Genomic DNA, 72089 nt, shown 5'->3' with positions numbered 1-72089 from the left:
AAAAAATAAGAAAAATTTACCTTCCCATTAATAAAAAATCAATTAAACAAAGTTGAAAGCAGTGTTTTTGAATAAATTATTTAAATATTAGAAAATCTATCTTTATATAGAACTTGAGTATTTACAAAATTTAGAATTTATTATTAACTGTATATTTTCCTTAATCCATTTTTCTATTTTTTGTAGAATTAATAACTTAAAATTAAAATATGTAAATAATATTATAATTTCAAATTTTATGAAATATATATATATATATATATATAATCTTCTTATAATTATTTAAAAAACTTTGTATTTTTTAATAAATTATGTAATTTTTGATAATTATCTTTTTACATTATGAATATTTTTTAAAATATATATATTTTATTTTTGTTGTAATCAAATTTGTCCAATTAAATATTAACTTTTACACATGTCAAAATCTGAGATTGATAACTTGACACATGTCAAAATCTTGTTAATGGCTAATTTTTAAAACCCAACTTTATATAATAAGATTTCTAAAGTAATTTTATACTTTAATTATACTTTCATAAAATCTTAAAAATGAATTTTAATAACTCATACTGATTAAATCTTAATTACAATACAAAATTTTTACATATTCAAATAAAACTAAATCATATATACTACACAAATAAGTTTTAGATTTCAAATAATATTTTTACTGATAAGTATAATAAATTTTGTAAATAAAAATTACAAGAAATTATTTAATAATTATTTTATTCTGTACATAGTGCGGGTTGTTATCTAGTTTATCATAGAATCATCCCAACATAGTTTGCTTATTCTTTACTGATGAAACACGAATTGTAATAAAGTAATTATGATATTTTTTTCTTCACTAAGAAGTTTTTGTTAGGCTTTTGGGCAAAATTATTTCTGTAATTTGTACATGTTGGGCTTTAACTCGCATGTGTTTGTTTGATATGTTTAATAAAAACTAGATTAGACCCGCGAGATGCCGTAGGATTTTTTTAATACATTTTTAAATATATTTGATATTAAAAATATGATTTAGTTTTCTGAAATTATATTAATCATGAAAACTATGATTTACACAATGGTAAGATATAGAAATAGACTGAAATATAAAAATTAAGCCAACAATGATTTGTAATTCGGGAAAAATGTCATTAAAATCCCCAAGTCTACATTTTCGTTGATTTAAAACCTGAACTCTGCTTTTGGAGGAAAAAAACACAAATTATTTGTTGACTTCCAAATAAATCGCAAACTCTCGTTGACTTAGCCTTTTGAGGCACAACGTTAAGTGGTCAAACGGAGAGATTAAACGGAATTAATTATCCGTTAACGATATCCGTTAATAGCAAAACGACACTGTTTATAACACCTTAAAACCCCCAAATTAAGAAATTGATTCTCATTTTCCCAATTCACAAACCCTAATCGATCTCAATTTATCTTTTCTTGTTCAATTTCTCTTTTCTTCTTCGATTTCTCTCTTCTTATTCGAGTTAACGAGATGAGTTCTAGCTCAGAGACATCAGTGGTAGCTTCGTTCGACCGTGGAGTGCCATTGAAGTTTGTTTGTGGAGCCGGTGTAACGATCTTTACATCGAGAACTGAAGAGAACCTTGGTCGACAGTTCTTCCAGTGTATAACAAAAAGAGATCTGGAATCTTCTCGTCATCGAAGATATCATGTTTGATTAGGGTTAGATCGATTAGGGTTTGTGAATTAGGGAAATTGAAAATCGATTTCTCAATTTGGGAGTTTTAGGGTGTTATAAACAGCGTCGTTTTGCTATTAACGGATCTCGTTAACGGATAATTAAGCCCGTTTAATTTCTTCGTTTGATCACTTAAAGTTCTGCCTCAAAAGGCTAAGTCAACGAGAGTTTGCGATTTATTTGGAAGTCAACAAATAATTGGTGTTTTTTTCCTCTAAAAGAAGAGTTCGGGCTTTAAATCAACAAAAATGTAGACTTGGGGATTTTAATGACATTTTTCCCTTTGTAATTCCATAGTATTTGTTATTATAAACGTTTACATTTAAATCAGGTAAATTTAATTGTATAATTTGGCTTAACTCTAATGTATGCTAGCGTTTACATGAGTTAGAATCATGAGTTAGACAAACTTAATTTGATATATTTTGGAATCATGAGTTAGAGGACACATGTTCTATTATCATTTAAGAGTCTTCTCTATAAATACAAAATAACAATGTAATTGTAAAAGTGAGATGTAATAATATCACGAAAAGAGCTTATTCTCCAAGTTTCATTTTCATGCGTTTCTACAAGCTTTCACTCAGAACCCTACACAACAATCGATCCAAGAGACAAAGGCTGAGAGTAGCAACTGAACAAAACAGAGTTGATAATATACTTAAGGGATTGTCACTCGGGGAACTTTTTTTCTTTCTGTTTCTTATAACAAAACTGACACACTTCTTGTTGTGTTTGTGAACAAGTTTACCAATACAAAACATTGATCAATACACAAATGAATACAAAATCCATGATTCGAATGGCAAAGCATCACAAACATCAATACAACAAACGAAGTTTATTTTTACCAAGATCATATAAGGTGTTTATGTTTCCTTTGTTGATACACTCCTAACTAAGCTTAAAGTAGCTACCTTCTAATCCAATATATCCACATTACACTCTTTGAAGAAACATGAAAATAAAAACATTATATCAAAGGCAAAATTAATAGCATATAGCAAATCGTCAAACAACAACTACAACAAAACCTTCAATGAGCTATTTACTAATGAGGGTCTTAAAGAGTTTGGTCATTAGAAAGCTCATGCGAGAACATGGTCTCATCAACGCTTCTAACTACAAATGACTACACTATCTAAAAATCAACAATCGTACATGATCAAAAGAGATTAAAATCATAAAACCAACTTAACCCAATTTGATGGATAGGCAATATCTTCATGAACAATGGCTTTTGTTTACTGATTTTGCTTACTTAAGAAAATTCTGGAATCTCTTCTTCTACTTTCACGACGAGAAGTCAGAATCGCTAAACCCTGTCCTATGAGAATCGAAAACTTTTTGAAGAAAACTACTTAAGCATACACAGGGCCAAGAGAGAGAGAGCTATGAATAACACAATGGCTTATTCTTCTTCTTCATCGTGCTTCCGTCGTTACTTCTCCACCGTTAATCAACTTTTCGTCATCACCAATCAATCAACCTCTATTTTAACGAATCACCAAATTTAACTTTTTTATAAAATGCTATTTTACATGATTCTACAAGATTTTTTTTTTTTGTTTTCTAGTTGAAAAATATCTCCCTCAAAATCACACCCTTTAAAGTAGATTTTGAAAGGATTGCAGCAAAAAAAAATATATATATATATATATATATATATATATTTACTACCACTACAAGAAACACGTTAAATAAAGTCGGTTCTTTTAAGTCAGTTCTTCAACCGACATTAAATGTTAGAATGGAACAGATATTAACATCATTTGCTTACCCGACGTTAACATTTATTTTATTTTCTAAAAGTTTTCAATTTGTGAATTGAGTAGTTTCCATAAAACGAAAAGGCCCAAACATGTCCAACATGAAAAAAAAAAACGATAAGGTCTTCAAATTAATCAAGCTTTTTAATTAATTAAAGCTTTTACAGTAATTGATCTCTTGAAGGAAGCTTTTGAGCATGCAAAGATGCCAGGTTCATTTAATGATGAGAATTTATTAAAATATTCCTTTTGATATACCCCTTTTTAAAAATACCCTCTTTTCTGGCCATTTTTATTTTTGCGCTCTTTTAATTTTTAATGACCATTTTACTCTTAAATGAAAATTATTTTATTCAATAAAAAGAAAAACAAAATTTTCCCGCCAAAAAATTTCCGACATATTTTCCCGCCAAAATTTTTTTGAAAAAATTTTCCCGCCAAACACTTTTTTGTCAAAAAAATTTCCCGCCAAAAAAAATTTACAAGGTTTTTAAAAGGTTTTATAAGGTTTCTACCTTATAAAAGCCTTATAAACACATTGTAAAGGCTTTTACAAGATTTTTTAAAGAGTTTTAAAAGGTTTTTTAAACAACTTGTAAACTCTTTTACAAGATTTTTACAAGGTTTTTAAAAGGTTTTTAAAAGGTTTTCCAATGGTTTTTAAAAAGATTTTTAAAAGGTTTCTAAACACCACATAAACGCTTTTACAATGTTTTTAAAAACCTTGTAAAAGTTTTTATAAGATTTTAAAAGGGTTTTAAAAGGTTTTTAAACACCTTGTAAACGCTTTTAAAAGCTTTTTAAAAGCATTTACAAGGTTTTTAAAAGCGTTTATAATGTGTTTAAAAACCTTTTAAAAACTTTGTAAACGCTTTTAAAAGTTTTTTAAAAGCGTTTACAATGTTTTTAAAAGGTATAAATTTCAATATTTTTGGCGGGAAAAAGTTTCGATTTTGGCGGGAAATTTTTTTTTTGGCGGGAAAAAATAATTTTTCGGGAAAATTTTTTGATTTTGGCGGGAAATTTTTTTGGCGGAAAAAATTTTCGATTTTGATGACTGTACATTCTTGCTGTCACTAAAAAAAAGGTAATTTGGTCATTTTGTATATAAAGAGGGGTAGTTTTAAAAATGGTCAACATGAAAGGGTATTTTTAAAAAGGGGTATGGAAAAAGGAGCATTTTTGAGAATGCCCCTTTAATGATATGAAGAAGATAATACATAAGTTAGGATTTAACTATGAGACTATTCATGTGTGTCCTAATGACTGCATGTTGTACTGGGGAGATGATGCATCTAGAAACACATGCAAAATCTATGAAAAATCAAGGTGAAATACATCTACAACAGTTCATGATACAAAGTTTATGATGCTGCAGAATTTCGCTTACGCCATGGGAAGAAAAACTACTACATGGGACATCGTCGGTTTCTGCCTCAAAATCATATTTTTCGAAAAGATAAGCAGCATTTTGATGTCTCTACTGAAACAAAGGTTGCTCCTATTACACCATCAAGTTATGTTATTCTCCAGCAACTCGAAAATGTTGATGTTATTTTGGGAAAGAATGTAGATAATATTGGAAAGAAGCGGCGCAGGCTAGAAGTTAGGAAAAATCAATGGAGAAAGAGTAGTATATTTTTTAAACTCCCTTATTGGGAACATCTTCTATTATGTCACAATCTGGATTTCATGCACATAGAAAAAAACGTGTTTAACAATCTTATTTTTACCTTTTTGGATGATAAAGGCAAGTCAAAAGATAATCTCAGTGCTAGAAAAGATTTGCAGGAGCTTGGGATTCGTCAAGAGTTGTGGTCTGATGAAAATGGAAAATATCTTCACGCTACTCCTCTGGTTGTGGGGGTTTTAAAAATCTATTCACGTTCTGTGTTTGAGAGAATGAACAAGCAGAAAAAAAAAAACTTCATCAAAGACATGATACTCCATCGACAACTCAGCAAGCTCTCGTTCTTCCAACAAAGTATAAAGCTCAATTCAACAATTAAGAAAAGAATCGATGGAGACAAACCTAAAAGTTATTTTGGATTTGGTTCACCGAATTCGCAGATGGTGACCACCGAATTGTTAGGGTTTCATCATGACGGTTTCGGTCTCAAATTTCGATTTATTCTCCTCCGATTATTGTTCTAACTTTGAAACAAATCTCTTCCACTGCAGAGAGATTCACGAAAGAGAGAGAGAAAGGAGGAATAAAAACACAAAATAATTTTTGTTTTTAATTAAATCTTCATCCAACCATTTACCAACATGTCACCAGTAACTTAAACATCTGAAATAAGAATTGATTCTTATTTATTTCATCATTTTTAATTTTTTTTTAACCAAATTAACATAAAAATCTAGCTTAAAATTATCCGTTGGAGATGGTCTCAAAGGTATCAGGTACGATACGACTTAGTTATTAAAGTCATCTTACAAGAAGATGATTAGTGAATGGTTTATGGTCTGCTGACTTTGCATATTCGAGTTTTTTTCCTACCAGCTGATAAGTGCCGAGAAAATTGAAGTATATCTTATGAGAAAAAGTGTCCTTATGTAGTTATGTTAGGCTTAGGCCAAATAAAAGCGTAGCGAATTCACTATTTTTGCCTTTTTCTCTTCTCTTCTATATAAACTTTTCCACACCTTACGATACACTAAACCAAAATATAACAGTTTTTATATTATTTTATATCTAAAAATCGTAAATTAAGCTGTATAAGAGAACATATGAAAAGGCATTAAAAAACTTATATGTGTTTTTTTTCCAACCAAAACATCCTATACATGTAAAACTGAAAAGTAGCTCTCGAGGTGATTACACATCAGCATGCCACATTTTTTTAATAAGTTAAATAATTTAAGCATGAATTAACTCTCCACTACATATACAAACTAATATATAACTTGTTAATTGTATATATTTATAAACTAATTTAAAATCACTTTTCTTAATTTTATAAAAGTATGTATACAAATTAAATCAATGAAATTTTCAAACTAATAAGTATACAAATTAAATAATATGTTATTAGAATATTTACATTTTTGTATAAGTTATATATTAATAGTTATAATGAATATATTAATTGAATTTATGGTTTATTTTAAGAAAAATATGATTATATGAGATACGAAATCAAGACTATTTTTTATTTACAATTATTTTAAAGATAATTTTTCACTTATGTTTAGGTAAGTAATTGTAAATAAAACTTAAATTATTAAATAAAAATAGGAAAAAATCGGATTAATTGCTTACTCGAAATATTTTTTTTTTTTTTTTTGTCAACCATTGGACCAAAACAGGTCCGGCTCGAAAGAATTTTTATAATATTGATTAGTGTGTAAATTTTGCATCAGACATAATGCATCATGTAATTTTACTTTTTTTGATTTTTAATTATAATTAAGTAGTGATTGTATTTGTATGTAATCTTTGATTCAAGTTAATAAACTAAGGTGTTAAAAAAACTATTAACACAAAATAATAGTTTATTAAATGAAAATTTAGTAGACATTACTTCTATTTTTTCAGCCTCTCTGATATACTGCTTTTGTGTTGAGCTATGTATAACCCGGCTCCTAGATGGAGAATTACTCTGTCCAAAAAACTTGACGACTTCTACGAATATAACTGGCTAATCCACCATTTAAACATAAGCCAATAGCTTTTATGACATCCCGGTTTCAGAGACTTGCAAAGAGGTTTAAAAGACTTGATTTGACCACCTATGTCACCAAAGTGCACTTATCTTTCGGTCAAGGGTCCTGAGAAAACTCCAAAGTTAAGTGTGCTTGAGTTAGAGTAGTCTCAGGATAGGTGTCCTTTCGGGAAGTGATTGTTTGAACTGTGCGAGTGAGGACAAAACACAGGGAAAGATCATATGGTGATTTGTAGGGACGGTAATTAGTCTTTAAAGCCTACCGGACATAGCAAACCGACCATCGGATATTGATGGGCTCATGGGCCTAGTGAGAGGACGAGAGGTCCATTAAGGAAGGGCCCATGGACTGGGATTGGACATGGGCCCCACTGAGAGGTGGCGGTCGGGGTGTTACAATTTGTATCAGAGCCGAACCCAGATGAGTGTGGAGTCAAGTGGACTCACACCATCGGGGGTGACGGTCTTGGTGCGCAACGAGGACCTTGCGATCTGTTAGTGGGGATGAATTGTGACACCTCGGTTTCAGAGACTTGCGGAGAGGTTTAAAAGAATATATTTGGCCACCTATATCACCAAAGTGCATTTATCTTTTCGGTCAAGGATCCTGAGAGAACTCCAGAATCAAGCGTGCTTGAGCTTGAGTAGTCTCAGAATGAGTGACTTTCCGGGAAGTGATTGTCAGAACTGTGCGAGTGAGGACAAAACACAGGGAAAGATCATGTGGTAATTTGTAGGGACGGTAACAAGTCTTTAAAGTCTCCCGGACGTAGCAAACCGACCGTCGGATATTGATGGACTCACGAGCCTAGTGAGAGGACGTGATGCCCATTAAAAAAAGTGGACCCATGGACTGAGATTGGACATGGGCCCACTGAGAGGTGGCGGTCGAGACGTTACACCAGTCAACATAATTGATTTGCTTGATTGGCAGTATGTTTAATATAAACACATATGTCAACTCAAGGCGTTGAGTCCAAATTTTCAATGCTCAACAATAGCCCCTACCAAGTTACCTATAGTGCATTCTAAGCAGATGGGAGCCAGCTAAAGTGTCAAAAAGTTTGACCAAGTGAAAGCACTTTATGATTGCAACAGAGATTGGTGTTTCTGAAGGGAAACCGCATCCTTGGACCAACTGCAAGACCAAGATCTGTGACAGGTTCTCCAAAGAGAACTGTACATATTCTCTGTTTTTGTTACTTCCAAGTTTCGTGGCTTTGTGTCTTCATGTTGTGTTTTTGGATCCTGTCTTTTTTTATTTTATTTTTTATTTTATGGTAGTCCTACTTTCTGAGAAGTATGTTCATGCGATATTGTTAATTAACAATGACGAAAAAGACAATAATATGCTCATGCAACTTAAAAATGACGTTACACTGGATAATGGATTAACGAATTATGAAAATCGCATTCGCGTAGTAGCTAGACTTGTGATGATATGTCACAAAACATTGCTTCTAACCTTTTGAAGAGTGACGTTCATGTTATATTTGAATTGGTTCGCTTAATAAAATTTACCTCTTCTACCAACGAGAAGAGTGTGTTTATGAACAAATCCAAGTAAACTCAAGAATTTATGGTTCATGCATGGTACACGTTGTATACAAACTCGTCGGGCTTGAGCATGCATGAACCATAAATTCTTGAGTTTACTTGGATTTGATGAAGAGTGTGTTTATGAAACCTGAGCTTGAGCATCTGTTTCGGTTTATGCTATCAACTGATACCAGCCAGACACGATTTCTAATCTCAGCTTACTATTTTGTATACGAGGGTGTTATTGTGTATCGAAAAGTTCATGGAGAAGGGTGCTAGTACGAAGACCGTTCTTAAGGGTTTCTTCAATCTTCTTGGTAAAGTGCTCGAAAGTGAGAAGGAGGAGGGAGCGGAGATGGCCATAGTTGATTTGCATGATTTTGAGTATTTTGTTAAAGTTGAGTACACCGACTGGCCACAAACGCAGGACTTGGAAACGAGGAGGATGAGCAAGGAGTGGAGATGGTCAACCAAATCTTCTTCGTCAAGTGCTTGGAAAGGAGGAGGATGAGCAAGGAGTGGAGATGGCTATGATTGATTTGCATGCTTTTGAGTATTTTGTTAACATGGAGAACAACGTCTCGCCACTGGGATCTTGTGATAAACAACTTGATGTTCTACCTACCGAGGATGCAGAGCCTATCAAGTTCCCATTACTTCCTCAAGGGGTCACACACAAGGAGCTCGATGTTATCAAGCTCACTGCGCAGTTTATAACTGTTTTAGGCATCTGTTTTGAGCAAGGTTTGATGAAGAATGTGGTTATGAAACCTGAGCTTGAGACTTTGTTTCAGTTTGTGCTACCAACTGATAGCAGGCACGATATTTACTCTCACCTTGATCTTGGTTATGCAAGAGTGTTAATGTGCTCCAAAAAAGAGGTCGCTGCTACGGAGAACCTTTTTGCAGGATATTTCAATCTTCTTGGTAAAGTGCTTGAAAGAGAGAACGAGGGACTGGAGATGGCTATAGTTGATGTTGTGAATTCGGATGAACAGAAACAGAATAAGAAAGACTTTGAAAAGAGAAACAGAGTGTTCTTGAGGCGAATTCCCTTTGTCTAGGGTTTATATTATTAATCTGATTAACAACCTTACAATCCCCTAGTCTTCTTATATAGGCCTCAAAAAACCCGATACAATAGGAAATAAAAGATCTTGTGAATCTTCTAGAATCTATTACACCATACAGGCGGCTGCGCCGACACCCCCAAAACCCTAACCCTAAGTTGCCTTGAGTCGGTCTCTACAAAAGCCTAGTAAAAGCCCAGTAAAAGCCTTGTACACCTTATACAGTCTTGTACATCTTTGTAGATGTCTTTAGAGATTTCAAGTCACTTTAACAACAAACTCCACCTTGACGACAAAATCTCATTGACTTCAACTTCAACTCCTTGTTAGCTTTTGAGGAAACCTTTTGTCTTCATCTAGCAATGAAAGACCTGGAGCAAATCCAAGCAGTGCTTGAACTTCTCCATGGTGACTGGCTTGGTCAACATATCAGCTGCATTCTTAGACGTGTGCACCTTCTGCAGTAAAATCACACCAGAAACTGATAACTCTCTGATCTTGTGATATCTTACCTCAATGTGCTTTGTCCTACCATGATACACTTGATTCTTTGCCAGATATAAAGCACTCTGACTATCACAGTGTAGCTGAACTCCACCTTGCTCAACACCCAATTCCATTACAAGTCCTCTAACCCATAATGCCTCCTTAGCTGCCTCTCCCATTGCCATGTACTCGGCTTCAGTGGTTGACATGGCAACTACAGAATGTAACACAGACCTCCAACTTATAGGTGCTCCAGCAAGAGTAAATACATACCCGGTTGTAGATCTCCTGTTATCAAGATCACCTGCATAATCTGAATCAACGAAACCCACGACTTCTGCCTTGCACTCATGTCCTCCAAACATGAGACCACGATCTGTAGTACCCTTCAAATACCTGAGAATCCATTTCACTGCATTCCAGTGCTCCCTCCGAGGTTTAGACATGTACTTACTGATTTGACTAACAGCTTGCGCCAAATCTGGTCTTGTGCAAACCATCGCATACATCAGACAACCAACTGCACTAGCATAAGGAACTTGTGCCATGTTTCTGATCTCCTCATCAGAAATAGGGCTCTGACGTGCTGAGAGCTTGAAGTGATTAGCCAGAGGAGTAAACACAGGTTTTAGATTCTTCATGTCAAACCTTTCAAGTATCTTCTCAATGTAGCTTCTTTGAGATAACCACAATCTCTGAGAACTCCTATCCCTGCGAATCTCCATCCCAAGAATCTTCTTTGCAGCACCAAGATCCTTCATCTCAAACTCTTCTCCCAGTAGCCCTTTCAACTCAACAATATCATCCATATTGCTTCCAGCAATGAGCATATCATCAACATACAACAGCAAAAATATGGGAGAATTATTACCAACGTTCTTCACATAAACACAATAGTCATACTCACATCTCTGGTACTCTATCTGCAACATGTAAGTATCAAAACGTTTGTACCACTGTCTAGGAGCCTGCTTCAGCCCATATAAAGATCTTTTCAGTCTGCATACAAGTGCCTCCTCTCCAGACTTGACAAACCCTTCAGGTTGCTCCATATATATCTCTTCCTCCAAATTCCCATGGAGAAACGCTGTCTTCACATCCATCTGCTCAAGATGCAAATCCCAGCAAGCTACCAGTCCCAACACAACACGGAGGGACGTGTGTCGAACTACAGGGGAGAAAATCTCGTCATAATCAACCCCTGCCCTCTGTGAGTACCCTTTCGCTACTAGTCTCGCCTTGAAAGTCACAACTTCCTTCTCAGTGACTCCTGTTTTCCTCTTGAAGACCCACTTGCAACCAATTGCTTTCTTCCCCTTTGGAAGTGTTGTAAGCTACCATGTCTGATTCTTGTTCAGACTAACTGTCTCCTCTGTCATAGCAGCAATCCATTCTTCCATTTCATGACTGTTAATAGCTTCACGAAAACATGATGGATCATTTGTACCAATCATTAAAGCATAGCTAGCCATATCTTCATACCCATATCTGACAAGTGCCTTCACTACACGCTTTTCCTTGGTTGCAGCCAAACTCCCCTCTGTACGTATCTGATTACCCTTCTTCCCCACCTTAGGAGACTGCTCCACCTCAGGGGTTTGCTCATCTGCTTCTGCTGCTGGTCTAGCTTCACTAGACTCCTCTTCATCCTCCGCTATCTCTGAACCAGCATCAGCCTCAATGGTTACAGGAACTCGTTCTGAACTCGCCTGTAGCAGCATGTACTGCTCATCAAACACCACATCTCGGCTGATCACTCTTTTCTTAGCCTCAGGATACCATAACTTGAAACCTTTCACGCCTTTCTCAAATCCCAGAAAAATGCACTTCTTGGACTTCGAATCCAGCTTTGACCTTTCGTCGTTGGGAACTAACACATAAGCTGGACATCCAAAGATTCTCAAGTTTGATAGATCAATGTCTACCCCAGTCCATACCTCTTCAGTAACCTTTCCTTCTAAAGAAACCCTTGGCCATCTATTGATGAGGTAGACCGCCATGTATACGGCTTCAGCCCAGAAGATCTTCGGGAGTCCTGCATTCAACCACAAACACCTTGCTTTCTCTGCAATAGAACGATTCATCCTTTCACTTACACCGTTCTGTTGTGGTGTTTTCCGCACTGTAAAGTGCCTCTGAATACCATGCTCCTCACACAGCTTCTGAAACTCTCCATTCGTATACTCTGTACCATTATCAGACCTTAAATACTTCATCTTCCTCCCTGTTTGGTTTTCCACTTCAGCCTTCCAAATCTTAAATTTCTCAAAAACTTTAGATTTCTGCCTCATGAAGTAAACCCAAACCTTCTTAGAAAAATCATCTATAAAGATGACATAGTATGTACTTCCTCCTAATGAATGTTCTTGTGTAGGCCCCCACACATCAGAATGCACATAGTCTAAAAGACTCTTTGTGGTGTGTATACCTGTCTTGAAAGATGCCTTGGACTGCTTCCCCATCACACAGAACCTACAAAACTCCATCTTACAATTCTTCAAACCATCCAGAAGACCCCTCTTGTGAAGTTCAGACAAACCATGCTCTCCAATATGCCCCAACCGCATATGCCATAGAGCTGTGTTATCTGATTCAGTTACCACGGCTGCAGCTCCACCTACAACCACGTTTCCAAGTAAACGATACACACTCCCTGCTGTGAGCTGACCCTTCATCAACACCATATCTCCTTTGCGCACATTCACACAGTTATCATCATCAGTTTCGAACCTGAATCCGTCCCTGTGAAGTGAACCAAGAGATATCAGATTCTTCTTCACCGTTGAAAGATGCCTCACTTCAGTTAAAATCCTGAAAGTGCCATCATACATCCGAAATTTGATCTGTCCAATGCCAACAACGCTGCAGCTTCTATTGTCAGCCATTTGAACAGTTCCAAAATTTCCAGCCTGATACGTGTCAAACCAATGCTTGTTTGAAGTCATGTGGAATGAACAGCCTGTATCCAGTATCCAAGAATCTGTGTGATTGCTTGTAGTCACTGCAAGCAAATCGAACTCGACCTTCACTGCGTCTTCTACCTGAACCATGTTCACAGAATTAGATGAACCTCCTGTCTCGTTCTGCTTCTTGTTCAGAGGACAATCTCTCTTATAGTATCTTGGTTTCTCACACTTATAACAGATTATCTTCTTCATCTTGCCATCTCTCTGCTTTCCCTTGTTCTTCTGTACTCCGCTACCTTGACTTATACTCACATATAGTCCATCACCTTGAGGGTTGTCACTGCTACCACCATCATGCTGTTGGCGTCGGTTATGATGCCCAAGCAGCGAGTCTGTAGCCGACTGCAGACTTATCGTCTCTTTGTCAGCCAATAGTGCAGTCACCAACGTCTCATATACAGGAGTTAAAGAACACAACATCAGCATGGCGTTATCCTTGTCCTCAACTGTAACACCCACACGCCCTAGATCTCCAGTGATCTGATTGAATTGGTTAATATGCTGGACCAGATTTGCTCCTTCAGCCATCTTAAACCAATACAGCCTCTGTTTCAGGTACAGCTTGCTAGATGGGGACTTCGACATGTACATCTTTTCTAGCTTATCCCAGATCTTTTTTGAAGATCTGAGATCTAGAACCTGATGCACGACTTCATCTCCAAGACATGTTTGTATCATTGAACCCTCCTTCTCCCTCATCTCATCCCAGTCATCCTGCGAGATCGCTTCTGGCTTTGTGTCTAACAAAGCTTTCTTCATCCCTTGCTGATTTAGCATGTCCTTCACCCGGGTCTGCCAGAGACAGAAGTTACCTGTTCCATTGAAACGTGGAACCTCAAACTTTAACTCGTCATCGAGCCTGGCGCTCTGATACCAGTTGTTGTGAATTCGGATGAACAGAAACAGAATAAGAAAGACTTTGAAAAGAGAAACAGAGTGTTCTTGAGGCGAATACCCTTTGTCTAGGGTTTATATTATTAATCAGATTAACAACCTTACAATCCCCTAGTCTTCTTATATAGGCCTCAAAAAACTCGATACAATAGGAAATAAAAGATCTTGTGAATCTTCTAGAATCTATTACACCATATAGGCGGCTGCGCCGCCTACACCCCCAAAATCCTAACCCTAAGTTGCCTTGAGTCGGTCTCTACAAAAGCCTAGTAAAAGCCCAGTAAAAGCCTTGTACGCCTTACACAGTCTTGTACATCTTTGTAGACGTCTTCAGAGATTTCAAGTCACTTTAACAACAGTTGATTTGCATGTATTGGGAGATAGAGAACCAGAGATCGACCGAGATCGACGGTCGAGGTGATAAAATCGAAAATGGAAGTCATGAAGATATTAGATAAATGTTAATATTGGTTTAGGAAGTTAAAAATTATCAAGAATGTATAAATAATATTTAGTTTACATTTATCTTTATCTTAGTTTAGGAAACTCATCTCTATATAAGAGAATGTATCTTGTACAATTACAATTATGAGAGTCTAATATAATTCTTACTTTAACATATTATGTATTCTTTACTCTCATCAAATCTATTATGGTATCGAGCAGTCAATCCTGTGGATCTCTATTCATATGGGTTAGAGTTTCGTTAGTTTTTGTTTCTATGATGTTCTATCTATCTATGTTCCATCATTTCTTCTTAAAAAAAAAAAAACAAATCCCTAATTTCTTTGACCTATTGTTGCTTGCTTCTTATGCAGACTTCACTCTTTTTATTTTATTTTATTGATTGGGTTGGTTGTGTCTTTGGACTTTCAGAAAAAAAAAAAAAGGGGAAAAGGAAGAAGGACGTGAATCGTGATTCTTTTCTAAGGAATCATGTTGTATTGGTTAGTGATTTGGCCACGTTTGATTCTTATTGACTAGCAAGTTTGCTAGGGCGGTGATGAAACTTAGACGTGCGGTGTGTTGAACGATCGATCATAAACCAATGGTGATCGTTGGTATCTAAAGAAAAAGAAGAAGCCAGTTGGCTTGTTTTATAGATTCGGCAAGCGATAGTGTTTTTTTTTTGGCTAGCACAAGTGTTAGTTTCTTGAAGAACAAGACATCGGATATACATGAATCGGTGAGAACGTTCCGTGATGATGATGCTTAAGCCATTAACGGCTCATCACGTTTATCCATGGTATTGAAGATTGATGGTGATGAGGTTTCACCAAGTTTATCATAATTATGGGTTTATTGCTTAATCAAGCACAACCTAAGGAATTGATTCTATGGCTGAGTATAAATGCCACGAAGATGATTCTACGGCCGAGTATAAACGCCATTGATGACTCTATGGCCGAGTATAAACGTTGTTGATGACCCTACGACTGGGTATAAACGTCGATGACCTAACGGCTGGGTGTTACCGAAATCCCGGTTTAGGGATTGCATCGGTCAATGCAAGGCTGTTTTTCTGCGGTTCGACTTAAGTTAAACGCTGCGTTTTGGGTTAGGAAAACCCTACACTCGAGTTTTTGTCTCATTAGTTGTGTTTGGCCGCTTTTGAGAGAAAACAAAAAGAGAGAAAAAAGTTTCCTAAGTGTTCTTGAGTGTTCTTGGTGATTTATGGTGATTGGAGGCGTTTCCTGTAGAGATCTGTAGCTGAGATCGTTGTAGGAGCTTCCTAGGAGCGTGTTCTTTCTTGTTTAAGGTTCAGAAACTTCTTGGCAAAGGTAAGTGCATGACCATGGCTTATCTAAGCTGGAGATATCTCTGATTTTCTTGTTATGTGTTGTTAGGCTTATTAGATTGTTATTTGGGACGTTAGAAAGCTTTCTTGTGGCTTGGGATCGAGTTTTATGGTTATAGGAACGAAGATCCGGCGAGAAGCTTCGAGGGAAAACGATGCTCGGCATTGCATCGGTCGATGCAATTGCGAGGACGGCGCGTAAAACCTAGGTTTTCGTGCTATGTCGAGCATGCATCGGTCGATGCAATGGGAGCATCGGTCGATGCAAGTTAACCTTGCATTGGTCGATACATAACATGCATCGGTCGATGCAACCCCAACTGGTGTCGGTTGATGCAAGCTTGGTGTCGGTTGATGCAAGCTTGGTGTCGGTCGATGCAGAGTCCTGGTTTGTTACTGTTGATTATTGATTGTTGGTTGATGGTTAGAGATGTCTCTATTGCTTGTGTGTATAGCCCAATACATGGGAGGATTGTCTTACTGAGTGTTTATAAAATACTCATGCATTGCAATTTGTGTTTGTGGTGCAGGTAAAAGCAAAGTGTGATCGTGAAATCAAGGCAGTGAAGAGGAGGATGTTCTGGAGACTCGATTGGTGGTTGTCTGGCATTGCTAGGTTGCTAGAGTTGGGTCATTAGAAACATTACTAGGTTGCTGGTTCTATGATTCCTGTTGGTTGAATTTTGGATATTGTTTATGTTATAATATTGGTTTTATTATTGGATATTTATTGGATATTGGTTTTGTTATTTCCGCTGTTGGTTGTGATTGTGGCTAGGTGGCTAGTGGATATGGGACCACTAGTTATAGTTTATTTATTATTATTTAATATTTATTTATTTAAAAAAAAAGGTCGGGTCGTATCAGTTTTTGGTATTAGAGCCCTTACGGTTCTAGGTTTGGGTTCACTAGGCTTTGTGCTGTAGATGTTGTGGATTTTCATGCTTTACTTGATCATGTGAGTTAGTCAATTGTGTGTGGCATGGAGTCCTAGAACATCCTCTTCGAGGCTATTGTGTGATTCCACGGTGAGTTTATGTTTCTGTGTTATAATAGAAATTGTTTGCTCAGTCTTCTGTTCATGGTAGTGCAGATGGCTAGAGATGGTGCTGTTGCTGGTCGTGGACACGGACGTGGTCGTGGACGCGGATGTGGTCATGGTAGGGGTAGAGGCCCAACAGTGAGTGAGACTGCGGAGCAGAGTGTGATAGTTGAGGGTGTTGGCGAGTCGCAGGGTGTCCAGAGGGATTCCATGAGTGTGGCCGGAGGGAGCGGTGTTGATGCTCCAGTGGCCGGTGATGCTAAGGTCCCGGGTGTGGGAGTCCCAGCGGAAGGAGTCCCTGGTGCTGATTTTGCGGCTTTGCTAGCACAGTTAGTGGAGCGGTTTCCAGCAGTGGAACCGGCTGAGACTCAGGTAGTGCCACCAGTGGTGGCGGAGGAGCGGCAGCCAGTGGCTGCGGATGCAGGAGCACATGGACGCTACTTGTCCATGCTCAAGGAGATGAAGGGCATCGAGACTGCGCGGTTTTCAGGTGGTATAGATCCTACTGATGCAGATGCGTGGAGGACGAGTGTGGAACGTAACTTCCATACTCTGAGATGTCCTGAGGAGTTTTGGGTGGACATAAGGGGTCCACCACTATATTGGTGATGCTCAGGTGGGGTGGAGATCAGTGGCTGCTAGGAGAGTACAGAGGGAGATGTCTTGGGCTGAATTCGCCTTGGAGTTCAACCGCAAGTATTTTCCTAGAGAGGCATTGGACCGGTTGGAGGCGCAGTTCCTTCAGTTGTCTCAGGGGACGCGGTTAGTGCGGGAGCTAGACTTAGAGTTCAGTCGACTTCTATGTTATGGGGATCGGGCTACGGAGCCTGAGGAGGCCCAGATCAGGAGGTTTTATGAGGGCTCTTCATGATGACTTGAGGGTCTATTGTAAAGGAAGTAGTTATGCTACGCGTGCAGAGCTGGTTGAGACTGCAGCAGAGATTGAGCAGGATATCCGGGCACAGTTAGTGGCAGTTAGTCCAGCAGTTCATCCTAGTAAGGCTCAGCATTATGGAGGTTCTAGCAAGGGCGGCAAGCCTGCGCCGGGAACCAAGAGAAGGTGGGAGGCTATGCAGACATCGAGTGGTGCGAGTTGCTTCAAGTGTGGGAGCAAGGATCACAAGATTGCTAGCTGCCCCAAGAGGAGTGCTCCGATGGCAGCTGTTCGTGTATGCTATCATTGCAGGGAGCCAGGGCACATCATACCCTTGTGTCCCAAGTTGGAGCCGGTAGCAGTGGCAGCGTTGCAGCAGGTGCAGCCGGGTAGGTAGCAGGTAGCACGGATTGAGCAGGCGCCACGAGTTTACACGACTGCAAAGACTGGTGGAACCAGTGTCAGGGCGATCACACGTATAATTTCTGGTACTTAAACTTTATTAATTTCAGTAGGTTCAGATTTTATGTTTTCCTGTGATAAAGTGTTAGGTTCTCAACACATGAGGTTTGTGTAAGGACCTTGGTTGTGGGCGGGTTTAAGTCTCATGTTATGTTTGATTCTAGAGCTTCCCATAGCTTCATTATGCCGGAGTGTGCAGAGAGCGCGGGAATCAGAGGGGATCCCGGGGAGCGTACAGGAGTTGTCAGAGTTGCGGGAGGCAAGTTCCTGAGAGTTATTGGACGAGCTAGAGGAGTTGATATTCAGCTCGCAGGAGAGTCGTGGCCAGTGGATTTGCTTATCAGTCCAGTGGAGTTGTATGATGTTATTCTCGGGATGGATTGGTTGCATCGGCATATGGTGCATTTGGATTGCCATCGGGGTAGAGTGGAGATTGAGTCCAGGAGGGAAGTTAGTTTTTCAGGGTATTAGACCGACTTCAGGGAGTCTCATGATTTCGGCCATTCAGGCTGGGAAGATGATCGAGAAGGGCTATGAGACTTATTTGGTTACTATATCAATCCTCTACGGTTAGCGGTATCCAGGTTGTTGAGGAATTTGAGGATGTGTTTCCAGTCATTGCAGGGATTACCACCATCTCGGTCGGATTCTTTCACGATTGAACTAGAACCGGGGACAACGTCGTTATCCAAGGCTCCTTACAGAATGGCTCCAGCAGAGAAGGCAGAGCTGAAGAAGCAGCTAGAGGATTTGTTGAGTAAGGGATTCATCCGTCCTAGTGTATCACCGTGGGAAGCGCCGGTGTTATTTGTCAAGAAGAAGGATGGGAGTTTCCGGTTGTGTATTGATTACCGGGGTTTAAACCGGGTCACTGTGAAGAACAAGTACCCTCTTCCAATGATCGATGAGTTGTTGGATCAGTTAAGGAGTGCTACTTGGTTCTCTAAGATATATTTAGCTTCGGGTTATCATCAGATACCGATAGATGAGGCAGATGTGAGGAAGACGGCTTTCAGGATGAGGTATGGGCATTATGAGTTTGTGGTGATGCCTTTCGGGTTGACTAACGCACCAGCAGCGTTTATGAAGTTGATGAACAGCGTGTTTCAGGAGTTTCTGGACGTGTCTGTCATCATCTTCATCGACGATATCCTGGTATTTTGTAAGAGTCTTGAAGAGCATGCAGTGCATTTGAGGGCAGTTCTAGAGAAGTTGCGGGAGCAGAAATTGTTTGCTAAGTTGAGCCAATGCAGTTTTTGGCAGCGTGAGATGGCTTTTCTGGGTCATATTGTTTCTGCAGAGGGAGTTTCTGTAGGTCCGGATAATATTCAGGCTATCAGGGATTGGCCTAGACCGCAGAATGCCACAGAGATCAGGAGTTTCCTTGGTCTGGTAGGTTACTACAGGAGGTTTGTGCAGGGGTTTGCGAGCAGAGCACGTCCATTGACTAAGTTGACAGTGAAGGATGTTCCTTTTGTTTGGTCACAAGCGTGTGAGGAGGGCTTTGCAAGCCTTAAGGAGATGTTGACTACTACGCCAGTGTTGGCTTTGCCTGAGCAGGGAGAACCCTATGTGGTTTATATGATGCATCTAGAGTTGGTTTGGGGTGTGTGCTTATGCAGCATGGGAAGGTGATTGCCTATGCTTCGCGGCAGTTGTGGAAGCATGAGGACAACTATCCTACTCATGATTTGGAGATGGGTGATGTAGTCTTTGCCCTGAAGATTTGGAGATCTTATCTTTATGGTGCAAATGTATAGGTGTTTACAGATCATAAGAGTCTGAAGTATATATTCACTCAGCCTGAGCTGAATTTGAGACAGAGGCGGTGGATGGAACTTGTGGCAGACTTTGATTTGGAGATAGCCTATCATCCTAGTAAGGCTAACCTGGTTGCATATGCTCTGAGTCGGAAGAGGGTAGCTTCGGCTCAGGAGCAGGAGATGGAGTCTCTGGTAGGAGAGATCGGTGCATTGAGTTTGTGTGATGTGTCTCAGGAACTATTGGGATTGGAAGCGGTTGATAGAGCAGATCTTCTGAGTAGGGTGCGGTTGGCTCAGGAGAAGGATTTGGGGCTGGTGAATGCCTCAAAGGATGGGGATTCAGAGTATCAGGTCTCAGATAATGGTACTATCTTGGTGCATGGTCGGGTTTGTGTGCCCAAAGATGAGGATTTGAGGCAGGAGATCCTGAGAGAGGCTCATGCGAGCAAGTCTTCTATTCATCCAGGAGCGACTAAGATTTAACGTGATCTCAAGAGGTACTATCACTAGGTCGGGATGAAGAAGGATGTAGCTAGTTGGGTCGCGAGGTGCGATGTGTGTCAGCTAGTGAAGGATGAGCATCAGGTTCCTGGCGGGTTACTGAAGAGTCTACCCATTCCTGAGTGGAAATGGGATATGATCACTATGGATTTTGTGGTTGGATTGCCAGTGTCTCGGACTTTTGATGCTATTTGGGTCATTGTGGACCAGTTGACTAACTCAGCACATTTTCTGGCCTTTGAGAAGACTGATGGAGCAGCGGTCTTGGCTAAGAAATATGTGAAGGAGATAGTCAAGTTGCATGGGGTGCCAGAGAGTATTGTGTCTGATAGAGACTCTAAGTTCACTTCGGTGTTCTGGAAGGCATTTCAGGCAGAGACGGGCACTAAGGTGCATATGAGTACAGCTTATCATCCCCAGACCGATGGACAGTCAGAGAGGACGATCCAAACGCTGGAGGATTTGTTGAGGATGTGTGTGTTGGATTGGGGTTGCCATTGGGCAGATCACCTAAACCTGGTAGAGTTTGCTTACAACAACAGTTATCAGGCGAGTATTAAGATGGCTCCTTATGAGGCCTTGTATGGAAGACCATGTTGGACACCGTTATGCTGGACTCAGGTGGGGGAGAGGAGCATGTCCAGAGCAGATTTTGTTCAGGAGACCTCAGAGAAGATTCGGGTTCTCAAGCTGAACATGAAGGAGGCTCAGGATAGGCAGAGGAGCTATGCTGATAGGAGGAGGAGAGATCTTGAGTTTCAGGTAGGAGACAGAGTGTACCTCAAGAGGGCCATGTTTCGGGGTCCGAACAGGTCATTGACAGAGACTAAGTTGAGTCCAAGGTTTGTGGGTCCGTTCAGAGTGATTGAGGGGGTGGGACTGGTAGCATACAGGCTGGAGTTGCCTGAGGTTATGTGTACGTTCCACAAGGTTTTCCATATTTCTATGTTGCGGAAGTGTCTCCGTGAGGATGATCAGTTGTTGGCTAAGATTCCTGAAGATCTTCAGCCTAACATGACTTTGGAGGCGAGACCAGTGAGGGTTCTCGAGAGAAGAATCAAGGAACTTCGGAAGTAGACGATTCCTTTGATGAGAGTTTTTTGGGACTGTGATGGTGTTGAGGAGCAGACTTGGGAGCTAGAGGCGAGGATGAAGACAAGGTTTAAGAAGTGGTATGAGAAACAAGCCGCAACTTGAGCTTGTCTAGCCTGGTCCCATCTGTAATCCGTGGCTGGAGCGGGAATAGAGTATTCCAGCCCATCTCTCTTGTTTACTTGGTCGCTTAGGGGTGGTTGGTTGTGCGACTAAGTAACAAGATGATGTGGTGTTCGGGGTATTAGATTCCCTTGAAGCAGGGTTTTGGAGGAAAGTTTCCTGAAATAGAGGTTTCCAAAAGTGGAAAGTGCTAAAAATGGAAAGTTTTATGTGAGTTAGAATTTGTCCATTTCAGTGGTGATGATCCTTGGAGGGGCTTATGTGGCCTTAGTGGCGGACTTTTGAGTCATTGTGCCCGTGTTTGGGTGGTCTTTTGAGACATTGTGTGGCCTTTGTGGTGGGTTGTTTAGCCAGTTGTGTGGCCTTTGTGGCGGGATGTATAGCCATATGTACCTTTGTGGCGGGCTGTTTAGCCAGATGTGTAGCCTTTGTGGCGGGCAATTTAGCCAATGTGCCTGTTGAGGCGATCCTTTGGGATGTATGGTCTTTGTGACGGTCCTTCGGGACAAGTGGTCTTTGTGACGGTCCTTTGGGACGAGTGGCCTTGGTGGTGGTCATGTTTAGGACATTTGTTTGGCCTTGGTGGCGGTTCTGTTGAGGACATTTGTTTGGCCTTTTGTGACGGTCCTGTTTAGGACATTTGTTTGGCCTTGGTGGTGGTCCTGTTTAGAAAATTTGTTTGGCCTTCGTGGCGGCCCTTGGGGCATGTATATGATCCTTGAGTGGTCATGAGGTATTCCAGTGAGGGGATATGTGGTTGGTAGGACATTGTGATGTTTTATGCGAGCCACATGAAGGAAACCTGGATAGGGATAGGACTCAGACGTGTTTAGAATTGTTTGCTCGCGACTATTGGGGGACTTTGGTTCTCCTAGTACTGCCATATTATGGGACTTTGTGGCTTGGAAGTATCGTTGGTATATCGAGTTTGGATGACGATCCGGGGGCGCGCTGTAGGGTGGCTACTTGAGCGACGAATATTGGACTTCCTTATATATATTATGGCATGCGGGCTTAGGCCCGATGAGGAGCTAACATTATGGCATGCAGACTTAGGTCTGATGAGAAGCCAATAAAAACTCAAGGTTTAGACCTATGGGTAAAGAAAAGTCCAAAAGTCGAGAGCAAATAATGCCTGGAGCGTGAGCCTATCGCCTAAAGGTGACCTTTCGTAGATCGGTTGGAGGAGTGAGGGCTGTGGAGACGGTTGCACAGGAGTCCTTGACTGATGGTTGTTCGAGATCCGAGGACGAATCTATGTTGGTGGGGGAGAATTGTAACATACGCAAACCAAAATCCCGGTTTAGGGATTGCATCGGTCGATGCAAGGTTGTTTTTCTGCGGTTTGATTTAAGTTAAACGCTGCGTTTTGGGTTAGGAAAACCCTAAACTCGAGTTTTTGTCTCATTAGTCGTGTTTGGCCGCTTTTGAGAGAAAACAAAAAGAGAGAAAAAAGTTCCCTAACTGTTCTTGAGTGTTCTTGGTTATTTCTGGTGATTGGAGGCGTTTCCTGTAGATATCTGTAGCTGAGATCGTTGTAGCAGCTTCCTAGGAGCATGTTCTTGCTTGTTTAAGGTTCAGAAACTTCTTGGCAAAGGTAAGTGCATGACCATGGCTTATCTAAGCTGGAGATATCTCTGATTTGCTTGATATGTGTTGTTAGGCTTGTTAGATTGTTATTTGGGACGTTAGGAAGCTTTCATGTGGTTTGGGATCGAGTTTTGTGGTTATAGGTACGAAGATCCGGCGAGAAGCTTCGGGGAAAACGATGCTCGGCATTGCATCGATCGATGCACTTTGCGTCGGTCGATGCAATGGGAGCATCAGTCGGTCGATGCATAACATGCGTCGGTCGACGCAACCCCAAATAGTGTCGGTCGATGCATGCTTGGTGTCGGTCAATGCAGAGTCCTGATTTGTTATTGTTGATTGTTGATTGTTGGTTGATGGTTAGAGATGTCTCTACTGCTTGTGTGTATAGCCCAGTAGATGGGAGGATTGCCTTACTGAGTGTTTATAAAATACTCATGCATTGCAATTTGTGTTTGTGGTGCAGGTAAAGGCAAAGTGTGATCGTGGAATCAAGACAATGAAGAGGAGGATGTTCTAGGGACTCGATTGGTGGTTGTCTGGCATTGCTAGGTTGCTAGAGTTGGGTCATTAGAAACATTGCTAAATTGCTGGTTCTATGATTCCTGTTGGTTGAATTTTGGATATTGTTTATGTTATAATATTGGTTTTATTATTGGATACTTATTTGATATTGGTTTTGTTATTTCTGCTGTTGGTTGTGATTGTAGCTAGGTGGCTAGTAGATTTATTATTATTTAATATTTCTTTATTAAAAAAAAAAAAGTCGAGTCGTTTCAAGTGTAGCCGCTTTGACCCTTTGACCGGGTATAAACGTCGATATCCTAACGACTGTGTATTGTAGCCGCTTTGACCCTATGATCGGGTATAAACGTCGATGACCTAAGGGCTGGGTATTGTAGCCGTTTTGACCCGGTGGCCGGGTATAAAACCGTTATTTAGAAGATTTGTCCAATTTCATCTGTGTTACCATGTATGAGCTTGCCGGGAGATATTGGGAGATGGAGAACCAAAAATCGACCGAAATCGACGGTCTAGGTGATAAACTCGAAAATGGAAGTCACGAAGATATTAAATAAACTCGAAAATCTATCATCATGCTTTTGAGTTCTTTGTTGAAGTTGAGTATATGGACTGGAGACCACGGACATCTGGATACCTTTCATTCTAAAGAACCCACCACCACAAATTCAGCCTTCACTGGAATCCTTCTTCCCCACTTGAGGACACAGAGCCAAAGAAACAAACGTTTGTTGAGTCAACTCTTTAGATGCCTCGTAAAACAATATGGTGATCATCAGTAGATCTGTAGATGAACTATTTTTTTTACAAACAATATGTTGCACTTTTACTATTTCAATTTTATGTGTGTGATTTTAAATAAAATTCATTCTGTTTCTTCTTCTTTTCCGGTTGCACTATTTGTTTTGCTAAGGAGAAACGCGTTATTAGACTTTTTTTTCTAAACAAATAAACAAAAACAAAAATCTGACGTAATAAGAGCCTTGGTAAACAAATACTACGTCATCGATTTAATTTAATTTATTTTAAAGACTCGAGTCACTCAACTTTAATTTACACAAATCATATTTTCCACACTTTGCCTCAAGTTCAACTACTCTCGCACTCTCTCTCTCGATAGGACCAACCAAACCAAAGTCTTTTCCTTTTTCTTCAAAATCTCACATTTTTATCTAAACCTAGAATATGATCTATGCTAGAACATGGGTTAAAATTCTTTCATTTTCCTTTTGTTTATTTGATAATTTTTATTTAAAACATCGTATATGTGATTATTTTATTTGTTTTAAAATGTTTTTTTTGATGGAATACTATGGAATGTCATTATATATTGAATATGACTTAATAAAAATAAAATCTATTCTGTAAGATATATTCTAGTATATCTAGATTTTGACTCGCGGTATAACGCGGATTAAGTAGTATGATAAAAAAATTAATTTTTGTTTGTTAATTTTATTTGATTTGTTTACTATTTAAAATTATATATTGTATTTTGATTGTTAATTTTATGACTTAACCTATAGTATAGCGCATATTAGTTTTAGGACCAAATATGTAACAAAATCATCGTGACCGAGAAAGCCTACCAAACAACATTATTTCAAACTTAAATTTAATCTGAGAAATCATATTTTTGAAATTTTAACCCGTGCTCTACCAAGAAATTTTTTCATATTATAATGACATATTATTGACCCGTGCTATAACAAATCAAATTAGAGTGTTTACAATTTTTAACTTTTTGATCTATCATATATTTATGATATTCTTATAAAAAACAAATTAAACTATTTTTGAAAATTCCAAATTAAATTATTTAAAATTTTTATTATAGTATATAAAACTATACAATTCAACAAAAGAAATATATAAAATGAATTTAAATATTCAAATTTTGACCGTTACTCAATCAAAATTTTCTGATAAGGTTAGGTAAGATTTTATTTTTAGTATAATCGGACATCACTTGTAATCTACGAAAGAGTGATTAATTTCTATTAATTTCTGAGATTTTTTTTCTATATATGGTTGGTTAAATATTCTTTGAGATTTTATTTTATTCTTTGTAATATCCTTTTTAAGAGGATCATAATCCTAAATCTATATAACCTATCAAATAATTAATTCATATAACCTATCAAATAATTAATCTTAGTTATAACCTATATTAATATTATATGGTCTACCAATTTGAAATCGTGCACTTCCGTTTTATTAAAAAAGGATCATTCATTCAATTCATATCATCAAATAAAGAAACAAGGTTTGCTTTTTTTAATCAAAATCTCCGCAGTTATATAATTTTAGTTCATAAAAATTGCTAGTAATAAAAAAATTTAAGATAACAATTAGATTACTGTTTATACCGGTACTTGTACCTTCGGCCTTTATTGGGAATCGAATTTTTTTTTAAGCCCATATCATCTATATCGTCTATTTACAGTTTGTGTAATTGTGCTTACTGTGTGATGATGAATGAACAATGAACTAAAAATCTTAGGAAATTAGGGTTTAGGCATCGCTCCAACATGGTTGGAGCCTCCATTCCAGAAGCTTACGGCCAAGGAAATGGATCTCACACCATTCTTCCGCAAAATAGACAACTTTCTTCTTTACTAGACAAACTGATTATTATTATTGGGCTGTATATGGGCTTCGACAAGAGTATCTTGGTCGGCAAGTATAGTTTAGGGTTTACTCAATATTGTATTATGTATATAAACAATGTATGCCTTTTATGAATAAAACACACACACATATTCTCTTTATTCTACATGGTATCAGAGCAAAATCCTGATACCTAAATCTTTTGTGTCTCAATTTTTTGATCAGTTGATCCTTCTTTTCTAGTTCATTTGTTCTTTGTTTGATCGGTTGATCTCTTTCTCTCGTTTGTCTTCTTGTTTCATCGGTTGATCGGGTTTTTTTTAGTTTCTGGTCGTTTTCTTTGCTCCACACAAGTTATGACTACACAAGGAACACGATCTCTCTCGACATCTGGAGCTCTCGCCACCCTCGGTTCAACCAGCGGCGACAACACGACGATGTCGTCGTACTCCACGTCTTCCACGGACAACCCCGGTGCTATGATCTCTGTGGTTACTTTAACGGGAGACAACTACAATGAATGGGCCTCCGAGATGCTCAATGCTCTTCGTGCGAAGAAGAAGACTGGATTTATTGATGGTTCCTTGAAGAAACCAGGGGCTGATAGCTCCAATTTGGAAACATAGAGTTCTGTGAACTCCATGGTTATTGGTTGGTTGCGTACATCGATCGCACCTCGTGTGCGTTCTACCGTTTTGTTTCAGACCAGTGCTTGAGATCTTTGGGAGACCTTAAGGAAACGATTCTCAGTTGGGAATAAAGCTCGGGTGAATCACCTTCGTTCTCAGATTGCTCTTTGTCGACAAGAGGGTAAGTCTGTTATTGATTATTACGGGAAGCTTGTAGCTTTGTGGGATGAGTTGTATACTTACAAGCCTTTACCCGTGTGTTTTTGTGATGGGTGTTCCTGTGGTGTTTATGCAACTATTGCCACAGAGAGAGAAGAAGAAAAGGTGAATCAATTTGTCATGGGTCTTGATAAATCCAAGTTTGCGAATGTGATACATTCGATTGTTGATGCGGATCCTTCTCCAGCCTTGGATCAAGCTTACTCGCGTGTTATACGTAAAGAACAGAGACTTTTGGCAGCTAAGAATCGGGAGCATCAGCAGGACGCCGTTGGGTTCACTGCTCGTCGTGATGTTGGTTCTGGTTTGCTTAGTGGTGATCAGCGTGTGGAGACCTCTGTTCGTGATCGTCACTTGCTCTGTTCTCACTGTGGTCAGACTGGCCATGAGAAGTCGTTTTGCTGGCAATTGGTCGGATATCCTGAATGGTTTACGTAACGCAATGCTCGGAACGGTGGTCGAGGATCTGGTACTGGTCGAGGTCGTGGTAGAAGAGTTTGTCGCGGTTGTGGTCAAGCTGTCTCTGCTGACACAACAAGTCCCAACGTTTCCATCTCCGATTTATTTCCTGAACAGTGGAAAGCTCTTTCCTTGGTTGCTCTTGAAAAAATGAAAAGCAATCCAGATAAACTTTCTGGTAAGATTCCTGGAGATGTTATTATTGATACTGGTGCTTCTCATCATATGACAGGCAATATCTCTCTTCTTACTAATTTGGTTGATACACCATCTTGCTCGGTTGGGTTTGCTGATAGTAGTATTACGTTTTCAAAGCGTAAAGGCATCCTTCATCTTGCAGATCGTGTATCTTTGTTAGATGTTCTTTACGTTCCAAATCTGAATTGTTCCTTGATATCGGTCTCGCAGATTCTTAAACAAATGTAGAATTGTTTTGCATTATTTACCGACACTCTTTGTATTTTACAGGACCGTTTCACGAGGACTCTGATTGGAGCCAGGAAAGAGCGTGATGGGGTCTACTATTTAACGGATGTGGCAACGGCTAATGTAACTCGTGCGGCAGCTTCAGTTGATCAAACTTTGTGGCATAGGCGGTTGGGAAATCCTGCGTTTTCTGTACTTTCTTCTTTACCCGTTTTGTTTTGTGTTTTGCAATCTGCTAGTCCTAGTCCTTGTGACGTTTGTTTCCAGGCTAAGCAAACTAGAGATGTTTTTTATGAAAGTTCAAATAAAACAAAGGAGTGTTTTGAGTTAATTCACGTTGACGTTTGGGGTCCATATCGTGTTGCATCTTCTTGTGGTGCTGTTTATTTTTTGACAATTGTTGATGATTTTTCTCGATCCGTTTGGACGCATCTCTTGTTGGAGAAGTCTGAAGTTAGACGTATTATGGAAAATTTTTGTGCTTACTCCGAGAGACAATTCAATAAGCAAGTCAAAACAGTGCACAGTGATAATGGCACTGAGTTTATGTGTTTGACAAAGTTCTTTGCAAGTAAGGGGATCCTTCATCAAACCTCTTGCGTTGGCACACCTCAACAAAATGGTCGGGTTGAACGTAAGCACCGTCACATTCTTAATGTGGCTCGTTCCTTGTTATTTCAAGCTGGTTTGCCGGTCTCGTTTTGGGGGGAATCTATACTCACTGCTGCTTATGTTATCAACTGCACACCCTCTAAGTTACATAAGCGTCAGTCTCCTTATGAAGTTTTGACCGGTTCTCAACCATATTACGATCAGATGCGGGTGTTCGGTTCCTCTTGCTATGTGCACTTACGGGCTCGCCACAAGGATACATTTGGGTCGCGTGTCGATAATGTGTGTTTGTTGGTTATCCCTTCGGAAAGAAAGGGTGGCGTGTGTATGACCTTACGACTCATGAGTTCTTGGCCTCTCGTGACATTGTTTTCCACGAGACGGAGTTTCCGTTTTTACTCAATACCGACCAGCCTTCACCTACACCGGACCAGGCTTATGAATATGATGATTGGGATTTACAACCGGGTTCTGTTGACAGGGGGAGTGGTTCCATCATTCCTGCTATTTCTGCTCCGGTAACGCAAGAGATTAGTGATAATTCTTCTCCACCAGTACAAGAACCTAGTATGGTTTCTCCTACGCTTCCGCATAATGTTGTGTCTTCCGAAATCTGTGTCCCACAAGATGCCACGGTGGTTCTTGTTCCAGATCACACGGTCGTGCTCTCTCCAGGTCAGGACATGGTTGTTCCTGATGTTTCTTCCAATGATGTTGATGCTGTTGGTTCTACTAGTGAGACTCTCTCTCTTGATGAGGAGGGTGAATTGGGAAAAGGACAACGAGAAAAGTTCCCTAATACTCGATTGACTGGCTATGTTACTTATAGTGCTTGTGTTGCCGAAGACCCCCATCACGCTAACATCGCTCCAATCACTTTCGAGTCCTCGTCTACGGATCTAGGTAACGAGAAATATCCTCTCACGCATTACATCGCTGATGATTTATTTTCTCCTACACATCGTGCATTTCTAGCAGCTGTGACTACAGGCATAGAGCCGACTTGTTTTAAAGATGTTGTGAAAGATGATCGATGGAACGGTGCTATGACTCATGAAGTAGATGCACAAGAAGAAGCTAAGACTTGGAGTATTGTTGATTTACCACCGGGAAGACAGCTCTTGGAAATAAATGGGTGTACAAGATCAAGTATAACGCTGATCGGACTATTGAGAGGTATAAAGCTCGGTTGGTCGTCCTTGGCAATAGACAGGTTGCGAGAAAAGATTTTGAGGAAACATTTGCTCCTGTGGCCAAAATGTCTACTGTTAGTGGTTTAATGCAAATTATCTCGTCCAAAGGATGGGAGGTTCATCAAATGGGCGTTAATAATGCGTTCCTTCACGGTGATCTTGAAGAAGAAGTTTATATGTTGTTGCCCATGGGTTTTCGTCATAAGCATCCAAATAAAGTATGTCGGTTACATAAATCTTTGTATGGTTTAAAACAGGCTCCTAGGTGCTGGTTTGCAAAACTAAGAACGGCATTGCTCGAATATGGTTTTGAAGATTCCTATGCGGATTATTCCTTGTTTACTTTGACACGCGGTGATGTCAAGTTGCGTGTCCTGGTTTATGTTGATGATCTCATCGTTTGTGGTAACAACTTACCGTCTTTGCAAGAGTTTAAAGATTACTTAGGTCAGTGTTTTCTCATAAAGGATCTTGGGAAGCTTAAATATTTTCTTGGTATTGAGGTTGCTCGTAGTCCGGAAGGCATATTTTTATCTCAACGGAAGTATGCGCAGGATCTTGTTGATGAATCCGGGCTCTTGGGAACGAAACCGTCTAAAATTCCTATGGTTCAGAATCATCAGCTCAGTCTTGATGAGAGTCCGTTGCTTCCGGATCCTGCTCGCTATCAGCGTCTAATTGGTCGCCTTATTTACTTGAAGGTCATGCAACCTGAGCTCACATACCCTATTCACATCTTGTCTCAGTTTATGAAGACTCCACGAGAAGCTCACTAGGATGCTGCCTTGCAAGTGGTTCGCTATCTAAAAGGGTCGGTTGGCCATGGCATTTTACTCCGTTCTGATACGGAGCTGATTCTCACGGCATATTGTGATGCTGATTGGGGAACATGTCCTTTAACCTGTCGTTCTATCAGTGCCTTTTTCATGTTCCTTGGTGGCTGTCCTATCTCTTGGAAAATTCAGAAACAAAAGGCAGTTTCTCGGTCTTCGGAGGAGGCTGAATATCGCTCTATGGCGGATGCTTTGAAGGAAATTGTTTGGTTGCGCGGGTTGCTTAAAGATCTTGGTTTTCCTCAACAGGCTCTGACATGACTGTTTTGTGATAATAAAGCGTTTACACATTGCCGCCAATCCGGTTTTCCACGAATGCACCAAACACATCGACAGGGACTGTCATTTTGTACGTGATGCTATCCAAGATGGCGTCATTTCTATGGCGCATGTTCGGTCATAAGATCAATTAGCTGATATCTTGAACAAAGCTCTTAGTTTTCAACAGTTTAGTCTTCTAATGTCCAAGTTGGGCATGATATCTCTCCCAGCTCCATCTTGAGGGAGAGTATTGGGCTGTATATGAGCTGCGACAAGAGTATCTTGGTCGGCAAGTATAGTTTAGGGTTTACTCAATATTGTGTTATGTATATAAACAATGTATGCCGTTTATGAATAAAACACACACATATTCTCTTTATTCTACAGTTATTCTCAATATCTTGAGATACTATTGGAATTTGAATACTTTTGGATCTGTTAAACTTTGCATACAGTGTAATGGTTTAATCATTTCTATAGACTATAATGAAACATATCGTTTAAAAATGGAATTTACACCTTTACTTGAACCAAACCGAAATAACAATATTAATTTATTAATTCTACATGTGGCTCACACATCTCCAACATCTTAAAATATATCATGAGTCGTATACGTATGAAAGTAGTAGCTCACAATGTTTCATATTTTAAAGTGGAGTAAAGCAGAGGTTCCGTCAAGTCCTTTGTCAATGAAGTAAGCAGTGTAGTCTGTAATGGTGGTCTCTCTGTACTTGGGAGGGTTTTCTTCAGACACAAGCTCTCTAATGGGTCCGTATACTGTAGGATTCGGTTTCAAGGCGGTGGTGAAGAAACATGCTACAGAGACCCGAGCTCTAGTTGCTCTGTTCGCCAGTACTCTATGCTCTAAACTAATGAAGTTGTCGTTTGTTATAAGCTGCATTAAAACCCAAAAAAACAAAAAACCTTTGAACCAAGAGGACGATCACTTACGCAAATCTAGCATTATGTGGATACTTGTGCATAATTGAGGAACAATGTTTTGGTTGAGCAAACTTGCCTGTAGGAGATCTCCGACGTTGATGATTAGAGCTCCGGGAACATGAGGAACATCGAACCAGTACCCTTCACGAAGTACCTGAAGGCCTCCGATCTGATCTGCAAGAAGGACGGTAAGAAAAGAGTTGTCGGCGTGCTGACTTGTGCCTAAAGTTAGGTCAGGTTCTGGACACGGCGGGTAGTAATGGCCAACCATCACCAAACCCTTAGAGCAGTCCATGTCATTGAGGTGATTAGGGTTCAACCCTAAAGCTTCTGATAGTAGCGTAAAGAGAAAGTCACCCAAATTCATCACCTGCTCTGAATATTCTATCATAACATCCCTAAAACAATTCACCATATATACATAAGTAGAGAAATTATACTTACTCATCAAGTTAAAGATATGGAGTCATATATATACCTTAAAATTTCTGGAAGGTCTTGTGGATTCGGCGGATCTGGAGCCATATTAAAAGTAACTGTGTCTCTCCAATTTGCTGCTCGAGAAGTGTAGAGATCGAAATTACTTGAATAGTGAAACTTTCTTGTCAAATCGCGAGAGTAGAGCTCTTTCCTCACTTGTGAAGATTGCTCGTGAAACCCACGAACTCCATCTTTCATCTTCTTAAGAAGATCGAGTGAAACTCCATGGTTGATCACCTGGAAGAAACCCCACTTCTTTGCTGCTTCTTTAATCCCTTCAATCGCGTTCTTGCGTTCGATCGCGGTTTCAAAGATCCGTCCTCCGAGATCGATCGTTGGGATCGTCTTGAGATGTAGAAAGTCTAAGGGAAGGGATTTAGGGATTGCTAGGTTAGCAGATGAGTGATGGAAGATGCGTGGAATCTGTGTGACTCCTGCGTCTACGAGTCCTTTCACACCCGTATTTGTTTCATCGAAAGCCTTAAGCTCACTGGCACGATCGAATGAAGCAACCTCCATCGTTTTTGTTTAGTAGAAAACAGAAGAATATGATACAAATCACATATAACCCACAAGAAAAAAGGAATGGAACTTTTTTCTTACGCTCAAAGTCAAGTCAATGATAGGATCACTTATGCTACAAGCAAAACCATTGATTCATAGATAAGGTTGATAGAAAAAGAGAGCCGCCTTATAAGTTATGAAAGCAACTGGGGCAGACAAGTCGACAAGAAGTTATAAGACAAAAAATGAAAGTTTCACGCATCTTTTTATTAGAAACATACATTCTCAAATCTTGAGATAGAGTAATATTCCAGAGGGGAGCATCGAATCCTTTGAATTAATAGAACGTTGCATGCACTGATTTGGTTTGGTTTTGTTCAGTCAAAAATGGAAAAACAACTTTGTCTCTTTTATTCTAAGCCTAGCTATTTTTAGTTAATTAAGGAAATGTTATTGTTTTCAACATTTTGCTGAAAGACCATAATAGGCTTTCTTTAGGTTTTAATTAAGAAAACATGCATGATGAATGACTGAAAATCTTAAAGCACCTATATCGGTGAAAGACTCTTTACGTTAAAAAATATCATCTAGCTAGTTTTACTTTTTAAAAATTTTCATTATATAGGTTTCCAACTTTTGATTTGGAGAGAAATGTTTCAAATTTTATTCTCAGGGACATATAAATCAAGATCATAGTTTGGACTCTATTTGGCTTGATACGATAGTTCCGAGAGAAACTAGTTGTGGGAAAATAGATCGTTAGCTCTTGTATTTGTATATTACTTGATAACTATGTAATCTTTGATTCAAGTTAGTAAAGTAATGTGTCTTTAAAAAAAATATTAACACTAAATATTAATTAACTAAAATAAAATTTAATAGACAATTTATATATTTTTAGTTAATAAAATTTGAGACTAATAACAAATTTTAAGATAACAATTAGATTATTGTTTCTTTAGGTACTTGTACCTTGAGCCTTTATTGGGAATCGAAGAACAATGAACAATTAAGCCCATATCATCTATATCGCCTATTTTACAGTTTGGGTCATTGTATTTGTCTATTACGCTTGCTCTGTGATCATGAATGAACAACAATGAACTAAAAATATTAGAAAGCTAGGGTTTTAGGCATCTCTCCGACATGGTTGGAACCTCAATTCCAGAAGCTTCCGGCCAAAGAAATGGATCTCACACCATTCTCCCGCAAAAGAGACAGCTTTCTTCTTTATCTCCCAGTGACAGAACGAACAGAGAGGGTAAGAAACGCTCGACGATGCTAATGGATCTTGAGATTCTCGATTGTCCCATTTGCTGCGAAGCCTTTACAATTCCTATCTTCCAAGTCTTGTCTCTTGTCTACACTTTAATTTCAAAAAATATTATTTTGATTTGAAGATTCTTGTTTGGTCTTGAAAAACATGTTTCTAAATGTTTTTGGTACTGCATTTTCAGTGTGATAATGGACATTTGGCTTATTCGTCTTGCTGTCCCAAACTGAGAAATCTATGTCCTCTATGTGCTTTGCATGTTGGTCACAACCGCTGCAGGGCAATGGAGACTTATCTTGAATCGATCTTGATCCCATGTCAGAATGCTAAGTTGGGTTGCACCAAGAATGTATTTTACGGGAAAGAATCAAATCATGAGAAGAAATGCGTCTTCTCTCGATGCTCATGCCCTGCATTGGATTGCGATTACACTAGCTCATACAAGGATCTATACCTTCATTATATTATCACCCACATGGATATGGAAATATACCAGAGTAGTAAGTTCAGCTGTAACGTTTCCTTTATTGTTCCGATGAACATCAGCAAAAAAATGTTGATTAGGACAGAGTACGCGAAGAATCTTATGTTTGCGTTGCAGTGTTTTAAGGAGCCATACGGTGTGTATGTGACTCTGAGCTGCATTGCGCCATCTGTGGATGGACACGCTGTGATTTACAAATCACCTGAGGTGAAGAGGGTTCATGGAGTGAGTTTTGAAACCTCTCTAGAGAATTCCATGTTGATCCCTAACAGTTTATTGCGTGGTGAAATGTTGGAGATGAAGCTTTTTATCAAGGAGTGGTAGCAAGAGTAATAAGGTTGGGGGGGTGACATAGAAGGAACCTTTTTATTTTTATTTTTATATTCCTATGGAAACTCTATCATGTTGGTCAGTTTTATTTAACATATAGTTTTGATCTGATAAACTAAGATCAGTTTTTAGTTAATAAGATTTCATTTTAGACTAGATTTTTGTTGGGTCTTGATGAGGATTGTAACTTCATTACAGTTTTAATTGTAACTCGTTTGGTTTTGCATTTGGAATTGACCAACAAAACACTATAAGTTTTTTCAAAAAGATCTGGATACCTAGGAAGTATACGGTGAAATTCAATTACTGGCCGATAGAGTGCAAAACATTCTAAAACTAAGTGACCAGAGATTGTATTGTATGGAACCAAACCTAAAACTAACTCGAGGCGTGAGGTTTGTAAAGGTCAATAGTTAGACATTTATTATGGCTCTATATATTAGGCATTGGTTACAGAGCAATGGAGAGCTATGAAGCACGAGGTTACGTCATTTTGCAGCCGTCTTATGTCCTGGATTCGTCTCAAAAACGTTTCCCAGACATTTCAGAGAAAGCATAAAATGGAAACAGAGGAAACGAGATACGGGGACGTTTCTTAGATGTTTTTGAGATAAATAAAGTGTCTCAGTTTGAGAGAATATATGCAATTTGACTATATATTTCTATTTGTAAAGCAGAACAACACTGCTCTTATTGTTTCGGTCCAACAAGGTAAGAAGGTGGGCCTCGTCAAGGATGTCCAGCCCATTAAAATTCTAAGTCGAGAAATGCTCTGCAACGGTAACAAAGCAGAACCATGTGCACCTTACCGTACAGTCAAACCATTGCAGACAACTCACTCTACAGCTCACACAATGTTCCAAACTGTGAACAGATTCGCTCCTCTAGGATCTGCAATCCTCTGCAGATGATGAGGACAATAAGGCTTGTCCATATAAAGACTATGTGATATAATAAACAATAATAAGATGAGGTTATCCTTTTGAGCCACCCTCTCTTCTCGTTATTAGGGTTTATGACTCTTGCTTTCATGGTATCAGAGCGCCAGTAATACGATCTATGGCTCCAGAAGATTCTTTTTCTTCTTCTCTTCTTTATATTTCTCAAGTTGTGACTCTCAAACTATCTGAGTCAAACTATCTCTTATGGAAGACTCAATTTGAGTCCTTTCTCTCACCACAAATGTTACTCGGATACGTCAATGGTTCGATAACACGTCCTGCTGCTACTCGACCTGCAACTACTTGTACTGCTGCTGGAGTTGAAGGTCCCTCTGAAGAGCCTAACCCAGAATTTGTGAAGTGGGTTCGTAATGACTAGCTGGTCATTGCCTGGATCTTTGGTTCGCTTACGGAACCAGCTCTGCGAGCAGTGTACGGTATGCAATCGGCTTATGAGGTATGGAATGCTCTGGCTAAAAAGTTTAACCGAGTGTCTACTACTAGGAAGTTTGAGTTACAGAATCGTTTGCGGGGTTGTCTTAAGATAGGAAGAAAAATGGAAGATTATCTTAGTGATATGAAACAGATTTATGATCAACTATATTCTATTGGCTTTCCTATGACTGATTTAGAGAAAATTCATGGTTTGCTAACTGGTCTCGGCAAAGAATATGAATCAGTCACTACTGTTATTGAGCACTCAATGGATTTGATTCCTGGTCCCTGTTATGAAGATGTTGTGTTCAAAGTGATTTCGTTTGATGATAAGTTGAAGACTTACAACATTGCTCCTGTTGTTTCACCTCACTTGGCATTTCAAACTGAAAAAGGTTAGTTTGATAGAGGTGGTTCTAGCACAAGAGGAGGTCGTTCATGATCTGGTGGTGGCTACAGAGGCAGAGGAAATTACTCCACAAGGGGCCTGGCTTTCATCAACATGGTAGTGGTCAAAATAATCAGTCCAATGCCTCTCAACGACCAACATGTCAGATTTGTGGGAAGTATGGGCACAGTGCATTCAAATGTTACGATCGTTGCAATGAGTCTCTTCCAGAATCCGAATTACTTGTTGCTTTAGCTGCTATGCGTATTTCTAATGGAGAACATCACACTCGCACTGAGTGGTTACCGGATAGTGGCTCTACAGCTCACATCACCAACTTTACAACCAACCTGCAACAAGCTCAAACATACCAAGGTCATGACTCGGTAATGGTTGGTAATGGTGAATTCTTACCCATTACACATATTGGTTCGGTTCCTCTTCAGACTATATCAGGTACCTTTCTTCCCCTTAACGATGTGTTGGTTTGTCCTAACATTACCAAGTCTCTACTGTCCGTCTCAAAGCTCTGTGACGATTACCCTTGTTATATTTTACTCCTTTTCATCATGCATTTTTCATTCATTTTGTTCTTTTAACTCATTGCTTTGTATTGTTTTTAGTCTCTTTTGCATAATATGCATATCTAGGTAGTCTTTGCACTAGTCTTGCATCATCTTTAATACTGGAGTTGTTTCAGGTGTTTTAGGGGATGTCCAAACCATCAAAATCAAACCGGGAGAAGGAAAGCAGTCCAGCTACTCGATCAACACTACCCAGCAACCCAACCTTCCACGTCTTTGATCGAGTCGAGTGAAGATTTTACTTTGGGATTCAGCTTTCGACGTCTTCATTAAAGTTCTAGGTAATTGGGTCATTTTCCAATTCTGTTTATTTCAAGCCAATCGGAGTCGTGGTTCATGTGTTATAACCGTTTTAGTGGATGCACGTACGTTCTGAATTCCGACTTGACCTGCATGCAAAGGAGAGCTCCCACTCGATCGGATGTTAGCAGCGACTCGACCAAGACATCCCATGAGGGCTTTTGAGCACCCTCAAGACGCTACTCGATCAGCAGCTCTCAGATGATACTTTTCAAGCAGCTCTCAGATGACACTTTTCAAGCAGCTCTCAGACGACACCTCTCAAGCTGCCACTCGATCGACGATTTCAAGCTGCCACTCGGTCAACGATTTCAAGCTGCCACTCGATCAACGATCTCAAGATGCCATTCGATCAAACTTCCTAGACTCCGACTCTATCGACACTCTTACGATGCGACTCGATCGACACTCTTAAACCGACGTCCTGGTTTTGTTTTGAAGACGCGTCCAAGAAGGGTTCCCAAACCGACGCTCTATCTTGTCGTTTTATGTTTTAGGGATTTCCATGTTTTACTATAAATACGTTTTGTTAAGTTTTTACTCAGACATCTCGTTTTTGTTCTTTTCCTTAAGGTTTACCTAGCAACCTAAAACACTTGAGACTTTGTCATCCAGATAGCTTTGATTTTATTGAGTTTTTGCATTGGATTTCTTATACAAATTTGTTCATCCCATTTTTGTCTATCTCATGATGCTTGATTCAATGTTTTCTGGGTTTGCATCCTTGATGATGATTTCCGGATCTGAGTAGTGAACTAGAGTTCTTGAGGATGGGATAGATTAGGTGGAAAATCTTAGTCTAATAGGATGCCTAAGCTTAGATTGTTTGATTTCCCTTCTTCATTAGTGTTCTTACTGATCATTTGGAATTAGATCTTAACCATCTCAGCATCCAAAAGGTATTCCATGAGATGCTTGAACAAACTAGTACCAGAAATTTACATACCTAGCCTAAGAGAATGGATGTCTAGGGTGTTTATTGACGTGAATGAACTTGTTTGTCATGCCTGCTTAATCATGTTTCTCTAGCGAGAGTTAGGTTTGGAAGTGATTGAGTCTGAGTAGCTTCTGTCAAGAGATTAGATTAGCTAAGCTGTGATGTTTGTTGTCTAGGGATAGCTCGATTGTATTCTGTTAGGCATTCTAGGTAGATTAAGAGAATCAACCGAAATCAACAACCCCATTCATAAGGCCTCTACTTATCTGATTGTTTCTACATCTTTAAGCTTCTTCTTTGTTTTAGTGTCAATAGCTTGCTCATTTTTCTCTGCACGTTTAGCTTGTTTTGCTCTCTTCTGTTATTGCATTTTAGCTCTTGTTCTGCAAACTTGTTTTGTTCTTGCATCTCGTTCACTCAAGTTTGTTAGACAAAAACTCATTTGAATCTGGCTTAACTTGTGACCGCTCGATTGCATCTTGATTGCTAGCAACATCTCATTTGGATTGACATCTTAAGTACTACAACTACATAAGGTTAATTGAGACCTGCTAGGAGATACGAAAATCTTAGTATCAATTTGGCGCCGTTGCCATTTGGGATTCATTTTGTTACATTTGAAATTTCAAGTTTTGCAAGATTAAGTTCTGTTACACTTATCATTCTGAGTACTAACTTGCTTTGGTTGTCTGCTTGTCTGTTTTGCATATCAGGTACTTGTTGATTGCAACCTTGCATGCACACCAGGTCAAGAGGACATCAGAATCTCCTTCCTGCTATTGACGACATCAATCGGTTGCAAAGACCACGACAAGCTCGTACTTTCACTGATCATCCCGCACCAGTCACTATGGAACAACCTAACAGACCCAATCCGAGACCGTGACACATTGGTGATGGAGATGCACCAAACACTCATACTCAGCGTGGTGGAATCGTCCCTCCTGCTGTGCAGAATAACAACTTCGAAATCAAAAGTGGTCTGATCTCCATGGTCCAAGGGAACAATTTTCACGGGTTGCCTATGGAGGATCCACTCGACCACTTAGACGAGTTTGACCGTCTGTGCAGTCTCACCATGATCAACGGATTGAGTGAGGATGGTTACAAGTTGCGACTCTTCCCATTCTCCCTGGGAGACAAAGCTCATCAATGGGAGAAAAACATTCCCAAAGGATCAATCACCGCTTGGGACGCCTGCAAGAAAGCCTTCTTGACCAAGTTCTTCTCCAACGCCAGAACAGCACGTCTCAGGAATGACATCTCTGGCTTTGCTCAGAGGAACTCATAATCATTCTGTGAAGCATGGGAGCGTTTCAAGGGTTACCAGAGCCAGTGTCCACATCACGGATTCAGCAACGAATCATTGCTGAGCACTCTCTACCGTTGTATGATACCAAATATACGTATGCTGCTTGACACTGCTTCAAACGGCAACTTCCTGAACAAGGACATCGATGTAGGATGGGAACTCGTTGAAAACCTCGTCCAGTCTGATGGCAATTATAACGAGGATTATGACCGCACAGTTAGAGGAGAGTCTGGTTCTGAGGCGAAGTACATGAAGGACCTCAAGAATGAATGACAAGCTTGACCGCCTCTTGCTAATTCAACAGAAGAGCATCCACTTCGTATCTGAGGATGACCATTTCAAAGTTCAAGATGGGGAGGCTGAGCAGTCTGAAGAAATCAGTTACGTCTAGAATCAAGGTGGATACAACAAATGTTACAACCAATACAAGGCAACCCCGATTTTTCTTACTGCAGTTCCAACGTTGCAAATCCACAAGATCAGGTGTACCCCCCTTCAGCAGCAACAACAGGGTCCGCAAAAACCTTTTCTGCCTTACAATCAAGGATTCGTGTCTAAACAACAGTTCCAGCAAGGTTATCAAGCTCCTTCCGGACCACCACCAGGATTTTCACCTCAACAAGTTCAATCTACTCAAGCTCCAGATTAAGAAATAAAGCACATGATGCAACAACTTCTTCAAGGTCAAGCTAGTGGTTCTCTGGATACTGCTAAGAAGTTTGCTGAACTCAGTCAGCAGGTGGAATGTTCTTACAATGATCTGAATGTCAAGTTTGAAGCTCTTAACTCCAAGATGAAGTATATGGAAGGCAAAACTGTTTCTACTTCTACCCTAACAACTGGCCAACTACCTGGAAAAGCAGTTGAAAACCCCAAAGACTATGCTACTGTTCATGCCATCACCACCCAAGCTGTAGATGTATGGCTCACCGAGGACAATGAAAGTTTAGATGGAGAGGATTTTCTTCAAAATGAAGTTCAGATAAAGGATCCCGTTGAGGTGCTTAAGGATCTAACTGAGTCAGCCAAGCAATCTGATCCTCAAGCTACTAAAGAACCCACTGCTCCCAAGGATAAACCTGTGAGATTCATTCCTCCACCATACAAGCCACCTCTACCATTTCCAGTGAGGTTTAAGAAGCAGCTTACTGAGAAGTATAAAGCTCTGTTTGAAAAACAAGTCAAGGAGATTGAGTTGAGGATGTCATTGATGGATGCATTTGCACTAGTTCCTCATTACCAGAAATTCCTCAAGGACTTGGTGATGGAGAGATCAAAGGAAGTTCAAGGCATGGTGGTACTAAGCCATGAGTGCAATGCCATCATTCAAAGGGAGGATTTAACCCAGAAAGAAGACTCTGTACAAGACAGCAAACAGCTTGATGTGTCACCAGATGAGACACACAATCACCTGGATCGTGTAACTTCTAGTGTAGACACTCGTATAGTATCTGAACATGCTGAAGAACGAGTTGTAACCGAGAGAAGAACAACTCTAACCAGTTCACCACCCTTTTTATCCTCTTTGCCAATCCCTAGAACATACATAAGGGAGTTAGTAGAGAAGTACAAAGCTGAGTTTGATCAACAATTGGAAGAACTGGAACTCCATATGTCACTACCTACAGTCTCATGTCATATACCTTCATCCCCTAAGTCCCTTAGGGAATCCATTATCCAAAGAATCAAGGAAAAGGAGGAAGCAGCTAAGGCACCTCATGAAAAGGTTAGAGAAATGAGGAGACAATCATGTTGAGTCACCGACGTAATGAAGTGGAGATGATTGTCCCTAAAAAGCTTGAAGACCCTGGGTCTTTTACTCTACCTTGTACTATAGGTCCATTGGATTTCAGTAACACCCTATGTGACCTTGGTGCTTCGGTCAGCCTCATGCCACTCTCTGTAGCTCAGAGGCTAGGATTCAACAAATACAAGTCAAGTAACCTCTGCTAAATATTATCTGATAGGACTACTAGATTGTCCCATGGTCTACTAGAGAACCTGCCCATCAAAATTGGACAAGTTGAGATTCCTACTGACTTTGTGGTAATGGAAATGGATCAAGAGCCTAAGGATCCACTAATTCTGGGAAGACCTTTTTTAGCTACAACTGGAGCATTCATTGATGTCAAGAAGGAGATGATTGATCTCAATCTGGGTAAGAACTTCAAGATGAAGTTTGACATCAAGGATGCTAAGAAGAAGCCAACTATTGATAGGCAGAACTTCGTGATTGAAGAGAAAGATCAGAAAGCTGGGTTTAACATCTTTGAGGGTGTGAATGAGGCAGAAACATGAGTTTGGGTAACCAAAGAAAAAAACTTGAAGGAGCACTCGACCATGTTCCAACTCGAGTGCAGTTGTTGCTCTCCCTAAGCGTCATGACCTGCTTCCTAAACTTCACCAACCGCAAGAGACAAGTTCTCCCACGCTTGACGGTTTGTCTGAACTCCAAACTACCAAGATTCTAGGGGATTCAGTGAGAGAATTAACAACTATGATGAAGGAGATGAGTGGGCAAATCAAGAAGCTCCAAGGTACAATAAGAAGTTCTCCTCCAAGGAAATTAAGGCGGAGGTTTGGGATAATGAAGAAGAGCAGTTCATTTGTTGTTGAACCTGGGAAGAATATTAAAGAGTATCCGGCTAGACAAGACATACCAGAGGGGACCTCATCACCTCTCTATGAACCTCCCAAAGCATAAGGAGTATGCAAAGTAAAGCTCAAAGAATTTAAACAAGCTCACTTGGGAGGAAGTCCCAAATTTATCTCTGTAAATACAATTTAGAATCTTGTGTTTTTAATTTTTGTTTTTCATTTTCTGCTGTTCAGGAATCCACAGAAGGGAGTATGGCCAACTAAAGTGGAAAAAAAAAATATAAATAGCAGAGTGTTGGGTTTTGTAGACATGGAATGAAGCAATAGAAGAGGAGCTCACGTGAAGCTCTTGCCGACGACAAGACCAATCCACGACTCAACGAAGTTCTGACTCGATCCGGCGTTGAAGACTCCCACTCGAACGACGACGAACCAGAGCTGCTCCGGAACCAACCATCACTCCACTTGATCGACGACGAACCAGAGCTGCTCCCGGAACCAACCATCACTCCACTTGATCGACATCTCACGGAGCTGCTACCTGGAGCATCCTCATCCCAACGAAGCTCCGACTCGACCCAACGTCTTAGTGGGACGGGGTAGCTCACCTTCGCGGAAACATAATTTCTCACCTAACTTGATCCGACGCCGTGAAGTTTCTCTCGTCATCATCTCACTCGATCCGCCGTCCCGAGCACCGACTCCTTCTTCTACTATTGAGGTACTCCAAGCTTTGCTTTGTATATACCATCTCATTCTTGCATTGTTTATATTATGATTCTCAAATCCTATTTCAAATTGTTTTTACACACGGGACTGTGTAATTTAAGTTTGGAGGAGGGTTTGAGATGATGTTTTCTGTGATTCTTATTTCAAATTTTTGCATCATATCATGTTTGAGTCTGCATTCATCTATTTGCATAGAAAAGCCATAAAATTAGAAAAAAATTTCGAAAATTTCTACAAAAACAGACTGTTTATGTATTTTGCATTTGCATATTAGGATTGAGTCCAGTGTTATTCATTTAGGAATGTTGCATTTAGCATAAGGGTTGATGATGATTGTAACCTTGTTAACATGCTGAATTCAATAGGATAGGATCAAGGCCCTTGTTATTAGTTCTTTGATGCATGTTGATTGAACTTGAAATGTAAGACTGAACCAAGTTTTGAATTCTCGAAATTGTATTCTAGTCTTGATTGAAGCATGCTTAGAATTGACATCATTTCCTATCTATGTGAACCTAATCCTGACTTGCAATTATCATGTTATGCACTGGAGTTGAACTCATGGATACCATATACATACTTGGATTATCTTTCTCCTTTTTACCACTTTTGTTAATCCAAGTAGCTGATTCCCATATTTGGAACAGTTTCCCGCACCCTTAACCAACCGTTCTTTCAAGCCAATTGTATTTTTGAGTGTGAGACCTTTTCCGAGTTGAGCTTGTTAGAAAGTGTTAGGTTATAGCCGACAAGAGTAGCATCCTGTGTAGTTCTAGTTCGCGCAATCCGGACTAGTAGGACTAGGTGAGAACTCGATTTTGGGGTTTGGGATTGGATTTGTACTGAAAAGAGAAAGAGTAAAAGAGAAAGAAAAAGGGTAAAGAGTCTTTAGGAGGGGGAATGTGTTTTCAAGGTTTACAAGTCTAGTAAAGGATGTGGGTTGTGCAATGTAAAAGAGTTATTGGTTCTAGTCATAGAAAGAAAAGTTTAGACAAAGAAGAGAAAGCAAAACGCTTAAGAAGTCTAGAGTTTTAAGAAGAAAAGAAAGAAAACCATAGTGATAAAAAAGTTTCCCATCCGCTAGATTGATATCAAGTAACCTCCTCCTAAGGCTAAGTGAAAAGAATGAGAGAATGGGTTTAAAAAGAGATATCGATGAAGGGTAGAGATAGGACCAACTTCTGGGTTAGAAAGTTAGAGCTAAGTTTCCTTGGGACCTTTGGGTAGACGGGGCACTGCTCTTGTATTTATCAGTTGGTTTCAACCTTTAGCCTTCTCTTAAGCTCAACTTATTTTCGCGAGAGATTCCAGTTCTATATTGTTAAAACCACTTGCAAAGGAGACCAATTTTTGTCTCTACCCCTTCACCCCAGCCAAATGAGTTTGATGACATTGCATAGCTTGATTCATGGTTCTTTGTTAATGAATCTTAAAGGGAATGATAGAAATGATGGCATGTGTAGACTAAGGTTCGGAATCGTTTCAGGTTGTGATGAGCTTGTCTAAGGTTTTTAAATAGAGTTCCTTCACCATGCATCATAGAACTAAGAACAAAGACCTTGATTCTAACTACTCTATTCAGCATGTTTTAGGTTCTGAGACCCCATCTTCAAACCTCTCTTCCATACTTTGTTATTGATTTTTTGCTTGAGGGCAAGCAAATAATAAGTTTGGGGGAGTTGATATGTATATATTTTACACCTTTTTATCTTGCATTTGTCATTCATTTTGTTCTCTTAACTCATTGCTTTGTATTGTTTTTAGTCTCTTTTGCATAATATGCATATCTAGGTAGTCTTTGCATTGGTCATGCATGCATCTTGCTTATTAGAGTTGTTTCAGGTGTTTTAGGGGATGTCCAAACCATCAAAAGCAAACAGGGAGAAGGAAAGCAGTCCAGCTACTCGATCAACACTACCTAACAACCCAACCTTCCACATCTTTGATCGAGTCGAGTGAAGATTTTACTTTGGGATTCAGCATTCAACGTCTTCATCAAAGTTGTAGGGAATTGGGTCATCTTTCCAATGCTATTTATTTCAAGCCAATCGGAGTCGTGGTTCATGAGTTATCGCCGTTTTAGTGGATGCACGTACGTTCTGAATTCCGACTCGACCTGCACGCAAAGGAGAGCTCCCACTCGATCAGCAGCGACTCGATCAAGATGTCCCAGGAGGGCTCCTGAGCACCCTCAAGACACGACTCGATCAGCAGCTCTCAGACGACACTTTTCAAGCAGCTCTCAGACGACACTTTTCAAGCAGCTCTCAGATGACACCTCTCAAGCTGCCACTCGATCGACGGTTTCAAGCTGCCACTCGATCAACGATTTCAAGCTGAACTTTATCAATGATCTCAAGCCGCCATTCGATCAAACTTCCTAGACTCTGACTCGATTGACACTCTCACGATGCGTCTCGATCGACATTCTTAAACCGATGTTCTGGTTTTGTTCTGAAGACGCGTCCAAGAAGGGTTCCCGAACCGACACTCTATCTTGTCGTTTTATGTTTTAGGGATTTCCATGTTTTAGTATAAATACGTTTTGTTAAGTTTTTACTCAGACATCTCATTTTTGTTCTTTTCCTTAAGGTTTACCTAGCAACCTAAAACGCTTGAGACTTTGTAATCCAGATAGCTTTAATTTTATTGATTTTTTGCATTGGATTTCTTATACAAAGTTGTTCATCCCATTTTTGTCTATCTCATGATGCTTGATTCAATGTTTTCTGGGTTTGCATCCTTGATGATGATTTCCAGATCTGAGTAGTGAACAAGAGTTCTTGAGGATGTGATAGATTAGGTGGAAAATCTTAGTCTAATAGGATGCCTAAGCTTAGATTGTTTGATTTCCCTTCTGGATTAGTGTTCTTACTGCTAATTTCTTACTGATCATTTGGAATTAGATCTTAAGCATCTCAGCATCCAAAAGGTGTTCCATGAGATGCTTGAACAAACTAATACCAGAGATTTACATACCTAGCCGAAGAGATTGGATGTCTAGGGTGTTTATTGACGTGAATGAACTTGTTTGTCATGCCTGCTTGATCATGTTTCTCTAGCGAGAGTTAGGTTTGGAAGTGATTGAGTCTGAGTAGCTTCTGTCAAGAGATTGGATTAGCTAAGCTGTGATGTTCGTTGTCTAGGGATAGCTTGATTGTGTTCTGTTAAGCATTCTAGGTAGATTAAGACTCCACCGAAATCAATAACCCCATCCTTAAGGCCTCTACTTATCCTTAGTTGCAATAGCTTGCTCATTTTTTTCTGCACGTTTAGCTTGTTTTGCTCTCTTCTGTTATTGCATTTTAGCTCTTGTTCTGCAAACTCGTTTTGTTCTTGCATCTCATTCACTCAAGTTTGTTAGACAAAAATTCATTTGAATCTGGCTTAACTTGTGACCGCTTGATTGCATCTTGATTGCTAGCAACATCTCATTTGGATTGACACCTTAAGTACTACAACTACATAAGGTTAATTGAGACCTGATAGGAGAAACGAAAATCTTAGTATCAGGGAGAAGAAGTAGAAACATTTGTGGAGACTAACACTTTTGATTTGGTTCCACATGAAGAAGAAATGAGTTTGCAGGTGGGTTTTTAAAACAAAGATCAGTGCCGATGGTAGCTTGGATAAACTCAGAGCACGTCTCGTGGCAAAATGTTATGATCATGAAGAGGGAGTTGATTTCCTTGAAACATATAGTCCGGTTGTACGAACTGCTACAGTGCGTCTCATTCTTCATGTTGCAACAGTTCACAAGTGGCCCCTGAAACAACTTGATGTTAAGAATGCTTTTTTGCATGGAGATTTGACAGAAACAGTCTACATGAGACAACCACCTGGCTTTGAAGATAAGGAAAATCCATCTCATGTGTGGAAATTGAATAAAGCGGTATATGGTTTAAAACAAGCACCACGTGCCTGGTTCGACAAGTTCAACACATTTCTTCTAAAATTTGGCTTTACATGTAGTTTGAAGGATCCCTCACTCTTCGTGTATGACAGTGGTAATGACATCATCGTGCTGCTTCTCTACTTTGATGATATGGTCTTGACAGGAAGCAATCTGGAGCTGCTCAACAAGCTTCTCCAAGATCTAAGTGAAGAATTTCGTATGAAAGATTTGGGGAAGATGAGTTACTTTCTTGGGATACAATATCACTACCATCCTGACGGTTTATTTCTCAATCAACACAAATATGCAGAGGATCTTCTTATTGCTGCAGGAATGACTGATTGTACTCCTGCTGCAACATCTCTACCGTAGGAACTTCAGAAAGTCAAAGGACAAGAGGACAAGAGGACATGTTCGATAATCCAACTTTTTCAGAAGTTTGGCTGGAAAACTGCAATATCTCACTCTGACCAGACCGGATATTCAATTTGCAGTCAATTTGGTGTATCAAAGGATGCACTCACCCACAGTGGCAGATTTCATTCTCCTCAAAAGGATTATTCGATACATCAAAGGTACCATTGATCATAGTCTTTCTTTCAGTCAAAACATTGATTCTACCTTACGTGCCTACAGTGACAGTGATTGGGGAGGCTGTCAAAGTACTAGTCGGTCCACAAGAGGATTCTGCACATTTCTTGGCACAAATATCATTTCTTGGTCGGCTAAACGTCAACCATCAGTCTCACGAAGCTACACTGAAGCAGAGTACCGCTGTCTATCCGACACTGCAGCTGAAGTAAACTGGATAAGAGATCTGTTAGAGAACATTGGCATGCCTCCTTTTCAAGTCCCGGAGATGTACTGTGACAATATGTCTGCGGTATATCTCTCTGCAAATCCCACTCTGCACAAACAGTCTAAGCATTTCAAGACATATTATCATTATGGGAGAGAACATGTTGCAGAAGGGTCACTGACGGTCTATCACATTCCATCTGCTCATCAATTGGCAGATATCTTCACAAAATCCTTACCAATCCCTGTGTTCAATGATCTCAAGTTCAAACTTGGTGTAGTCTCACCGCCCACACAAAGTTTGAGGGGGGATGTAAAGCAGAACAACACTGCTCTTGTTGTTTCGGTCCAACATGGTAAGAAGGTGGGCCTCTTCAAGGATGTCCAGCCCATTAAGATTCTAATTCGAGAAATGCTCTGCAACGGTAACAAAGCAGAACCATGTGCACCTTGCCGTACAGTCAAACCATTGCAGACAGCTTATTCTACAGCTCACACAGCGTTCCAAACTGTGAACAGATTCGCTCCTCTAGGAGCTGCAATCCTCTGCAAATGATGACACTTGTCCGAGAACAATGCCAATCTTGTAAACCTAAGGCTTGTCTATATAAAAACTATGTGATGTAATAAGCAATAATAAGATGAAGTTATCCTTTTGAGCCACCCTCTCTTCTCGTTTACTAGGGTTTATGACTCTTGCTTTCACTATTAAAAAAAACTCAAACGAAAAAGGAATTAAAGGGCATGTTCTAGGGTTTTATATATAATCGACTCATAGCCTTTCTATTCTTCACCGACCTCTTCTCTTCACGTGTGTGTCATTGACGTCTTCACTTTCATTCCCGATTTCATCTCTTCTTTGACGACGTGACTCACCACTAACCAGAACAAGTACGTGTCTCTAGCCCAATTCTAATAGCTCTTTATCTCTTTTCTCTGTCGACTTTTGATTATTATTGGGCTGCATATGGGCTGCGGTTTGTGTCTAATGTGTATAACTTGCTCGGCAAGTCTTGTGTAGGGTTTCTTAGAGATTGAGTCGTGTATATAAACATTGTAACGCCGTTGATTAATAAACACACACACATATTCTCTTTATTCTACATGGTAGCAGAGCAAAATCCTGAAACCTAAATCTTTCGTTTCTCAATTTTTTTCGATCAGTTGATCTTGTCTTTTCGCTTTCGTTTCTCTTTTGTTTGATCGGTTGATCATTGTTTTTTTTTATCTTTCAAGTCTCGTGTGGAGATCTCTTTGTTTCGTTATCATTGTTTGGTGTCTCTGTTTTTTTTTAAGTTCAACGTTATGACTACACAAGGGACACAATCTGTTACACAAACCGGAGCTCTCGCCGCCATTGGTTCAACCAGCGGAGAAAACACGGTGATGGCTTCGTACTCTACGTCTTCAACGGACAACCCTGGTGCTATGATTTCAGTTGTTACGTTAACTGGTGACAACTACAATGAATGGGCTTTGGAGATGCTCAATGCTCTTCGTGCAAAGAAGAAACTGGTTTTATTGACGGTTCCTTGAAGAGACCCAGAGCAGATAGCTCTGATTTAGAATCATGGACTTCGGTCAATTCCGTGGTCGTTGGGTGGTTGCGTACGTTGATCACACCTCGTGTATGCTCCACAGTTTTGTATCACACTAGTGCTCGTGATCTTTGGGGAGAATTTGCGCAAACGGTTCTCGGTTGGGAACAAAGTTCACGTTAATCATCTCCGTTCTCAAATCGCTCTTTGTCGCCAGGAGGGACAGTCCGTAATTGATTATTACGGGAAGCTTGCAGCTTTGTGGGATGAGCTATACACTTACAAACCTCTTCCGATGTGTTCTTGTGATGGTTGTACTTGTGGTGTTTACACAACGATTGCCGCAGAGAGAGAAGAGGAGAAGGTGAATCAGTTTGTCATGGGTCTTGACGAAACCAGGTTTGCGAATGTGATTCATTCGATTATTGATGTTGATCCTTCTCCAGCTTTGGATCAAGGTTACTCACGAGTTATCCGTGAAGAACAGAGGATCTTGGCGGCTCGGTCTCGTGAACAACAGCAGGATGCTGTTGGTTTTGTTGCTCAACTTGACTCTCTTTCTTCTGCTCTGATTAGTGGGGATCAACGTGTGGAACCTTCAGGTCGGGAGCGTAGTTTGCTCTGTTCTCATTGTGGTCGCACTGGCCATGAAAAGGCGTTTTGTTGGCAATTGGTTGGATATCTGGAATGGTATACCAAACGCAACGTTCGGAAAAGTGGCTGAGGTTCTGCTGCTGGTCACGGTCATGGCAGAGGAGCTGGTCATGGACGTGGTGTGTTGCTGCCTATACTACCAGTCCTAACATCACTATCTCTGATTTTTCTCCTGAACATTGGAAAGCTCTTTCCTTGGTTGCTCTTGAAAAGATGAAAAGCAATCCTTATAAGCTCTCTGGTAAGATTCCTGGCGATGTGATCAATTATACAGGAGCCTCTCATCACATGATGGGAAATATTTCTCTTCTTACTGATTTGGTTGACACACCATCTTGCTCGGTTGGGTTTGCTGATGGTAGTGTTACGTTTTCAAATCGTAAAGGCACTCTCCATCTCACAGATCGTGTATCCTTGTTGGATGTTCTTTATGTCCCCAACTTAAATTGTTCTTTAATATCAGTTTCGAAGATTCTCAAGCAAATGAAGAATTTTTTTGCGTTATTTACTGATACTCTTTGTGTTTTACATGAACGTTTCATGAGGACCCTGATTGAAGCCGGTGAAGAGAGTGATAGAGTCTACTATTTAACGGATGTGGCTACTACTAATGTGACTTGTGTGGCGGCTTCGGTTGATCAGACTTTGTGGCATCAGCGGTTGGGCCATCTGGCGTTTTCTTTTCTTTCTTCATTACCCGTTTTTTCTGGTGTTTCAAATTGTGCTAGTCCTAGTCCTTGTGACGTTTGTTATCGGGCTAAGCAAACTCTTGATGTTTTTTATGATAGTATCAATAAGACAACGGAGTGTTTTGAATTAATCCATGTTGATGTTGGGGACCATACCGTGTTTCTTCTTCTTGTGGAGTCGTTTATTTTTTAACGATAGTTGATGATTTTTCTCAATCTGTTTCGACGCATCTTCTTATTGCCAAGTCTGAAGTACGACGGTTGATAGAAAATTTTTGTGCTTATTCCGAACGTCAGTTTGATAAGAAAGTCAAGATGGTGCGTAGTGATAACAGTACAGAGTTTATTTGTTTGGGAAATTTTTTTGCAAGTAAAGGGATTATCCACCAGACCTCTTGCGTTGGTACACCTCAACAGAATGGTCGTGTTGAGCGTAAACACCGTCACATTCTTAACGTTGCTCGATCTCTGTTATTTCAAGCTGGTTTGCCGGTTTTATTCTAGGGAGAGGCTGTTATTACTGCTGCATATGTTATTAATCGCACTCCTTCCAAGCTACATAAGGGACGATCACCCTATGAGGTTTTAACCGGTGTCAAACCAGACTATGGCCAGCTGCGTGTATTTGGTTCTTCTTGTTATACATATTTGCGCGCTCGCGATAAGGACAAGTTTGGCTCGCGGAGTCATCGGTGTATATTCGTTGGTTAGCCTTTTGGCAAGAAAGGTTGGCGGGTTTGTGACTTGACAACCAATGAATTTTTGGTCTCTCGAGATGTGGTGTTTCACGAGAACGTGTTTCCATATTTACAAAAGCCTGATGTGTCATCATCTCTCACGGAACCACTGGTTCTAACCGATGGTGATTGGGAATTCCAACCCGGTTCCGGTGTGAAACGACCGATCTTTTTTTTTTTTTTTAATAAATAATAAATATAATATAATAAAATAAACTACAGCTAGTGGTCCCATATCCACTAGCCACCTAACCACAAACACATACAACAGCGGAATAACATAATCAATATCCAATAATAACCAATAATAACCAATAACAAACCAATATTATAGCAAAGGCAATATCCCAATACCAAACAACAAGAAACAAGGAACCAGCAACCTAGCAATGTTTCTAATGACCCAACTCTAGCAACCTAACAATGCTAGAAAACATCCAATCGAGTCCCTAGAACATCCTCCTCTTCATTGCCTTGATTCCACGATCACACTTTGCCTTTACCTGCACCACAAACACAAATTGAGATGCATGAGTATTTGATAAACACTCAGTGAGGCAATCCTCCCATCTACTGGGCTATACACACAAGCAATAAGATCTCTACATGCCACAAACAACAATCAATAGAACAAACCAGGCATTATACAAAGCACACAGCAATCCGTCGTAGCTGAAAGAAGGGTGTCGACCGACACCAGATGGTGTCGATCGACACAGACAATCTGGTGTCAACCGACACCATACTGGTGTCGACCGACACCCTGCCCGACACTCCCGAAAACCCTAGTTTGTGTCGATCGACACCTCCACATGGCATCGATCGACACTCGCTAAAGTCCCGAGCTGTCCTCGCGTTGGTGTCGACCGACACCCCAACTGGTGTCGACCGACACCCCAACTGGTGTCGACTGACACCATTGCCGAGCAGCGATTTCCTTCGATCAAAAATTCCGAATCTCGCCTCCAATCTTCTCCAATCCGCTCCACGCATTCCCAGAAGCCAAACCCAGCCATAACAAGGACGAAATACCATAGAGAACTCAAAGAAACAACCACATAAGCACCAAATCACATAAAATCTAGAGATCTTAGCTTAGATAAGCCATGGTCATGCACTCACCTCTTTCAAGAAGATTCTGACCAACAAGAACGATTTCCCTCACTCCTAGCAAGCTTCTAACACCTTCCCAGCCTTAGATCTCCCAAGAACAGCAATAAATCTCTCAATCTCTTCCCAAAAGCTCAAGAACACTCTCTCTTTTTTTTTCTCTCAACAACGGCGAATACAGACAAAAAACACGACCTTGGGTCGTTTTCCCTCTTTTACACTCGATTTAGGGATTCCCTAAACCAACCACGCAAACCCGGACAATTAAAAACGAACCGACCAGACCGGCCACAACTGGTGTCGATCGATGCCTCACGAGAAGGTGTCGATCGACACCCTTACCAAATTACCAAAAATTGGTTTGCGGGTGTTACAATTCTCCCCCACCAATCTAGATTTGTCCTCGAATCTCGAACAACCATCAGCCAAGGACTCCCGCGCAACCGTCTCCACGGCCCGCACTCCTTCGACCGATCTACAGAAGGTCACCTCTAGGCGATAGACTTACGCTCCAGGCGTCATTTGCTCTTGACTTTTTGGACTTTCCTTTACTCATAGGCCTAAACCTAGAGTTTTTATTGGCTCCTCATCAGACCTAAGTCTGCATGCCAAATGATGGCTCCCCATCAGGCCGAAGTCAGAATGCCATAATATATATAAGGAAAAGTCCAAACTCGTCTCTCAGGTTGCCACCCTACAGCGCGCCCCCGGATCGTCATCCGAAGTCGATATACCAACCATACTCCCGAGCCACAAAGTCTCTGAATATGGCAGTACTAGGAGAACCTAAGTCCCCCAAGAGTCGCGAGCAAACAATTCTGAACACGTCTGAGTCCTATCCCTATCCAGGTTTCCTTCCCGTGGCTCGCGTAAAAACATCTCAATGTCCTACCAACCAAATATTCCCTCACCGGAAAACCTCATGACAACACAAGGATCATATACACGCCACAAAGGCCGCCACAAAGGCCAAACAAAATTTCCTAAAGAGGACCGCCACCAAGGCCAAACAAATGTCCTAAAGAGGACCGCCACCAAGGCCAAACAAATGTCCTAAAGAGGACCGCCACCAAGGCACTCTGGCTAAAAAGCCCGCCACAAAGGCCATCTGTCCCGAAGGACCGTCACAAAGACCATCTGTCCCGAAGGACCGTCACAAAGACACTCTGGCTAAACAGCCCGCCACAAAGGCCATCTGTCCCGAAGGACCGTCACAAAGACACTCTGGCTAAACAGCCCGCCACAAAGGCCAAACAAATGTCCTAAAAAGGACCGCCACCAAGGCCACACAAATGTCCTAAAGAGGACCGTCACAAGGACACTCTGGCTAAAAAGCCCGTCATAAAGACCACACATTGTCTAAAAAGACCGCCGCACACGGCACACTGACTCAAAACTCCGCCACTAAGGCCACACACAAGCCCCCTTTAAGGCTCTCCACCGCTAAAAAGGACAAATTCTAACTCCCATAAAACTTTCCATATTTAGCACTTTTCATTTTTCGAAACTTTCCACTTTTGGAAACTTCTCCTTCAGGAAACTTTCCTTCACAACCCCGCCTCACGGAAACTTTGTACCCCAACACCACCTCATCTTGTTACTGAGTCGCACAACCAACCACCCCAAGCGACCGAGTAACAAGAAAGATGGGCTGAAATACTCCATTCCTGCTCCAGCCACGGATTACAGATGGGACTAGGCTAAACAAGCTCAAGTCGCGGCTTGCTTCTCATACCACTTCTTGAACCTTGCCTTCATCTTTGCCTCTGGCTCCCAAGTGTGCTCCTCAACACCATCACAGTCCCACAGGACTCTCATCAAAGGAATCTTCTTCTTCCGAAGTTCCTTGATCCTCCTCTCGAGAACCCTCACTGGTCTCGCCTCCAATGTCATGTTAGGCTGAAGATCCTCAGGAATCTTAGCCAACACCTGCTCACCCTCACGGAGACACTTCCGCAACATAGACACATGGAAAACCTTATGGAATGCATGCATAACCTCGGGTAACTCCAGTCTATATGCCACAGGTCCAACCCGCTCAATCACTCTGAATGGATCCATATACCTCGGACTCAACTTAGTCTCTGACAATGACCTGTTCGGACCCCGCAACATGGCCATCTTGAGGTACACTCTGTCTCCTACCTGAAACTCAAGATCTCTCCTCCTCTTATCAGCATAACTCCTCTGCCTGTCCTGAGCCTCTTTCATGTTCAGCTTGAGAACCCGAATCTTCTCTGAGGTCTCCTGAACAAAACTAGCACCAAACATGCTCCTCTCCCCCACCTGAGTCCAGCATAATGGTGTACGACATGGCCTCCCATACAAAGCCTCATAAGGAGCCATCTTAATACTCCCTTGATAACTGTTGCTGTAAGCAAACTCAACCAGGTTCAGGTGATCTGCCCAATGGCCACCCCAATCCAACACACACATCCTCAGCAAATCCTCCAGTGTCTGGATAGTCCTCTCAGACTGTCCATCTGTCTGGGGATGATAAGCTGTACTCATATGCACCTTAGTGCCCATCTCCGCCTGAAATGCCTTCCAAAACACCGAAGTGAACTTAGAATCTCTATCAGACACAATGCTCGCTGGCACCCCATGCAATCTGACTATCTCTCTCACATACTTCTTATCCAAGACCGCTGCTCCATCAGTCTTCTTAATGCCCAGAAAATGTGCAGACTTAGTCAATCGGTCCACAATGACCCAAATAGCATCAAAGGTCCGTGACACGGGCAATCCTACAAAGAAATCCATGGTGATCATATCCCACTTCCACTCGGGAATGGGTAAACTCTTCAGTAACCCGCCAGGAACCGGATGCTCAGCCTTCACTAGCTGACACACATAACACCTCGAAACCCAACTAGCTACATCCTTCTTCATCCCGACCCAATGATAGTACCTCTTGATATCACGGTACATCTTAGTCGCTCCTGGATGAATGGACAACTTGCTCGCATGAGCCTCTCTCAGAATCTCCTGCCTCAACTCCTCATCCTTGGGCACACACACACGACCGTGCACCAAGATAGTACCATTATCTGAGACCTGATACTCTGAATCCACATCCTTAGAGGCATTCACCAGCCCCAAATCCTTCTCCTGAGCCAACCGCACTCTACTCAGAAGATCTGCTCTATCTACTGCTTCCAAACCCAACGGTTCCTGTGAAACAGCGCATAAGCTCAAAGCACTGATCTCCCCTACTAGAGATTCCATCTCCTGCTCCTGAGCCGAAGCTACCCTCTTCCGACTCAGAGCATCTGCAACTGTGTTAGCCTTACCAGGATGATTAGCTATCTCCAAATCATAATCTGCCACAAGCTCCATCCACCGCCTCTGTCTCAAATTCAGCTCAGGCTGAGTGAATATATACTTCAGACTCTTATGATCTGTAAACACCTGTACCTTTGCACCATAAAGATAAGATCTCTAAATCTTCAGGGAAAAAACTACAGCACCCATCTCCAAATCATGAGTAGGATAGTTGCCTTCATGCACCCGCAACTACCGCAAAGCATAGGCAATCACCTTCCCATGCTGCATCAGAACACACCCCAAACCAACTCTAGATGCATCTGTATAAACCACATAGGGTTCTCCCTGCTCAGGCAAAGCCAACACTGGCGCAGTAGTCAACATCTCCTTCAGGCTTGCAAAGCCTTCCTCACACTCTTCTGACCAGACAAAAGGAACATCCTTCCCAGTCAACTTAGTCATAGGACGTGCTCTGCTTGCAAACCCCTGCACAAATCTCCTGTAATAGCCTGCCAATCCAAGAAAACTCCTGATCTCTGTGGCATTCTGCGGTCTAGGCCAATCCCTGATAGCCTGAATCTTCTCTGGATCTACTGAAACCCCCTCAGCAGAAACAATATGACCCAGAAAACCCATCTCACGCTGCCAAAAACTGCACTTGCTCAACTTAGCAAACAACTTCTGCTCCCGCAGCTTCTCCATAACTGCCCTCAAATGCACTGCATGCTCTTCAGGACTCTTAGAATAAACCTGAATATCGTCGATGAAAATGATGACAGATACATCCAGAAACTCTTGAAACACACTGTTCATCAACCTCATAAACGTTGCTGGTGCGTTAGTCAACCCGAAGGGCATAACCACAAACTCATAATACCCATCCCTCGTCCTGAAAGCAGTCTTCCTCACATCTGCCTCATCTATCGGTATCTGATGATAACCCGACGCTAGATCCACCTTAGAGAACCAAGTAGCACCCCTCAACTGATCCAACAACTCATCGATCCTAGGAAGAGGATACTTGTTCTTCACAGTGACCCGGTTCAAACCCCGATAATCAATACACAACCTGAAACTTCCATCCTTCTTCTTCACAAACAACACCGGCGCTCCCCACGGTGATACACTAGGACGGATGAATCCCTTACTCAATAAATCCTCTAGCTGCTTCTTCAGCTCTGCCATCTCTGCTGGAGCCATCCTGTAAGGAGCCTTGGATAACGGCATCGTCCCTGGTTCCAGTTCAATGGTGAAAGGGTCCGACCGAGATGGTGGTAATCCCTGCAAAGACTGAAACACATCCTCAAACTCCTCTACTACCGGAATACCGCTAACCGTAGACTTCCCCACTGACTCTGGCATAGATATAGTAACCAAATAAGCCTCACGGCCCTTCTCGATCATCTTCCCAGCCTGAATGGCTGAGATCACGAGACTCCCTGAAGTCGGTCTAATACCCTGGAATACCAACTTCCCTCCTGAACGCTCAAACTCAACTCAACCCCGATGGCAATCCAAATGCACCCTATGTCGATGCAACCAATCCATCCAGAGAATAACGTCATACAGCTCCACTGGACTGATAAGCAAATCTGCTGGCCATGACTCTCCTGCGATCTGAATATCAATTCCTCTGGCTCGTCCAATCACTCTCAGAAACTCGCCTCCCGTAACTCTGACAACTCCTGCACGCTCTCCAGGATCCCCGCTGATCCCCGCACACTCTCCAGGATCCCCGCTGATCCCCGCACACTGCACACTCTTGAGTAATGAAGCTATGCGAAGCTCCTGAATTAAACATAACGTGGGACTTAAACCCGCCCACCAACAAGGTCCCTACACAAACCTCATGTGTTGAGAACCTAACACTTAATCACCGGAAACATATACAATCTGAACCTACTAAAATTCAAAAAGTTAAAGTACCAGAAAATATACTTGTGATCGCCCCGGCACTGGTTCCACCAGTCTCAGCTGTCGTGTAAACTCTTGGCACCTGCTCAATCTGTGCCACCTGCTGACCTCCAGGCTGCACCTGCTGCAACGCTGCCACTGCTGCCGGCTGCAACTTGGGACAAAAAGGCCTGATGTGCCCTGTCTCCCTACAGTGATAACATACCCGAGGTCCTGCCGTCCGAACACTCCTCTTGGGACAACTAGCAACCCTGTGATCCCTGCTCCCACAACCGAAGCAACCCGCACCACTCGGCTTCTACGTAGCCTCCCACTTCCCCTTGGTTCCCTGAGCATGCCTACCGCCCCTGCTAGAACCACCCTGCTGTTGAGCCTTAATAGGCTGAACTGCTGGAGCTACCGCCACTGACTGTGCCCGGATATCCTCCTCAATCTCTGCTGCAGTCTCAACCAGCTCTGCACGCGTAGCATAACTCCTCCCTCTACAGTGAACTCTCAAGTCATCACGTAGAGCCCTCAAGAACCTCCTGAATCTGAGCCTCCTCAGGCTCCATAGCCCGACCTCCATAACAAAGAAGTCGACTGAACTCCAAGTCCAGCTCCCGCACTGACCGTGTCCCCTGAGACAACTGAAGGAACTGCACCTCCAAACGATCCAATGCCTCTCAATACTTGTGGTTGAACTCCAAAACGAAGTCAGCCCAAGTCATCTCCCGCTACACCCTCATAGCAGCCACAGATCTCCACCACAACTCAGCATCACCACTCAAAAAGTAGACCCCTATGTCCACCCAAAACTCCTCAGGACATCTCAGAGTATGGAAGTTACGTTCCACTCTCGTCCTCCACGCATCCGCAGCGGTAGGATCTACACCTCCCAAAAACTGCCTAGTACGCAACCGACCAATCTCTGTCAACATGCTGAGATAACGAGCATGGACCCCCGCATCCGCAGCCACTGGCTGCCGCTCCTCCGCCACCACTGGTGGCACTACCTGAGCCTGAGCCGGTATCACTGGTGGTAACCGCTCTAACACCTGTGCTAGCAAAGCCGCAACGTCAACACCAGGGACTCCACCCGCTGGGACCCCCACACCCGGGACCCTAGCATCACCGGCCACTGGAGCATCAACACCGCCCCCTCCTGTCAAACTCAGGAAATCCCCCGGAACACCCTGCGACTCGCCAACACCCTCAGCTGTCACACTCTGGTCCTCGGTCTCACTAACCACTGGGGCTCTGCCCCTACCACGACCACGTCCGCGACCACGTCCGCGTCCACAACCTTGACCAGCCAAAGCATCCTCTCTAACCATCTGCACTACCATGAACAGAAGGCTAAGCAAACAATTTCTATTATAACACAGAAACATAAACTCACCGTGGAATCACACACTCGGCTCGAAGAGGATGTTCTAGGACTCCATGCCACACACAATTGACTAACTCACATAATCAATCAAGCATGCAAATCCCAAACATCTACAACAGAATCCTAAACCCTAAACCCTAAACCCTAAACCCTAAACCCTAAACCCTAAACCCAAACCTAGAACCGTAAGGGTTCTGATACCAAAATGAAACGACCGACCTTTTTTTTATTTTTTAATAAATAAGAAATATAATATAATAAAATAAACTACAGCTAGTGGTCCCATACCCACTAGCTACCTAACCACAAACACATACAACAGCGGAATAACATAATCAATATTAGCCCTGGGCATTCGGGTACTCGGATTGGTTTCGGGTAGGAACCGATCGGGTTCGGGTTTTCCGGGTAGAGGAGTTTAGGACCCAATAGGGTAAACAGAAAATATCGGTTCGGGTTCGGTTCGGATTCGGTTTGGGTCTTACCGGGTTCGGGTCGGTTCGGGTCTAAAATTTCAGAACCTATAAATACCCGAAAAAATCGGATAACATCCGGGTTCGGGTTTGTTTGTACCCGATTACTCGAAATTTTATCCGATAACTTGAATTTTACCCCGATTACCCAAAAATTTTAATGTTAAATATTAAAATAAAATATAGCTAAACATTTCAATATAATTTTTTAAAAAATATAGCTAAACATTTCAATATAATTTTGGTTATTTTGAGTATTTTGATCTAGGAAGAACTACTATTTTTGAATTTTAAGTTGTAACTTTGAATAACTATGTTATAAATAAATAAAAATATAACTAGTATTTTATGTATATTATTTTATTTCGGGTTTATCGGATACCCATTCGGTTTTCGGTTCGGTTTCGGGTTCGGTTCCGGTTCTTCGGGTTTAGGAGATTAGGACCCAGTAGGGTATTCTACCGGTTCCGGGTTCGGATTCGGGTCTATATTTTTGGGTCGGTTCTGGTTCGGGTTTTCAGGTCCGGTTTTTTTGCCCAGGCCTAATCAATATCCAATAATAACCAATAACAAACCAATATTATAGCAAAGGCAATATCCCAATACTAAACAACAAGAAACAAGGAACCAGCAACCTAGCAATGTTTCTAATGACCCAACTCTAGCAACCTAACAATGCCAGACAACATCCAATCGAGTCCTTAGAACATCCTCCTCTTCATTGCCTTGATTCCACGATCACACTTTTCCTTTACCTGCACCACAAACACAAATTGAGATGCATGAGTATTTGATAAACACTCAGTGAGGCAATCCTCCCATCTACTGGACTATACACACAAGCAATAAGATCTCTACATGCCACAAACAACAATCAATAGAACAAACCAGACATTATACAAAGCACACAGCAATCCGTCGTAGCTGAAAGAAGGGTGTCGACCGACACCAGATGGTGGCGATCCACATTGACAATCTGGTGTCGACCGACACCATACTGGTGTCGACCGACACCCTGCCCGACACTCCCGAAAACCCTAGTTTGTGTCGACCGACACCTCCACATGGCATCGATCGACACTCGCCAAAGTCCCCAGCCGTCCTCGCGTTGGTGTCGACCGACACCCCAACTGGTGTCGACCGACACCATTGCCGAGCAGCGATTTCCTTCGATCAAAAACTCCGAATCTCGCCTCCAATCTTCTCCAATCCGCTCCACGCATTCCCAGAAGCCAAACCCAGCCATAACAACGACGAAATACCATAGAGAACTCAAAGAAACAACCACATAAGCACCAAATCACATAAAATCTAGAGATCTTAGCTTAGATAAGCCATGGTCATGCACTCACCTCTTTCAAGAAGATTCTGACCAACAAGAACGAATTCCCTCACTCCTAGCAAGCTTCTAACACCTTCCCAGCCTTAGATCTCCCAAGAACAGCAAGGAATCTCTCAATCTCTTCCCAAAAGCTCAAGAACACTCTCTCTTTGTTTTTCTCTCAAAAACGGCGAATACAGACAAAAAACACGACCTTGGGTCGTTTTCCCTCTTTTACACTCGATTTAGGGATTCCCTAAACCAACCACGCAAACCGGACAATTAAAAACGAACCGACCAAACCGGCCACAACTGGTGTCGATCGATGCCTCACGAGAAGGTGTCGATCGACACCCTTACCAATTTACCAAAAATTGGTTTGCGGGTGTTACACGGTGACAGGGGGAGTAGCAGCTCCGTGACTTTAGACTCTGCTTCTCCGACTACTACTCCTCCGGTGACTCACAAACCTGAGGAAGTCTCTTCCTCTGATGTTTGTCGTGATCTGGTTCCATTTTCTCCGCTTCCGCTACGTGATGAATCTTCTACTATAAACTCACGGCCCTCCGATGATGTCGTTGTTTGTGATGATAATGTTGCTATTGTTCAAGAATCTCCTACACCTGATGTTGTTGACACTGGTCCATCAACTGTCGTTGCTGCTACTTCTCCCGATGAGGATGACGATTTAGGCAAAGGGAAAAGAGCAAATTTTCCCTCGACCAGATTAACCGGTTACGTCACATATTCCGCTTGTGTTGCTGATAATACCCATCACACTCTCCCCTCTCCTCTCATTATCGAGTCCTCGTCTACGGGTTCAGGTAACACAAAGTATCCTCTCACACACTATATATTGCTGATGATTTATTCTCTTCTCCACATTGTGCTTTTCTTGCAGTCGTTACTACGGGTATAGAACCCTCTTGTTTTAGCGATGTTGTGCAAGACGATCGGTGGAATAATGCCATGGTTAGTGAAGTCGATGCACTCGAGCTTAACAATACAATGAGCATTGTCGATTTACCTCTAGGAAAGAAAGCTCTTGGAAATAAATGGGTGTATAAAATCAAGTATAATACGGATGGGACTATTGAGCGATATAGAGCTCGTCTTGTGGTTCTTGGCAATCGACAAGTTGCTGGCCGTGATTTTGAGGAGACTTTTGCTCATGTTGCTAAAATGTCTACAGTTCGAGGTCTCATGCAAATTATTTCATCTAAAGGATGGGAGGTCCATCAGATGGATGTGCATAATGTGTTTCTTCACGGAGATCTTGAAGAAGAAGTTTATATGCAGTTGTCTATGGGTTTCCATCACAAACATCCAAATAAAGTTTGTCGTTTACATAAATCTTTGTATGGGCTTAAGCAAGCACCGAGGTATTGGTTAGCTAAGTTGGCGAATGCTTTGTTGGAATATGGTTTTGAGGAATCTTATGCAGAGTGTTCCTTGTTCATTATGACCAGACGCGATGTAGACTTGCGTGTTCTTGTTTACGTCGACGATCTTATTATTTGTGGTAATCACTTACCGTCTTTGACCCAGTTTAAGGAGTATTTGAGCCGGTGTTTTCACATGAAGTATCTGGGGAAGCTTAAGTATTTTCTTGGTATTGAAGTTGCTCCTAGTATGGAAGGTATTTTCTTATCTCAACGCAAGTATTTGCTTGATATCGTCGCGGAATCCGGACTCCAAGCGGCCATGCCTTCTAAGCTTCCTATGGATCAGAACCATAAACTTGGTCTTGACTCCAGTCCTCTACTATCGGATCCCATGCGCTACCGGCGACTAGTTGGTCGTTTAATCTATTTAAAGGTTACCTGTCCGGAGCTTACTTATCCTATACACATCTTGTCTCGGTTAATGAAAGTTCCTCTTGAGGCACATTGGGATGCTGCGTTACAGGTGGTTCGTTATCTTAAAGGCTCGATTGGTCACGACATTTTATTGCGAGCTGATACAGATCTTACTCTCACGGCATATTGTCTTGTGTGTGTGTTTATTAATCAACGGCGTTACAATGTTTATATACACGACTCCATCTCTAAGAAACCCTACACAAGACTTGCCGAGCAAGTTATACACATTAGACACAAACTGCAGCCCATATGCGGCCCAATAATTATTGTTTCCGTGTAGCATATATAGATCAAGATTAATAAGTTAATATATAATAGCCCCATAGTCCATAGATACTCATCGTTGTCGATGGTCATGTGATCGTTTGTTTACTTTTCCTTCTTTTCCGTTTTTGCTCAATTTTAATTAATTTAATATTATGTTGTTTGATCTGATAAACAATTCTCAAGGAAAGAGAATTTTGGTAGTACTGCTAGAAATGAATCTACTAATTCTTCAATTTAAAGTGATGAAAGTCCAGTGGTAAAGGAGAATTGGAGAAAGGTTGAAAGGAACTATTCCAGGTTTGATCCATTCTGGAAACAAAAATCACAGCTGTGTGAAAAATCTATCAGTTGGGCCTTGGTCCAATTGGTTTCTACCTAAGCTGACCAGACAGCCGATAGGGTTTATCATCAAAAAGAAAAAAAAAAGTGATGAAGTTCGACTGTGGAATTATGTGACTAAAGTAGAGAAACTAGGAAATTTAAGTATTATTTTTTTTAGTGGAGTGTCAATGAAGTTCGTATTATAAAGTTAAAGCTAATTTTGCTTGGAATAAAAGGTGATACATCTCTCTTTGTAAGAACGTACTAGTGAATGAAAAGGTTGAACGACCGTTGGAAACAACAGTTCATGGGGATGTTCTCGCAATCCAAAAATTTTTCATGAACCACAACATTAGATTAGGAATCTTTAGTAAGTTTTCCCCTCTTAAATTGCTTCTAATGGATGATAGTCATTTTGCTTTATTATTCTGATGATTAAAAGAAGAAAACTTATCAAAACCAAACTTATCAAAACCAGCCTCCAATCCTTCGTAATAAGTTAAAAGTGGTATACATATAGAGATGATGATGTAGGGAAAGTAAACTTAGTTAAGGAGAAGATTTAGGATGATGATTGGTGAGATAATGTGTCTTATATTATTGATTCACAAGACCTATATAGGATATGATTAGATTTTGTAGCACTGATAAGCCATGTCTTTCACTTGGTATATGAGATGATCCCATGACTTTAGAGGGTGAAGTGATATACAACAAATAAGAACGTTAAGTGTCTGAATTTAACGTCTTCTATGATGTTGTTTATGGTATCCTAGTGGCCTGTTGGATAAAGAATAAAAATTCCCAAAGGTAACAAAGAATGTAGGGGAGTGTTATTTTTTGCTCAACGAGCCACTATAATATCACAAACAACATCATAGCAAATGCTAAATTTAGGCACTTAACCATCTCAACCATGAACCACACATCTCTTATACCAAGTTAAGGCATTGCTTATAAGTGTAACACATTTTAATCATATCATATATAGGTCTTGTGAAATCGATAATATAAAACACCTTATCCCACCGATCATCATTGTAACATCCGTGAACCGAAATCCCGGTTTGGGGATTGCATCGGTCGATGCAGATGTTGCATTGGTCGATGCAGATGTTGCATCGGTCGATGTAGGTTCAAGTTTCTGCGTTTTGACTTGAGTTAAACACTGCGTTTTGGGGATAGGAAACCCCTAAATCGTGTGTAATCGACTCTTTTGTCTCATTAGCCGATATTTGGTCGTTCTTGAGAGAAACAGAAGAGAGGAAAAAGTTCTTGTGAGTTCTTGGAGATTTTGGGAGATTTGTGGCGTTTCCTGGTGATATCTGAGGTTTAGAATGTTGTAGGAGCTTGCTAGGAGGTTTCTATTGTTTTTTTGAGGTTCAGATTCGTCTTGACAAAGGTAAGTACAGGACCATGGCTTATCTAAGCTAGAGAACTCTTTAATCTGCTTGTTGTGTGATGTTAGACTTGTTAGATCGTTGCTATGGACGTTAGGAAGCTTTCTTGTGGCTTGGGATCAAGTTTTGTGGTTGTAGGAACAAAGATCCGGCGAGAAGCTTCGGGGAAACACGATCCTCGGCATTGCATCGGTCGATGCAAGTGCGAGGACGGCGCGTAAAACTCTAGGGTTTTCGTGTTATGTCGAGCATGCGTCGGTCGATGCAGATTGGGTGTCGGTCGATGCAAGTGTAACTTGCATCGGTCGATGCAAGTGTAACTTGCATCGGTCGATGCAGCTTCTGTGTCGGTCGATGCATCCCCATGTAGTGTCGGTCGATGCATGTTGGTGTCGGTCGATGCAGAGTCCTGGTTTGTTACTTGTTGTTTGTTGATTGTTGTATGATGGTTAGAGATACTCTATTGCTTGTGTGTATAGCCCAGTAGATGGGAGGATTTCCTTACAGAGTGTTTATAAAATACTCATGCAGTGCAATAGGTGTTTGTGGTGCAGGTAAAAGCAAAGTGTGATCGTGGAATCAAGGCAATGAAGAGGAGGATGTTCTAGGGACTCGGTTTGATGTTGTCTGGTATTACTAGGTTGCTAGAATTGGGTCATTAGAACATTGCTAGGTTGATGGTTCTATGTTTTCTGTTATTTGATTATTGGATATTGTTGATGTTATATTTATTGGTTATATCATTGGATATTTATTGGATATTGAGATTGGTTATTCCGCTGATGATTGTGATTGTGGTTAGGTGGCTAGTGGGTATGAGACCACTAGTTGTAGTTTATTTACTATATTATATTTATTATTTATTATTATTTTTTTTTAAAAAAGGTCGGTCCTTTCATTTTGGTATCAGAGCCCTTACGGTTCTAGGTTTGGGTTCACTAGGTTTTTGTTGTGATGTTTGGGATTGCATGTCTTGATTGATTATGTGAGTTACTCAATTGTGTGTGGCATGGAGTCCTAGAACATTCTCTTCGAGCCTACAGTGTGATTCCACGGTGAGTTTGTGTTTCTGTTTGTTAGCCTCTGTTCTTGGAAGTGCAGTGGTTAAAGGTGTTTGAGTTATTGGTCGTGGACGGGGACATGGTCGTGGTCATGGTAGGGTGGGTCCCGAGGCCAGCGAGTGTGTGGTCCAGAGTTCCACGAGGAGGTACGTCAGAGGGTCGCAAGCGTATCAGGAGGGACCAGAGAGGGTTAGCCGGTGAGAATGCCGGGATGCTGGGGACCCAAGTGTGGGGTTGCAGCAGGTGGAGCCCAGGGTCGAGATGATCGCTTGGTGGATCTGTTGGCGTGTTGTTGGAGCGGTTACCGAGAGGGGTACCAGTGCAGGCTCCAGTTGTACCGCATGTGGCGGGGTGCAGCCGAGGGCTACGGATGTTGAGGACTTTCCTTCTTATATTAAGAGGATGAGCAGTTGTAGATGACCGGTATGAGATTATTCTCAAGAGGTATCGGGCCTAGAGAGGCGGATAAGTGGACGTATGCAGTTGGAGCAGATATTTCCCTGTTTGGTGGTTAATCCAGTTGGATATTAGAAGTTGAGTGGGCAGGTGTAACATTGCAATGTTATACTCGGACCACAGGAGGTATTTTTTGTCGAGAGATGTTTATAATCGTTGAGGATTGTTGCTCCTGAGGGGATGGTGAATTCCCCTGAATACCGATAGCTCGAGGGGCTGAGGGCTCCAAGAGTGGCAGAGGGGAAGATGTTTCCCTGAGGGGATGAGTAGTTCCCCTGATACCGAGATCTTGAGGATTGTGGTCCAAGAGTGAGACGGTATAACTCAAAGACGCTAGTCAGAGAGTGAGATCAGTAGGGCCTGAAGGTTGCGACCTAAGGGTGGAGTTTGGAGCAAGCAATGCCTAGGACGGGAGTATAAACATAATGACGGGATGTAGACCTCGAGAATTGATGGTGGTTTAATCTTGAATTTTAGTTGTGTTGGCCGGTGGGCCAAGAATTTTATGACCGGAGCGGTCATGAATGTGTGACTGATGCGCCAGGATCGTGTGGCCGGTGGTGCTGGAGTCCCGGGAAGGGGAGCTGCAGTAGGTATGGGCCGGCAAGGGCATGGTTGCCAGGTACATAAGTTTCACGAGAAGCCTTCATGGCAGGATAAACTAATCGTTGCGACGATGGTGGATGAAGTTCATTGGAGATTGACAGGGATTGCGAGGTTCAAGGTTTTGGTAAGCTTGCTGGGGGAAAACAAGTCAAGTGGGTTGAGTTGGCGGCTTGCAAAGCATTCGACGCGGAGAATCAGAATATGCGAACGTATGGTACTTGTTTGTTTTATTACGCTCGTATTGATGATTTCCTGTGGAGGATTGCCAAGTGGAAAAGCCATTTCTGAAATAAGCTATCTTGTGGAAGTTTCCCTAAGAGGCAAGTTACAAGAGATTCTTGGACGAACAAGAAGGTTGATATTCAGGTGGCGGTGAGTCGATGTCGGCATACTTGATTATTAGTCTAGTAGAGCTGAGGACGTAACCAGAGGATTTGTTGAGCATGGGATTCTTTTGTCCTATAACTTCACCGTGGGGAGCGTCGGTGTTGTAAGAGTAGAAGAAGGACGAGGGTATGGGTTTTATGAGTTCCTTGGTTTGGCAGGTTACTATAGGAGGTTTGTGCAGGGTTTTGCAAGTAGAGCACGCCCTATGACTAAGTTGACAGGGAAGGATGTTCCTTTTGTGTGGACACAGAAGTGTGAGGAGGGCTTTGAAAGCCTTAAGGAGATGTTGACTACTACGCCAGTGTTGGCTTTGCCTGAACAGGGAGAACCCTATGTGGTTTATACTGATGCATCTAGAGTTGGTTTGGGGTGTGTGTTGATGCAGCATGGGAAGGTGATTGCCTATGCTTCGCGGCAGTTGCGGAAGCATGAGGGCAACTATCCTACTCATGATTTGGAGATGGCTGTTGTATTTTTTGCCCTGAAGATTTGGAGATCATATCTTTATGGTGCAAAGGTACATGTGTTTACAGATCATAAGAGCCTGAAGTATATATTCACTCAGCCTGAGCTGAATTTGAGACAGAGGCGGTGGATGGAGCTTGTGGCGGATTATGATTTGGAGATAGCCTATCACCCTGGTAAGGCTAACACGGTTGCAGATGCTCTGGGTCGGAAGAGGATAGCTTCGGCTCAGGAGCAGGAGATGGAGTCTCTGGTAGGAGAGATCAGTGCGTTGAGCTTGTGTGCTCTTTCACAGGAACCGTTGGGTTTGGAAGCAGTTGATAGAGCAGATCTTCTGAGTAGGGTGTGGTTGGCTCAGGAGAAGGATTTGGGGCTGGTGAATGCCTCAAAGGATGTGGATTCAGAGTATCAGGTCTCAGATAATGGTACTATCTTGGTGCACGGTCGAGTTTGTGTGCCCAAGGATGAGGAGTTGAGACAGGAGATCCTGAGAGAGGCTCATGCGAGCAGGTTTTTTATTCATACATGAGCGACTAAGATGTACCGTGATCTCAAGAGGTACTATCACTGGGTCGCGATGAAGAAGGATGTAGCTAGTTGGGTCTCGAGGTGCGATGTGTGTCAGCTAGTGAAGCCTGAGCATCAAGTTCCTGGCGGTTTGCTGAAGAGTTTACCATTCCTGAGTGGAAGTGGGATATGATTACTATGGATTTCATGGTGGGTTTGCCAGTGTCCAGGACGTTTGATGCTATTTGGGTCATTGTGGACCGGTTGACTAAGTCAGCACATTTTCTGGCCATTAAGAAGACTGATGGAGCAGCGGTCTTGGCTAAGAAGTATGTGAGAGAGATAGTCAGATTGCATGGGGTGCCAGCGAGCATTGTGTCTGACAGGGATTCTAAGTTCACTTCGGTGTTCTGGAAGGCATTTCAGGCAGAGATGGGCACTAAAGTGCATATGAGTACAGCTTATCATCCCCAGACAGATGGACAGTCCGAGAGGACGATCCAGACGCGGAGGATTTGCTGAGGATGTGTGTGTTGAATTGGGGTGGCCATTGGGCAGATCACCTGAACCTGGTAGAGTTTGCTTATAACAACAGTTATCAGGCGAGTATTAAGATGGCTCCTTATGAGGCTTTGTATGGGAGACCATGTCGTACACCGTTATGCTGGACTCAGGTGGGGGAGAGGAGCATGTTCGGGGCAGATTTTGTTCAGGAGACCTCAGAGAAGATTCGGGTTCTCAAGCTGAACATGAAGGAGGCTCAGGATAGGCAGAGGATTTATGCTGATAGAAGGAGGAGAGATCTTGAGTTTCAGGTAGGAGACAGAGTGTACCTCAAGATGGCCATGTTGCAGGGTCCGAACAGGTCATTGTCAGAGACTAAGTTGAGTCCGAGGTATATGGGTCCGTTCAGAGTGATTGAGCGGGTTGGACCAGTGGCATATAGATTGGAGTTACCCGAGGTTATGCGTGCATTCCATAAGGTTTTTCATGTGTCTATGTTGCGGAAGTGTCTCCGTGAGGGTGAGTAGGTGTTGGCTAAGATTCCTCAGGATCTTCAGCCAAACATGACATTGGAGGTGAGACCAGTGAGGGTTCTCGGGAGGAGGATCAAAGAACTTCGGAAGAAGAAAATACCTTTAATGAGAATCCTTTGGGACTGTGATGGTGTTAAGGAGCAGACTTGGGAGCCTGAGGCGAAAATGAAGGCAAGGTTCAAGAAGTGGTATGAGAAGCAAGCCGTGACTTGACCTTGTTTAGCCTGGTCCCATCTGTAATCCGTGGCTGGAGCGGAAATGGAGTATTCCAGCCCATCTCTCTTGTTTACTCGGTCGCTTGGGGTGGTTGGTTGTGCGACTCAGTAACAAGATGAGGTGGTGCTCGGGGTACAAAGTTTCTGTGAGGCAGGGTTTTGGAGGAAAGTTTCTTGAAATAGAAGTTTTCAAAAGTGGAAAGTTTCCAAAAATGGGAAGTGCTAAATATGGAAAGTTTTACGGGAGTTAGAATTTGTCCATTTTAGCGGTGAAGAGCTTTGGAGGGGCTTGTGTGGCCTTAGTGGCGGACTTTCGTGTCAGTGTGCCTATGTGTGGCGGTCTTTTTAGACATTGTGTGACCTTTGAGGCGGGCTGTTTAGCCATGTGTGGCCTTTGTGGCGGGCTGCTTAGCCATTGTGTGGCCTTTGTGGCGGGCTGTTTAGCCAACTGTGTGGCCTTTGTGGCGGGCTGTTTAGCCAGAGTGCCTGTTTAGGCGGTCCTTCGGGACAGATGGTCTTTGTGACGGTCCATCGGGATGAGTGGCCTTGGTGGCGGTCCTGTTTAGGACATTTGTTTGGCCTTGGTCGCGGCCCTGTTTAGGACATTTGTTTGGCCTTGGTTGCGGTCCTGTTTAGGACATTTGTTTGGCCTTGGTGGCGGTCCTCTTTAGGACATTTTGTTTGGCCTTGGTGGCGGTCCTCTTTAGGATATTTTGTTTGGCCTTTGTGGCGGCCCTTGTGGCATGTATATGATCCTTGAGTGGTCATGAGGTATTCCAGTGAGGGGATATGTGGTTGGTAGGACATTGAGATGTTTTACGCGAGCCACAGAAGGAAACCTGGATAGGGATAGGACTCAGACGTGTTCATAATCGTTTGCTCGCGACTCTTGGAGGACTTAGGTTCTTCTAGTACTGCCATATTCAGAGACTTTGTGTCTTGGGAGTATGGTTGGTATATCGACTTCGGATGACGATCCGGGGGCGCGCTGTAGGGTGGCAACCCGAGAGACGAGTTTGGACTTTTCCTTATATATTATGGCATGCGGGTTTAGGCCTGATCAGGAGCCAATAACAACTCAAGGTTTAGGCCTATGAGTAAAGGAAAGTCCAAAAAGTCGAGAGAAAATGACGCCTGGAGCGTGAGTCTATCGCCTAGAGGTGACCTTCTGTAGATCGGTCGGAGGAGTGCGGGCCATGAAGACGGTTGCACGGGAGTCCTTGGCTGATGGATGTTCGAGATTCAAGGATGAATCTAGATTGGTTGGGGAGAATTGTAACATCCGTGAACCAAAATCCCGGTTTGGGGATTGCATCGGTCGATGCAGATGTTTCATCGGTCGATGCAGGTTCAAGTTTCTGCGTTTTGACTTGAGTTAAACGCTGCATTTTGGGGCTAGGAAACCCCTAAATCGTGTGCAATCGACTCTTTTGTCGCATTAGCCGATTTTTGGTTGTTCTTCAGAGAAACAGAAGAGAGGAAAAAGTTCTTGTGAGTTCTTGGAGATTTTGGGAGAGTTGTGCCGTTTCCTGGTGAGATCCGAGGCTTAGAACGTTGTAGGAGCTTGCTAGGAGGTTTCTATTGTTTGTTTAAGGTTCAGATTCGTCTTGGCAAAGGTCAGTGCAGGACCATGGCTTATCTAAGCTAGAGAACTCTTTAATCTGTTTGTTGTGTGATGTTAGACTTGTTAGATTGTTGCTATGGACGTTATGAAGCTTTCTTGTGGCTTGGGATCGAGTTTTGTGTTTGTAGGAACGAAGATCCGGCGAGAAGCTTCGGGGAAACACGATGCTCGGCATTGCATCGGTCGATGCATATCTTGCGTCGGTCGATGCAAGTGCAAGGACGGCGCGTAAAACTCTAGGGTTTTTGTGTTATGTCGAGCATGTGTCAGTCGATGCAGATTGAGTGTCGGTCAATGCAAGTGTAACTTGCATCGGTCGATGCAGCTTCTGTGTCGGTCGATGCATCCCCATGTGGTGTCGGTCGACGCATGTTGGTGTCGGTCGATGCAGAGTCCTGGTTTGTTACTTGTTGTTTGTTGATTGTTGTATGATGGTTAGAGATACTCTATTGCTTGTGTGTATAGCCCAGTAGATGGGAGGATTGCCTTACTGAGTGTTTATAAAATACTCATGCATTGCAATATGTGTTTGTGGTGCAGGTAAAGGCAAAGTGTGATCATGGAATCAAGGCAATGAAGAGGAGGATGTTCTAGGGACTCGGTTTGATGTTGTCTGGCATTGCTAGGTTGCTAGAGTTGGGTCATTAGAACATTGCTAGGTTGCTGGTTCTATGTTTCATGTTATTTGATTATTGGATATTGTTGATGTTATATTTATTGGTTATATCATTGGATATTTATTGGATATTGAGATTGGTTATTCCGCTGAT

The 72089-nt window shown here is 41.6% G+C and overlaps 2 protein-coding genes, 1 non-coding gene and 1 pseudogene across 3 annotated transcripts; 2 read left to right on the top strand and 2 right to left on the bottom strand.

Annotated features, from left to right (window-relative positions):
- Positions 1-31563: 31563 nt before the first annotated feature.
- LOC104732677 (1-aminocyclopropane-1-carboxylate oxidase homolog 3) lies at positions 31564-33230 on the bottom strand. Its single transcript, XM_019233990.2, has 3 exons — positions 32527-33230; positions 32125-32446; positions 31564-32001 (listed from the first exon to the last, which is right to left on the bottom strand). Exons 1-3 carry the CDS (start codon positions 33045-33047, stop codon positions 31747-31749), a joined length of 1098 nt encoding a protein of 365 aa, XP_019089535.2. The 5' UTR covers positions 33048-33230; the 3' UTR covers positions 31564-31746.
- A 948-nt stretch (positions 33231-34178) lies between these two features.
- Positions 34179-35113, top strand: LOC104733898 (E3 ubiquitin-protein ligase SINA-like 7 pseudogene; annotated as a pseudogene).
- Positions 35114-39950: 4837 nt separating this feature from the next.
- On the bottom strand, positions 39951-40057 carry LOC147932890 (small nucleolar RNA R71). The gene has a single exon (XR_015576791.1). It is a non-coding gene; the product is annotated as a small nucleolar RNA R71 (small nucleolar RNA).
- A 9284-nt stretch (positions 40058-49341) lies between these two features.
- LOC147932889 (uncharacterized) lies at positions 49342-63253 on the top strand. The gene is made up of 5 exons (XM_087477215.1): positions 49342-49563; positions 49678-50264; positions 50372-50887; positions 61514-61935; positions 62013-63253. The coding sequence occupies exons 1-5, from the start codon at positions 49342-49344 to the stop codon at positions 63251-63253; spliced, it is 2988 nt and encodes a 995-aa protein (XP_087333341.1).
- Positions 63254-72089: the final 8836 nt, after the last annotated feature.

The sequence above is a fragment of the Camelina sativa genome, chromosome 12 (assembly GCF_030686135.1).
Source record: "Camelina sativa cultivar CO46 ecotype springtype chromosome 12, ASM3068613v1".
Lineage (NCBI taxonomy): Eukaryota > Viridiplantae > Streptophyta > Magnoliopsida > Brassicales > Brassicaceae > Camelina > Camelina sativa.
The sequence above is the reverse complement of the archived record's forward strand: the minus strand, read 5'-3'. Positions and strand labels throughout refer to the sequence as shown.

Bases quoted from the DNA above. Each gene is read 5' to 3' on its own strand.
- LOC104732677 (XM_019233990.2), bottom strand. From the start codon at position 33,047: ATGGAGGTTGCTTCATTCGATCGTGCCAGTGAGCTTAAGGCTTTCGAT. The intron at 32,447-32,526 runs GTATATATATGA...GAATTGTTTTAG, and splicing joins GACCTTCCAGAAATTTTAAG to GGATGTTATGATAGAATATT. The intron at 32,002-32,124 runs GCAAGTTTGCTC...GTTTTAATGCAG, and splicing joins ACGTCGGAGATCTCCTACAG to CTTATAACAAACGACAACTT.
- LOC147932889 (XM_087477215.1), top strand. From the start codon at position 49,342: ATGACTACACAAGGGACACAATCTGTTACACAAACCGGAGCTCTCGCC. The intron at 49,564-49,677 runs GTTCCTTGAAGA...TATGCTCCACAG, and splicing joins AGAAACTGGTTTTATTGACG to TTTTGTATCACACTAGTGCT. The intron at 50,265-50,371 runs GTATACCAAACG...CTATACTACCAG, and splicing joins TTGGTTGGATATCTGGAATG to TCCTAACATCACTATCTCTG.